The 72089-nt window shown below is 40.6% G+C and overlaps 1 protein-coding gene across 1 annotated transcript; it reads left to right on the forward strand.

The window, feature by feature from the left end:
- Positions 1-17519: 17519 nt before the first annotated feature.
- On the forward strand, positions 17520-26025 carry CNPY1 (canopy FGF signaling regulator 1). The gene is given in 5 exon segments (XM_043538859.1): positions 17520-17641; positions 18031-18154; positions 18157-18233; positions 19988-20084; positions 25067-26025. Coding segments are annotated over 4 exon segments (276 nt in total). The 5' UTR covers positions 17520-17641; positions 18031-18090; the 3' UTR covers positions 25105-26025.
- Positions 26026-72089: the final 46064 nt, after the last annotated feature.

Genomic DNA, 72089 nt, shown 5'->3' on the forward strand with positions numbered 1-72089 from the left:
TTAGAGACAAAGCTACTGTAAGAACATAGGCTAAATATTACTCATATACCAATTCACAAAGATACTTTCATTACGTTATGAAAGTGCTGGTTCTGACTCCATAGTTAAGATTGGGTTCCATTTTGCATTTAAAGCAGGTATTCAACCTCTTTTTTTGTTTGGTTTTGGTTTTTGGTATGAAAAATACAGCGTATCCTTCCTAAACCTGCAGCACTTACTCTTTTTGGTTACAGAATGAATTTTCCAAGAATTTACAAGTAAATCTGTTAACTGGTTTATAAATTAAAGTGAATTAAAAACTGGGTCCTTGAACACTTTTTTACCACTGTCTGTCTTTTCTTTGTCCTGAACAATCTTAACAATGAAATAACACAGATTCGTCAAACTTTCCATATAGTTAACATAAACTAAAATCTTGCATATAGGCAATACATCAAGAAATTAAAATGATCTATTGATCCCTTCTGGCCATAAACTCTATGACTAATTAAGATAGATACAACAATTGTTAATAACTTAATTATATAGACTGCAGACAGGCTTGGGTCAAGAGTTCACACAAGGGCAGCCTAACTAAGAGAAGGAAAGCTCTGATCTCCACTCACCCATTTATGGGTTAAATGTAGTCTGGTGTTGGACATTGGTGACACCAGTACCCCTTGTTGGCCTCCTACAGCAACAAGGTGGGAAGAGAATGGGTATGTACTTAGTCTAACTGGGGAAAGACACTCTCACGGTGGTGCATATCAGAGACATCAGCTGAGACATTATAATTCTTATTGGTGCAAAGTAACTATATCAGTGCAAGCAGTTTTCTTCTTTATGTGGCAAGTTACCAAAGGGCAGTAGTAGATACTGGTTATGAGGAGTGGTGACACTAGCCTTATGTTTTTCTGCCAAGGACTACTGCTAATGGTGGGATGGTGTTTTAGTCCTATTTCAGATGTTCGCTGGCCTCTAGCCTGTCATGAGGAAGGGAAAGCATTGCTAGGCATGTGTATTGCCAACTAATGCATGATAACCAATACATGGTTCCAAAAACAGGGTGCATTATTTGGTTATGTACTGCAATAGTGGAAACAACAGCTGGATTGATATGATGTTGGTAATATGTAACCTATCATTTAAATCAGCCTCTGAAACCGATGACTGGCAGATAGCTAATGTGACGCTAATTTTTAAAAAAGGCTCCAGAGGCAATCCCAGCAATTACAGGACAGTAAGCCTAACTTCAGTACTGGGCAAATTGGTTGAAACTATAGTAAAGAATAGAATTATCAGACACATCGATGATCACGATTTGTTGGGGAAAAGTCAACATGTTTTTCTATGAAGGGAAATCATGCCTCACTAATCTACTACAATTCTTTGAGGGAGTCAACAAGCATGTGGACAAGGATGATCCAGTGGATATAGTGTACTTATATTTTCCGAAAGTTTTTGACAAGATCCCTCACCAAAGGCTCTTAAGCAAAATAAATTGTCATGGGATAAGAGGGAAGGTCCTCTCCTGGATCAGCAACTGGTTAAAAGATAGAGAAAAAAGGGGTAGGAATAAATGGTCAGTTTTCAGAATGGAGAGAGGTAAATAGTGTTGTCCCCTAGGGGGTCTGTACTGGGCCCAGTCCTATTCAACGTATTCATAAATGATCTGAAAAAAGGAGTAAACAGTGACATGGCAAAATTTGGAGATGATACAAAACTACTCAAGATAGTTAAATCCAAAGCAGACTATGAAAAGTTACAAAGGGACCTCACAAAACTAAGTGACTGGGCAACAAAATGGAAGATGAAATTCAGTTGTTGACAAATGCAAAGTAATGCACATTGGAAAACATAATCCAACTATACATATAAAATGATGGGGTCTAAATTAGCTGTTATCACTCAAGAAAGAGATCTTGGAGTCATTGTAGATAGTTTTCTGAAAACATCCACTCAATGTGCAGCAGCAGTCAAAAAAGAGAACAGAATGTTGCAGGGTCACTGGAATAGGCGGGGCCTGGGGGCTATTGCCCTCCCACTTTTTGGCAGGGGCCCTCCCCCGCCCCTCCTCTTCCTCATGAGGTCCCGCCCCCTCAGCCAGGCGGGTGTCTGGAGCCCAGCCAGGGAGCTCAGACAGTTGCGGAGCCCTACCTTGTGAACCCTCCACCTGCCCAGGATGGGGTGGGGGATTGAGAGCAGCCCCTGGCCCATGTCCCCACCCCACGGGGGCCTCCCCACCCATGGCAGGGAGGTCCGCGGTTCCCCACAGTTGCATGATGCAGATGGGGCAAACCAAGGAGAAAGAGGAGTGTTGGTGGACTGAAGATGTGCAAGTAACAATCTGAAATAAGAAAATGGTCCAAAGAGAAAAGGCAATGAAGCCATTGAGTGTAAATGAAAACAAATACAAAGAAGCAAAGTGAGCTTCCAAGTAGGCAGCAAAGAAGGCCAAAAACAGTGCCCTAGACAATTTGTATCCTGAGCTTGAAAATGATCCTCAGCAGGCTGGCAAAAAGCTATAGCATTACAAAAATGAGCTGAAAGGGAAGGAGGATGGTATTGCAGTGCCATTTGTAAATGGTGTTTGGAGAGACTTCTAGTAACACCAAACAAGTGAAAGAAAGTTGGAAACAATACTTTGAGAGTATATTAAATGAGGTGAACTGTTTTAGGACAGAATTGCTAACGTGTAATCCTAATGTGATTCCTGAGCCTGATATAACAGAGGAGGAGGAGGTCAGACAAGCAGTCCAGGAAATTAAGAAGAGTTAGGCAGCAGGACCTAATGAAGTGACAGCGAACCTGGTGAAAGTCTTGGGCAAGAGACACATAAAATGGAGGAGCAGAATGGTTAAAGCTGTATAGTGAGACAAAAAAATCCCCCAAGACTGGTGCAAGTGTATCCTAGTCCCAATATATAAGAAGGATGAATTTGGAAACTATTGAACAATAAAGCTACTGTCCAATGGAATGAAGATACTGGAATGTATCCTGGATACTAGGACTAGGAGAATGGTGGAATCCCTCCTTAAACAAAAACAGTTCAGCTTTAGGAAAAGATGAGGAACCACAGATGCCAGGTTTGTAATTTGGCAAGGGATAGAGAAGTAGCTAGAGAACCAACAGGATAGTTTCTGAGCTTTTATAGGCCAAAAAAGGCATATGATAAATATAAGGATTCTGACACCAGTGCTAAGAAAATGTGGAGTGTATGAGGATTTAAAAACTATGGTGAATGCCTTGTATGATCACCTAAAACAATGTGATTTGAATGACAAGTCCCTTTGAAGTGAAAGTACTTCAGGAAATATGTGTAGAAATTGGAGGAAGTCCTGAGGAGAGGGGAAAAAAAAGATTAAAGGTCTAGAAAACATGAATATGAGGAAAGATTGGAGAAAATTGGGTTTGTTTAGCCCAAGAGAGGACATAACCATCATTAAGTATGTAAAAGGTTGTTGTAAAGAGAGGTTGATAAATTGCTCCTCCTTAACTAATGTGGACAGGATAAGAAGCAATGGGCTTAAATTGCAGCAAGGGAGATTTACTTTATACATTAGGAAAAACTTCCTAACTGTCAGGGTAGTTAAGCACTGGAACAAATTACCTAGGGAGGTTGTGGAATCTCCATCTTTTGGAGGTTTTTAAAAACAATTTAGACAAGCACCTGTCAGGGATGGTCTAGATCAGGGGTTCTCAAACTTCATTGCACCATGACCCCTTTCTGACAATAAAAATTGCTACATGACCCCAGGAGGGGGAACCAAAGCCTGAGCCTGCCCGAGCCCCACTGACCCGGATGGGGCAGGAAAAAGCTGAAGCCCAAGAGCTTCAGCCCCAGGCAGGGCGGGGGCCTAAAACCTGAGTCCCAACATGCAGGCCTGAAACCCTCAGGCTTTGGCCTTGGGTGGTGGGGCTAGGGCTTCAGTCCTGGGCCCCAGCAAGTCCAAGCCAGCCCTGGTGACCCCATTAAAATGGGGTTGCGACCCACTTTGGGGTCCCGACCCACAGTTTGAGAACTGCTAGTCTAGATGATACTTAGTCCTGCCTCGGTGCAGGGGACTGGACTAGATGACTGATCAAGGTCCCTCCCAGTCCTACATTTCTAAGATTCTGTGATGGACTATGTCAGCAGGGAGATACCAATGGACAATGGTGAGACGCTGTGATATGCAGATGACATAACGATAAGGGCATCCTCAAAAAAAGGCCTAGAGAAAATGGTAAACCAATGGTATGACCAGCTATGCAGGCATGGGATGAAAATTAACATGACTAAGGCTGAGGTCATATGGGTCAGCAGAGGTGCCACAAGGAAATCAGACATAGAGATCAATGGAACATAACTAAATCTGACTGACTAGTTCAAGTACCTTGGCACTGGGTTGTGGAAGATAGCAAGCTTGAACATGAGATACAATCCTGATTGGGGGTGCTGGAATAATATGGAATGATATAGTAGGTGTTGTGCATGACAAGTATGTGCCACTGAGACTAAAAGGCAGATAGTATAGAACAGCGATGTGCTCATAGTGCTGTATGGTGCAGAAGCATGGACGATAAAGAGACAGCAAATTCAATGCCTACAGGTGTTGGAAACGAGATGTTTTTGCACCACAATAGGAGTCACACAAAGAAACAAATTTCGAAATGAAAGTATTAGGTTGGAAGTCAAAGAGGATCATGTGGCTGACTAAATCTGGGAAGTGGGTTTGGACACATGCAGAGAATGAAGGAAGAGGACCTGTTGAAAATACCATGGTAGGAAGGAGATGCTGAAGAAGCAATGGATGGATTGCATCAAAGAAGATGGTAAGCAGGCCTCGGACAGAAGAAGATGGTGGATGCTTGCATGATGACATGACCCCAGGTGATGGGATAAGGAGAAGAGGACGAATTCAAAATATCTCATGATAGCATTCTCTTTGGCTCTCTTGTTTATCATTTGTTTATGACGTTTTAAGTAATTTTTTAAAACTAAGGAAATTCCCAGAGAAAAAACTGTATTAAAATGGATTTAAAATTGAGAATATGTATCAGTAACTTAAAAAAAACATTACAGGGATATTGTAATTATCCCAAAGCCAAGCATTGCAAATCCAGGAACTTCAGAGTTAAGGTCAGACTTAAAAGAAATTCAAACAGAGTAAGAAATTAAAAGGCATATAAGACTCCAGACCAACTCCAAATTAGGTTCCTAAATTTGTATTTAGGCACTTAAATAAGTGAAGGTTTTCAAATGTGCTGAGTACTCAGCAGCTCCCACTGAAGTTGAGACATTTGAAAGTCATGTTATTGATTTGGGAGGCTACCTTTAGGCACCCATTTTTTTAATCTTGGCCATACTGCAAATTAGGTAACATAGTTTTTGTATGTGTTACTAAAAGTTTCCCTTGAATGTTGCCAGTTAAGGAGGGTTGGGAAGTTTTCTGAGACTATAACACCGAAGGAAGTAAAGATTGAAATGGCTCTCAGCCAGCTGGTGCCAAAACGTTTCAAGAATCCTCTTTGGTCACTACTGCCTGTCAATCTTGTTTGGAAAGGAAGTACCCATCAGTTCCAGACTAGTGGAGTTGGGATGCAAAAGATAACTTACAAGTTAAAAGTAAAATTACTTTGTTTACTTCAAAATGTTCTGAAATGCCTTCTATTTAAATCTACAATAATTATCAGAAGATATGCTGATTAATCTATGATTTTCTCAGACTTGTGATTTTGGTGGTTGATATCATGCCCATGAAGTGTAAATTTTTTTGTCAATTGGAAATAAATTGTGTAGCTCAGAGTTACGAACACCTTGGGAATGGAGGTTGGTCATAACTCTGAAATGTTCGTAACTCTGAACAAAACTGTATGGTTCTTTCAAAAGTTTACAACTGACCATTGAGTCATAGATTTATAGATACTAAGGTCAGAAGGGACCATTATGATCATCTTGTCTGACCTGCACAACGCAGGCCACAGAATCTCACCCACCCACTCCTGCGAAAAACCTCTCACCTATGTCTGAGCTATTGAAGTCCTCAAATCGTGGTTTAAAGACTTCAAGGAGCAGAGAATCCTCCAGCAAGTGACCCGTGCCCTGTGCTACAGAGGAAGGTGAAAAACCTCCAGGGACTCTTCCAATCTGCCCTGGAGGAAAATTTTTTCCCGACCCCAAATATGGCGATTGGCTAAACCCTGAGCAAATGGACAAGATTCACCAGCCAGATACCCAGGAAAGAATTTTCTGTAGTAACTCAGATCCCACCCCATCTAACATCCCATCACAGGCCATTGGGCCTATTTACCATGAATATTTAAAGATCAATTAATTACCAAAAACATGTTATCCCATCATACTATCTCTTCCATAAACTTATCGAATTTAATCTTAAAGCCAGGTAGGTGTTTTGCCCCCACTGCTTCCCTTGGAAGGCTATTCCAAAAGTTCACTCCTCTGATGGTTAGATACCTTTGTCTAATTTCAAGTCAAACTTGACTTAATACAGCTTTAAAACTTTACTATACAGAAGAAAAATGCTGCTTTTAACCATCCTAATTTAAATGGACCAAGCACAGAAACAGTTTCCTTCCCTTGTCAAATCTTTTTTTAAACTTTCCCTTATTTTTAGTAGTTTATGTTTAACACGGCACTGTACTATGTTTGCTTTTCTTTTTTTTTCCTTTTGTGTCTCGGCTGATGCCTGATTGAGTACTTCGGGTTCCAAGTGAGGTGTGTGGTTGACCAGTCAATTCATAACTTTGGTGTTTGTAACTCTGAGGTTCTACTTATGTTACAAACCAGTGGTACTCAACTCACAGGTCTTTATAGCTCTGAATGGGGGTCTGATGCCTGTGTCAATTGTTGGGCAACATATCTGACGTTAATGTGATAGCTACTTTGAGGAGGAGAAATGGCAATTTGGAAAAGAAAAACATCAGAGACACACTCAGGCAGAGGGACTAAACCCATATTTGCACAGGTATGTCTGCTTTGATGTTGAAGCTTTCAGAAAGTTATTCTAGTGGAGGATATTCTATACATGCTACTTCATAATAAGCTTGTCATATTCATTGTGTATTTGAAAGGTTTAATTATTTGTGATTGTTCAATGTTCTACGTAAAAGAATAAATGGACACAAATCAGATGTCAAGAATTATAACATTCAAAAACCAGTCGGAGAACACTTCAATCTCTTTGGTCACTCGATTACAGACCTAAAAGTGGCAATTCTTCAACAAAAAACTTCAAAAACAGACTCCAACGAGAGACTGCTGAATTGGAATTAATTTGCAAACTGGATACAATTAACTTAGACTTGAATAAAGACTGGGAGTGGATGGGTCATTACACAAAGTAAAACTATTTCTCCATGTTTATTCTCCCCCCCACACACACACACACTGTTCCTCAGAAGTTCTTGTCAACTGCTAGAAATGGCCCACCTTGATTATCACTAAAAAGGTTCTCCCCTCCCCCCCCCCACCGCTCTCCTGCTGGTAATAGCTCACCTTACCTGATCACTCTCCTTACAGTGTGTATGATAACACCCATTGTTTCATGTTCTTTGTGTATATAAATCTCCCCACTGTATTTTCCACTGAATGCATCTGATGAAGTGAGCTGTAGGTCACGAAAGCTTATGCTCAAATAAATTTGTTAGGCTCTAAGGTGCCACAAGTCCTCCTTTTCTTTTTGCGGATACAGACTAACATGGCTGCTACTCTGAAACCTGTCAATATCAAAGACTCCTTAGCTGTTATAGGCCGAGTGTCACTGTTGCAAACATCTCCTTGAGCATTGGATGTATTCTGTTATTGTATGTTTGTGCACCTATAGTTGGCCAGATTTTCAAAATTAGATATGTACAGTTCCTGGTGTAGATTTCCACATTCTTAACTCACACATGCACAAGTACTTGACGTACATGCAATTATGTATGCTTCACTTTGAAAATGTGGACTTACCTGTATGCTGTTATTTTATATGTCCAGCTGAACCCATTAAAACTTGCCATTTTGCCTTGAAAAAATAAAATTATTTTTAGTATTTGTAGAATTACTTATACTTATTATAGAAAATACACAGGAATACCCCAAATAGTGTAGTAAAGTTATTTAGCTATATCTAAGGCATTATCAAAGGCAGTTGGCAAGCTCTTAAGGTAGATCACCCAGAAAAATATTTATGTGCTCTCAATGTTTGGAATAACTGTCTTTAGAAACACCCTATAAGACACAGCCCATCAACTTCTTTTGTAATTTTATTTATTAGCTTCATGCACTGATCAAAAAAGCAGTTGATTTTTGTGGCTTTTGTCATATTAACCAAATTTAAGAAACATCTTAGTCGTACCTTTCCTCCTAAGTTAATCTAACAATGACAAACCTTAGATCAGTTACTACTGTTGATTCTTTTATCTGATGTTGTTGGTCTCGATCTATTTGTTATTCATAAAATACACTTCAGTGTTTAGCTAAAATCAACTCTGAGTTTCTGCTTTCTTCAGAATGTGGGTTAATTCTTTTGGAGAAATGTGTGTAGTCCCAAAAGACTGTCATAAGAACATGACCTTTGGTACCTGTCAGTGTAGTAAAGAGGCAGTCTTTCCTGACAGCTGTGGTGATAATCCTCTTTGTCTCCGTTAAGTGATAGCTGATAAGTCTGTATAGAATTAGTTTGTAATGTTTATTTATCAACAGATCCCATTTCTCCACATGGCTAAATGGGTTGGCGGAAACTCGTGGGGAAGGCAAGTTTAACACAGAATGTTTATATTTAAATGAAAGTTTGTAGTTGCTCTAATTTGATTTGTCTTATATGTAGGTAGCTATATTGTAGGCTAGGAAACAGGCCTAAAACTTGATATTAATACTTATTTTTTTAAAAAGGGCAAAATCCATACCGAAACATAAGAATTTCTAAAATATCTTTTGCAAAAAGGAAATATGGAAGGACTGTCAGCTTCAAAATGTGCTTGTTTTCAACTGATTGAAGTAAGGAAGAGCAGTAAGTTAATTTCTTGCAACCATGTTTTTTTGGACAGCGTAGTCCCAATCTTGAGCTGTGCTGATACTCACTCAGCGTAGCTGAGCAGCAGAGCATGAAGGTGGCTTTAAGCCCACTTCTGCACTTCCTGACCATCTCTTGGACAGTTGGCTGCTCTGTAATTTAGAGCTATCCTGAACCTTCTCTAAACTATGCTGTCTTGTAACAGTCCGCTAGAAACTGTTACATTGGCCAGGGATCACTAGGGGAAGCCTCGGCCACACATTTAGGGCAGTTTTCAGGCCTGTAGTGCTGCCTGAGTGGTTCAAAGGAGCCTTAGTATGAACCAGGAACTGGCCCTATAATTCTTTGATTTCCATAGAATTCTGTTATGGGGGACATGTACTTATATCTGTCAATGCCCATATTTGAAATGTGGCTCATGCAGATGATTTGAGGTCCGGTCTCAGCATGTTGCCATGTACACACAGAGGAGGGCTCATAGCAGCTAACAGATAAGTGTGCATTAAAGCACAGTTCCACTCAGAAAGGTGACTGTGTAAAAATGACACCTTCATACTCAGCTGAGCTTGCATGTATTGAGAAAGCTGATTCTCAGCAACACACTTGGCTGGGTTTGAAGGGTGCCCACCTCATCTCAGTGCTGGGTCTTAAAGCATCTTCTGGGATCCACATTGCTGCAGAATACAATTCAAGATTGTGTGTTACTATAGAAAATCCTTCAAAAAATAGGCCTAATTACTGGCATGATTACCTCTCGCTCTTCCCAGCAGTGCAATTCAGCTGGGCCACGGCTGTTGATCCGTCTTGCGCAAAGGCCCAAGACTTTCTTTAGCAAGGGTCCTTAGTTGCCCTCTACTGAGGCTTTCTCCCAGCCATTCCAAGCTGAGAAGCTAAAGTGATGCTGTGCTAGACTGAAGAAGTAGACAGCAAGGCCCCAGTTCAGCAAAACACCTCAGTACCTGCTAAATCTCACTGAAGTCAATGGGTCCACCCACATACTTCAATTTCAGAACGTGCTGTACTGTTTTGGTGAATCAGAATCTAAATTGTCATCAGTCCGGAGAGACATAACAAGAGAATTAGAGCTGTTTTAATGTCTCCCCCACTTCTGGCTCTAGATCTTCTGTGTTTTTATATGGCTACAATCATTTTGAAATCCTGCAGCTTTTCTTTTACCCGTGAAGCGTGCATACAGAAATCTTGGTCTGGACTTTGTGTGTCATTGTTCTAGTTGTAAGAGTAGTGCTCTTTGCTCCGGAGACTCATAGTAGACTAACGGGGGCAAGCTCTGGCTCACGTGTTGTTTTGGGTAGGGTGTCTTTCTTCAGTAAGGAAAGTGTATTGCCGGGGAAATAGAATACATTAGATTGCAACCCTGTGCAGCTTGGAATAGATAAGAGAGCCCCTTGCTAGGTGGCCAGGGGAGTGCGTCCGTTCTCCCAGCTTCCTCACCAGCCGGTTCTGTCCAGTCACCTGAAGCAAGTTTTCAGCCATCCAAAAGTACATTCAATGGCAGAGTGCCCCACGGTGTGCCGCCTTCTACCTCTCCTGAGCTGAGCGAGACTAGCTGGATAGATGAATGGGGTCATGAGCCAAGTCTCCTGCAGTTAACCATTATTTCCTGTGAATAAAGAATGGTTAAGGTTGAGTAGAATGTCAGCAAACCTTTCATCCCCGCTCCTTTCAGCTGTCTGTGTTCTTACCCACAAGCCATACAAAGTGTTCTGGCTTGTTTGTCAGATATGTGGCCAGCTGGCTCCTTTGCATAATGAGTGTGCTTTGGGAAGACCTGGTGTATTTGGCTCCACATCTGTGGAGACAGTTCCTGATGTGGTATAGTTGACCATTCATTTCCACGTTTTTCACAAGGAATCGCAAGTGGCACTTGTGTACATTCCACACCCCCAGCATCTACCATGTGGGAGAAGGCTGCTCTTACTGACCCTCTATAATGGAAGGGGTGTTGCAGAGATGAGTTTACTCGTAATGCTCACTTACTTCCTGAACACAAACGTGGCCAATATCCACGATAATTCCAACAACCAGTGTCTTTAATTTAAAAAACCTCTGGTTCTAGGGAGAGATTTTAGGTGTTTAATGTTCAGTTTGAGGTCATATTCTTAAAAATCACAACCTTATTTTAAGCCCTTCCAGTGACCTTCTGAAATGATTCTGTGACAAGGAAATTGAAAGGCAGCAATATCTTGAAAGAATCTAGGAAAGGATAAAAATTTGCATGGTGCTGGGGATCTGATTCACCTAGGCCTTGTCTGAATTCAGAGTTACATCACTTTTACTAAACCAATTTGGTTAAATCAGTGCAAAACACAATGTGGACACTCTTAATCTGGTTTCAAACCTACAGTATCAATTTATCTTAATTTGGTAAGGAATTGATAAACTAAATTGATATACGTCTGATTAAAATTGAATTGAGTGTCCTCACTGTGTTTTACATCAGTTTAACTAAACCAGTTTAAAAACCAATTTAAAAGGGGCAATTTTTAATATAGACAATGCCTAAGTTTCAGTGTTATGCCGATGTAACTCCATTGACTTCAGTGGAATTACTCCTGATTTATATGGGAGGAGAATCAAGGGCCTGTATTTCTGAAGAGAGAATATGGGGGAGGGATAGTTGCTGTTTCTTGAACTTCTAGAAAGAAAATCTAGGAAGCATATAAACTTTCAGCTGATTAGAAAACTCTATTCACTGTCATGTATAAACCTAGTTGAAATTTCCTTAGGGATTTCCCTTTATTTACATAGTTTCCTGTGCTGGAGTCATGAATCCATTGTCTGTACAGATGCTGTTACTTTAAAATCATTCCATTAATAGAACATCAAAAACAGACGCTTCCCCACTTTTGATGTCTTGCTCTTTTATTCAGAAGGTTGGGCACCATCATCCCTCTGCACCCAAATGTGCATGGAAGTGGAAAAGTTATTTGGAAAATCTATTACACAATTTACAAAGTACTAACTCCTGGGAGAGAAAATCTTAGTGGCTACTCAGAGAGGGGAGTGCCCTGGAACTGTGCAGAGTTTGAGGGGGATACACAAGAAATCCTGGTACTAATTCCATGGATCTCAGGGTATTCCTGTAAAAGGCTGGCCCTCTGTGTTCTTTGGCTCCCTCCTATTACTAGCAGCACAGCTCAATCTGAATCATTAGTGACCTGATTGTGACTGTATAGTTACACCGTCTGCATGGCTAGAAGCCATATACAGAACCCAAATTACTGCTGTTATAGCTTCCCCAGTTTGCAAGGAAATGAACAGTACTTCAATCTCTGCCTCCAGACAGACACACCCAAAATCGTCTTCAGCCTCAACCACGTGGTGTTCATCAGAGGGGTTTTTTTTTGTCTCAGGAGAGGTGAGAGAGGAGAATGAATGGCACATGGACTCCTCTTCACCTGCTTCCTAGGCCTATTTGAGTGGGATAGATTCCCTCTGTGCTGTAAGGGGCTTGTCAGCGACTAGTAGAAATATTGAATAGGGAACATCCTCCTCTGACACTTGAGGAACACTAATGCTCAGGGGCATGTACCTGATTTCTGAATGCTGCGCTAGGGCAGCTCAACATGCTTTTGAAGAAGGTGTTAAATTTTAAGGAGAAAATGAAAGTGGGCGTGTAAATAAAGTTTGTGTTTTGATAGGATGGTTTGCTTGGATTGCCCAGTTGTTACTTCAGGCACACTGGGCAATGTTTGGATGCCCATTAGAGATGGTAAGCAACCGGTTAATAGTTTAGAGCAACACTTAGGAAAATGGATATCCGAGCAAACTATATTTCAGCTGAAGAACAGGTGTGTATGAGGTGATCCTTTTTCTATAGTGATGAGGGCTTCATATAATTCAGAATAACAAACACTTGCCCCTGCAGATTTTTAAGTGACTAGATTAAAGAAGTGTTAATTAACCGCAATTATAGGCTTATGTTTATATCAGCTATATAAGTGGGTCTGATAGGTTTATCATACCATCTGCACAATGTTGCCTTTTAAAAAAAAGTTACCTTTTTTTTTTTTTTGGTATTTCAGACCTTTTACCCTTTAGGAACATAGGCTTTCTGACACAGACCAGTAAAACTAAGCCTATTCCGGAAGAAACAGAGTCCAGATGATGAATGAGTAGTTTAATCATATTTTGAAGTCCTCTTTCACGTCTATCCATGAATTGAAGTGGCAGTGTACTTGTTGGGATAATATTTCTTTTTGTATGGGTGGAGCTTCAGCTGCCATTATGCGTCTGCTTTTTCTTAGTGGGTTGATAAGGACCATTTTTAAATGTTTAAAAAGAAGCCAAAACCATACTACTCTTTGGATACCATAGGAGAGTGAAGTATATTATTATGATTATGACGTTCAGTTCTGGTTAAGAGTTGCACAATAAATTTTTCTGGCACTAGTTAAAGTTTGACTAGCCTGCATTAGGCCAGAGATTACACATGTTTTGAATTCTGGCATTAACTAAACCAGTTTAATATTTGGTGCTGGCCTTAAATGAAAAGAAATGCAACTGTTGAGTTTGTGACTTGCTGTGGAATACCATAGTGTGAATTTCTTCCTTTGTAAGAGAGTTCTTAATTCCAGATATTAAAATGCTGGAGAATCTTACTGAAAGTGAAGTTACGCTGATTAGTTACACTACAAAAGCTAATGTATGTACATCTGCTTGGATCACGTCTTTAATAGAAATAATAATGGCTAACTTTGCTCATGGAACACTTCACTTATAGTGTATCTATACAAACACAATTGACATTACAGCTGAGAGCTGCTTTTTATTTTTAAGTAAACAATATTTCAATTTTCTGATTAACAGAGTGACTTCCTCCCATATTACAAGAATTTCACCTCTTCCCTTAATAACATGAACTCTCCTGCTTTTAAAGTAGAATTTGTTATGAATGGATACTGGAAAGGTAAATTTTTAAACTTTCTTTTAAATGTTCTGTTACACAATACAGTTTCTTTTATTGATTAAGCCCAGATGGTCTGCTCATGTAGCAAACAGATATTTTTACAAACCTTTATTACGCCTCATTAGAATTCACTCCTTTAGATGATTTCTAATTATATTGTCTAATAAAAGTAAACCTTAGAAGCTATTTGCATATTATATGAAGAAATCTCATACAACAAACTCACAGTGGATTCAATTAACATAATAGCTAATTATATATCCCATCAGCCTTTAGAGTAGCTCAACATTCATGTTTCTCCTGTTTTAGCCTAGAGCAAAGGAGGTTTGAATTTTCACTTCTAAATATTGACTTTTAACTAATATCAAAAATGATTTGAACACTTTGTGGATGAAAAGATAGTGATTAAACTACATGAAACATTTTAAAATACGTGTTTAAAAATTATTTGAAACAATTTCCAATAAAATATAAAACTTTGCACATGATCAGTTCTGGCTCTCTCTCTATTTTTTTTAAAATATAACCAAGTATGTACAGTTTTATTGAAAATAACACTTGATTGTTTTGGAAAATGCATATATACTGCAGTTACATTTTCATATCTCTTAACGCACAACATAATGCAATTGTATTCTTTTTGTGGCTGGTTGTGGTATCTATCAGGCAAGAAATTTACGATGAGATTAACAGAGACATAGTAATGAACTGGCATATGAATATCCTGTAACTGACTGATATTAAGGTATTGCCATAGTAGTCTGTAATTAATTCTCTAGCTGTCTTTTGAAATTGGCTGAAATATTCTGGGAAACAAAAATAAACAGCAAAAATTTCAGTGAACTTTTAAAAAAAATTAAAGGGTATCTTTTATTCTTTAAATAATATGGAGAATCAACAGATTATGAAATGATTAACAAAAAAATCAAACATTTAGAATGATCAAAGGCTGTGATTTATTTGAAAAATTAAAATAATTCATGCATTCTATCATCAATATGCACATCAAATGTAATGACTAATTTGCTGGGTATCATATTTATATTTTTACAAAAAATAGCAGATAAAGTTTGGTGCAGGGTAAAATGGCTTTGTCCCATTACAATGATGGCTGTCTTTTCATTCATATTTTAATGAGGTTAGTATCTCTGAGACAGCTTTTTCGGGGAGGAGGCCCATGTCTCCGGTACAATTACAATAGGAGTTGCTTTATTGACAAGCACTATTCAAAATCTTCACAGTATAGGAAGAAAGGCTTTAGTTTTCTGCCACTTGTCCAAATACTTATTGCTCTTATTATTAAAACACTTTTTAAAAGAGCACTCAACTTGTGTCAGGTATAACTCTGAGTATATTTCAGCAAAATCGTTTATATTCTTTTAAATTCAAGTTGTATTTGCTTTTAATAAAAGCTTACCGTCCAAAAGCTAATAAGTAGACACCAGAAATGAACAGATACATACATATAGCCTGTGCAAGGGTTTACCATATATATGCACACCCCATTCAATATAGTTTACAGGGACTGAGAGTCTGATTCCAGACAAACTAATAGTTATGTGAAAAAATAAAGTTATCCAGAGGTCACATGTTAAGTATAATTTTTTATTAACTTGACAAGAAAAAATCAACAGTAACTGTTTTAAAGCAGAGTTCTTGTAATTATGATTTTATTAATCTACTTCACGAATATGCTACTCCTAATATGATTTTCCTAAATATAATAAGACAACATACTGAAATACAAAGAGAAGTTAAGAAAATGCAGTTCATATGTTGGCTTCTGAGAACATTATGGGAAATATAATAGGTGGGGGAAATGAGAGCAAAAAATGATGTATAAATATAAGAATAAACAGGTTGCAAAATTCCTTCCATAAGTGTTAACCCCTGTAAGCAAAGTATCTAGGGAATTTTATCTGTAGCTGCTGTTACATGCATTGTGAAGTTTGATTTTCGTTCAGTATGTTTCAAAAGCATTTCCTAATGCAAAGGTGGTTTGTTTTCAGCATATAGTAATAGTCTCATTCTCTATGCTCATATACAGTACTTGCCACTCATGATGTATACTCTTGCTCAACCACTGTTAACTTTTGTGATTGGATCGGGAGTTACTGACGGGTAAGGGGATGGGGAAGAGCATAGTATGTGAGTGAATTCTTGAATAACAGTTGGCCTATAAATAGATCTCTTTTTCAGAACTTAAAATACAGTCTTGCTTGTATTAGGAAAACATGGTAGATCTCTTTTTATCTGCAAATAAATATAGTTAGTATTTCCATTAAAAATCTCCCCTGCTAGTGAGCTGGTTTGATTTATTGTCATGCAAGTAGGTTTAGAGGTGTGTGTATGTGCGGTATAGTATAGTTTATTGCTACTGAAAGCACATTGGGTCAGACACATCTTTGGTATAACCTCATTGACCTTAGTGGAAGTTACACTGGGAGAGAATTTGGTCTATTATGTCAAATCTTTGTCTTTGGCAAGAGGATTTGTAAAAGTTCTATTTTATTTGCAAATTCAGACGCTGTAGTTTTTCTTTTTTTGCATATTAACTATTTGGAAGAGGCAGTCAGACATATCCATGTGCCATGTTGTCTTGTTATCCTCAACTTCTAATGGGTGGGAAAAAACCACTTGAGATTGGAATATATAATTCAAATAGTCTTTCTGGAACCAGGTTGTGCTGCCATTCGCTTTCCTTGCTTTATGATACACGTTTGCTTTTTAAATGTTAATATTGAAATTAATAAAATAGTTTTCATGGCCAAATGCAACTCAACCCAATCTTACTGTAAACTAGAATGCACATCTCTATAAATGTAGATTATTTTAAACTAAAAACTGACTTTTTAAAAAATATATACAGTGTTTGCCTCATGCCCTTTTTGCTTTTTCCAGGTTTCATAAAAAGTAGATTCCACATCCAGAATGAGGTTGGGGGAGGGAGGATTTCATAATAGGACCTAGTTTAAGAAGAAGAAAAACCTTTAGGCTTTAATTTTAATTCTCCTGCCTCTATTTATCTGATCTGTGGCCAGATGGTGGTGAAGCAAGGAAACCCTTTGTGTAAATGAAGCACACATGTGAAAGTGCTTCTGTAATGTAATCATTGAGACCGGAAGGGTTCATACTGTGTCTGAAAAGAGACAATAGAGACTGGATATATCAACATTGCAGAAATCGAGTTCATTTGTGATTCAGCCCCTTTGACTATGGTTGTCATGAAAACTTCCTACTTTGATCAGCAGAGGGTGGAGAGAAAAATCTTCTAAAGGTCCAAGGATGCAGCACTGTTGTTTACTGTGCACTTGGCTTCAGTTCACGCCCCCTTCCGGAAGAAGCAACAGAGATAGGAGCATCTTGCACCTTGACCTGTCTAGACGGGAGAGAAGTTTTTTGTCCCCGTTACCAAGGGCGAGGAGTGCTCTTTGACCCTGGGAGCACTAGCTGTTGAGACTCTCACTAAGTATGTAGGTAGTGTCTAAATGTTTCTGCTGAATTCTTGCTTAATTCTGAAGGAAAGGGAATGGACAAAGACATGGACCAGCTGTTCGAAAATAAAGCTGAAATAGTAGAACCTGGGAGAAGTTAAATTTTGTAAGCTATTATTTTCTTCACAAAACCCCTGGGAGGTATTAAACAGCTGCATCTGAGTTGACGAACAGCAACTAAGGCAGACCAAGTGAAAGCAAAAGACTTTCTAGAACTCTACTTCAACTAAAGAAACAAAGTACTTAAGAAATCTTTCATGGTTATGTCGATAAAATATCAACTGTAGTCTATGGTCTCTGTTTATTTGCTGCATGGTATATGTCTTTTTGAATGACAATATGTTTACAAATTAAAATCTGATAACTGCATTCTAGAATTGGTTCAGTGTAAAAGGGATGTTTTATTCAAGAGCAAATGTTTTATTTTTCAGTGTCACCTTAGCTTTAGCTGACATTTTTAATTATGTATGTAATATAATATGGGTCAACAGTTATGCAGATTAAGAGATATGCACTGATTTTTTTTCTCTGTCTATGACCCATCTATCTATAGAGGTACAATCTCTTAAAGTTATTTTTGGTAATATGTATAATAAGAAAAGAAAATTCCATTTTCCTCCCCCAATAGGTTCCTTTAGCAAAGTCAGAGACCTACTTAACGGAAGTATTGGAAAATATATGTGATAGAATGAATGCTTACCAACTGCAAGGGGATCCTCAAACCCAAAAAAGGACATTCAAGAGATTTGCTCCAGGAAAGATGAGAAAATCTATGCAAATTTTCAAAAATTCTATTTTTATTCTGATGCTTACAAACCTCTGAAATTTGCGGTAAGCTAACATAACAAATTGGTAACATTGTATGTTAAAGTATTACTAGTGTATACTCTTTACTGTATGATAAATATAGCTTCAAGTACTAAATTTGTGCCTATAGTACATTGTTTTAATAATAACATATTCTAATATGCTCTGTTTTTGCTTGTCACAGTATCGCGTTAAGTGTTTTAAAATAATAATGTGGTTTATAATGTTATTTAGAAACAGATGGCATTTTAGTTGCAAGAATTACCCATGGATTATACTGTGTGTTCTCAGTTTACATGTTACAAATTTCCCAAACTGGAACAATTCAAATTATGTTTTACTTGGGGAATTTTTGTAAGTGATTAAATACAAATCAGTGTTACCAAGGAAGGATCTTTGTTAATTTCTGTGCAGGAAATAGGGAGTTATGGTGTTGGGTAAAAATCCAAATGAATACTACTGTAATTTTAATATTTATAGTTGGATTAAAGAAGGAGGAGGTCTGTCATCTTTTCTTTAGGCCTTGTTGAATGGAGACAAATTTCTGTGAGCTAATTCAAGAATGCTAGCTTAGGCTGAGCTAAACAAATGTTTAGGTGCCAGTTTCATCATATCATTTTGTTTTGTTTATTCATTAAGTATCTTTCTAGTGTCAGGAAACACACAATATAGAAAAGAGTGTATAGGGCAGTGATATGCTGGATATGATTCCACATGTACTCAATTTACCACAAAAGCAATGTTGTGAGACTATTAAATCCATGAAATTAAGCCAGCGTGCACATTTAGTGACTTGCATTTTCACTGAGAAGTAAAGGTAATGGCTGAGTTTCAAAGATGTTGAGTGCTGTGAAATGTTGACTTAAAACAGCTTAAAAATTGTATTCTTGCAATGGCACATTCTAGAGCTAATTTTTTGAGAAATACAAGAGATTTTTTTTTTTTTTTTTGGTAGTGGAGTTATGACTTCTTTATTTAAATCAGAGTTTTCCTTAGTGTATTTTTTTTTAATTGCAATCCATTTCATGGGGCTTCTACCCTTGTTTAATGATTAAACCATAGTCTGGGCTTTTGGGAAAGTACTTTATGTCCTTCGTAATATGTGCTCAGGATTGCCAAAAGATAACTGTAGATAATACAGCTCTTCAGAACAAAACGTCTCTTTAGACACACTCCACCAAGACTCTGCCTCAGCAGTAGTTCAAAACATCAGAAATCCATCTTCTATAAGTGAAGTCAAATTACTGATAGTCTTTAAAATGTTTACAACATTGAAAAGAGACCACTTGGTAGATTACTGTCAATTTTGTTATCTATAGTGAAATCAAAGATGCATTAGTTTGATCAAAGAGCTTTATTTATCTGCATGTTGTGAATACTAGTGTAATAACATGAAATGGATTATTATTTAATTTAACTTTTGAGTGACTGTTCTTTGAGTATAGAGACTGACATTGAAAGGGGTTCTTTCAAAAGCAAGTAAAATGTGACCTGTAAGTGATTTCTTCTCCTAGTTAGTGTATTTTTAAAAAGACAACCAGACAGAGCATATAGTTAAATCTTAAGGAATATTTTGCCCTGTAATTTTTCTGAAAATTAACCGTCAATCATTTGTTTGTACAAACAGGAAGTGCAAACCAAAATAAGGTTCCCCTTTCCATTGTATTTCTTTACAGTTCTGGTTTAGCAATCTTATTTATTTCTTTGCTGGAGTGGTACTGTCTGTGTGTGTATGTGCATGTATATATAATATATATGGTCCTGTTTTATTCTTACAGTGTGAAAGTATTATAGAAGAATATGAAGATGAAATGTTCTCACTTATCGCCCAGGAGGCAGACTATCTAGCTGACAAGCTGTGCAGTGAAAAATCAGGTACTGTGTCTGATGTAACATGTGCTCTCTCTACAGCATTTTTTTCTCCCTCCCCCCACCCCGAAACCTAGTGTACTGCTCTGGGTGCAACAAACCACTTTGGAGGGGAAGTGTTAGCTGCATAAACAACAGTACTACATAGCTAGCTTAAAAATGGTTCTTTTAAAAGAAAGATTTTAACATCTGTTTTTAATTCTTTTGCACATTTTAACGTAGCATAATTTCAGCACTCCACATCTAATGAAGTGTGTTTTTCTCCTAGTGTTACACGGCCAGCACATTTTTACTCTGTGTATTTGTTTTGCCACCCCAAAGCAAGGAATGAAAATAACCTCTTGCAATAAAACAGAGGTGTGGGGGGAGGCTTTTTTTTAAAGTTTAGTTGTTTATTGCTCATAGTTCATGTTACAAGCGAGAATTAACATACAGCTATCAATTTGTGAACAGAACTCTTCATTGAGATCAGTGAGGAGTTCTGTTTAAAACTTTAAAACTGCTGGCATGCTATAGATGTTTGTTAGAAAAAATGCATTTAAATACATTGGTATTCCTATGTCAAATATATTCCTCTCAAAAATGTAATGCCTCTTAGAACTTTGAAACTAGGAAAAAATGCCTTGATAAATGACATTTAGTTTATTTATTACGAAAATTCATACATTATGCTATTTGTTAGTCATGTTTTCAATGGGATTTTATTTTATGCAATCATTTTTAAAACCAAGAAGCACATCACTGACTGCACTTAATATCATAAAATTATAAATGTGGCGGGACCATCCTTTTGGGATGTGCTTTTTATAGTGAAAAGTGATAGAATATGCATTGAAATATTGATCTCAGAATCAATGTCTGTAATATTAGTATGTGTTTTAAGGTTCAAAGTCTTCAATATGTAGCACATACAGTAAAAGTGCTAAAGTTGATTTGATAGAAGTTAAAGGAAATAAGTATATAGAATTTGTTCATGTTAGTGTGTATTTTAACATATGCTGAAAAAGTTCGATCTAGAGGACTGGAAAAATCCATTATTATAAAGTTTAAAGTTCTTTTTATCAGCTATGCAGATAAATCATTTAAAAAATGGAACTTTCCAAAAATGTTTCAATTTTTAAAAAAAATAATGTATGCTGTGATTATAGAGCTATATTTGGGCTTAATAATCAGTAGATGAAGAGATTAGCACAAATCATTCTCAAAACACCACAGCTCCTTCAAAACGTACAGTACGGTTTTTGCTGTTCTGCTTGTTAAAGAAAAAGGCAATTCAAAGGTAAAAATAAAGACATAGAAAGCACAGTGCAAAAAAGCAATCATGAATATGCTTTTCGTAAACGAATAAGTTGGGTAGCTTTCTTCACCTTCCTGGCTGTTGTCACAATTGCCTGTAAACCTGGTGTAAAATAACTTGCTGTTTTGTACACCTTAGATAATAGGCCAAGTTACACAGAAATTATTTATGCTAAAGAGCAAGCTATTGAAATCTCTTTCTTCATTAACAAGATGTCCTCATTTTTTTTTATAATCATTTTGTTGGGCTTCAACTCAGCTGTATGACCATATTTTCTGCTCAAATTCATTCAACATTATAACTTTGATAAAACAATTCCCTAATTTACAGTAGAGAAGATTCTCATTGTTACATGTTAGTGTTACTCACAGGAGCATCCCCATTGAAGTAGGTGACTGTTTACATGAGTAGGGAGAGCAGGGCTTGGAACTTGCGTGACTGAGGCAAAATCAAAAATTCTTTGCAGAAGGGGAAAAAGTTTAGTACTCTTTCCTCTTACCAGCAATTAGCACAGACAAATAAGGTGCCATTTAATAAACAAAACAATGCAAATAGTTGCCACTGCAAATTCAAGAAGCTGCAAAAACCATAGTCACACTAAAAAGAAAACCTCTCTAACACTGTGAAGAAATGCAGAGGGAAACAAATTAATCTGCCATTCTTTGTATGATCTGATTTTACAAGGAAAAAAAGTCATTATGTTAAAGGGAAAAGATAATAGATTACTCATAAGAAGACTTTTTTAAAAAAGGCCACTATGCACAATTTTTAAAATTAATTAATATAATAAGCCATGAAAAGGGATAAAAAGACATTTATTAAACACCAGTGAAGTTCAGTGAAGGCAAGATGCCACAAATAATCTTGCGGCTACAGCTGGTTGAGGAAAAGTATGATACCTGAGTGGTGGGAAAATGTCTGTCTGAATTTTCCATGGAATTTGGCATCAAACTCCCGAGAAAATGGAAATTGCAATTCTCTGAAAAGCATTGTGTGAAGATGTGTGCCAAGTATAAAACACTTATATGTAACTTGCCAAGGAGTACAGCTGATAAGAACTAAAAGTGACTTTTGTAATATTTTGTCTATATTACAATGGTATACTTCATTAATATGTTAAATTAAAGCAATATTATAGACATGTTCTTACTATCAACTTTTGGCGCTTTGCATCCGTAGTTGTATGTGTGCATTCAAGATACCATTTTAAAGTTTGTGGGTGCAAAAATTATCATACCAGAGTGACCAAAGTGGACACAACTTTATATAAAGTTTTGCTATGGGCAAATAATTGATTTTGCTGCTATGCATTTCATCTTAAAGGAAAATCAAAATAGTCGGTTTAATCTCCATAATGTTAATTTGTTGAAAGCAAAGGACGTGAATGTGACTTATGCTGGCAACCTATAACAAACGTCCTATTATCAGTATAATCAAATATATCCCTTCTAATCCATGCTAAGGTAAAATATTAAAGGGCACAATATCCTCTCCTTGCATAAACATGATGCTAATGGGAGTCATGTGCACACTGAGAAGAAACTACCCACAAGACATGTTTAGTACTTCTTTTTTTAGTCGCATCTCTATTCTAGATGTTATATACATGCTCATAATACACTGGTGTTTCTTGTTTGATTAAAGAATGGAAAAACTTCAGTGAAGTGTTTTAGAAAGATCAAACTGTTTGATATTTGTAACCATAGATCAGTTTTCTGTCACATGTATTCTTTGATCACACAAAAAATCTCTCTACTACCCATTCCATAGACAAGCAACCAAAAGTGCTGAGACATGCCTTTAGATGTTCTGCAATTTTTCACATGCCCGGGAGTCTAGGAGTTAGTTCTCAAACATATTACCTTTTTTTTTCAAGCTACAAACAGGAAGGTCAAATTTCCAGTTTGACCAATAAAATGATAAAGTATTTGATAAATAAAATCAGACTGATGTATCCTGAATTAAAAAGTGTTGTCCAAAAGTTTTCATCCCTCCACCCCATGATAATTGTGGAACACTGACATACCAGTTGTTTCTAATTCAAATTTTGTATTGAATTAAGATAAAGTGCATTTAGACCAATGAGAAGTAGGAAACCAGCCAACAGTGGATTATATTAATGTATAGTTTAGTGTCAGTTGTTTTATCAGTGGAAAACAATACAAGCACCTGCAGTGAAAGCTATAATTAACGTAACAGTGAGACTTCTATTACAATCCTTTTTTTACGTGCTCATAACTCTGCAAAATTATTCTTTTTGGCTGAAGTTTTCCATTCTTGGTCTCATCCCAAAGGTGATTTTTAATTATTCATTTACTAATTATGAAATTTTGAGCAGATTCTATTCACCCATTTTTGAGTTATGCAAGGATGGGGGAGGGAACCCTTTTCTACTGTAAAAAGACTTTTTCTGCAATTGTATTACTCAAACAGTTGTGTTTTGCAAGTTGATACTTTCTAGGTTGCTAGTTCTCACTGAGAACTAATCTCCAGGACAGTTTGCCAAAGCTAAAAAATATAACAGTTATAAGCAAAGAAAATACCTGTTTTGTGTATGTGTGGCATGTTAAATTTCCACTAGGTTAAGTATTATGATACCATTTACTGGGTTATGAAATAAAGCACATTCATTTGTTATATAGGTGTGGTATTTTGTTGATATTTCACTGTGGAATTCCGTAGTTTCACTGATTTTTTTGTTTTGTTTTGTTTTGACCATGCAGCTATGGAAATTCACAGTCAATACAAAGACTTGTGTTTTAGGCTCCTTTCCTGCAATGGAATCTATTAGCACAGACTTCAGTAAGACTTTACAGGGATAGCAGGGTACATGCTGGCAAGTCTCATTACAGAACTGGGGCCATAATCTCCTTTTACTTTTTAAAAAAAATTAATTCAATAATAAACCCCAAATCATATTTTAATGTAGACCTTAAGGTTACAATTAAACACTCAGAAGTCAGGCAATACACAAATTAAATTTCATATTAACCCGAACTCTTCACATTGCATAATAGTGAGTATTTTCTACCACTACTAATGTTGCTAAATATAACTTTAGGACATAATATGCCCAGTTCTACCCTCAGAGATCCACACATAACTCCAGTCAACTTCAGCGCGTGCGTGGAAATGTCTGAAGAACGGATTGAAACCCGTGTGTGCAATGTGCTTACATTAAGGTCACTGTGGAAACCTTGGGCGTTTCCTGAGTTTGAAGTGTTTAAATATGTATTTCAGTAAAATATGCCTCTATGTTTTTGTGATGTGATAATTAAGGAATCTGTATTGCATGGCTCATAATGGGATAACGGTTGAATTAAAATGAACACACAGATTATTTCATAGCATTTAACACATTTTGCAAAGATGCCACACCACATGCGTTTGGATAGATCTGATTCATACCATGTAACAGAAGTGTTGGCCCCTAAAATAACTTATCTGAAAACCAGGGGGCAATGACTGGTAGTTTTACAGTACTTTTAAAAAGGCCTGGTTGCTTTGTGTTAAAGAGGGGTGGATCATCAGTATCCAGGAAAAATACAGGCTTGGTATCAAAGCCTCAGTATTATGCTTCAGACACCCACTTGTCACTGGTTTATTATTATTTATTCAAAAGTTATGTGCTTTTAACAAAATGTAACTGTTTAAAACATTAGTAATGTTATGTAACTTTTTTCCCCCTCAGGTCTTTGTAAAGAATCTGCTACTCACACTGAGCTATAGCATCGACTAAACTATGAATTTTACAGAGTGAAGTAAGATGACAACCACAAAAAAATCTTCCTGTGTAATCAAATAGTGATTCTCTGCCCTTTTTGCCCCTGTAATGTCTTTTGTTTTTTACATTTATATTTTTAGATGTGCATCAGTTCTTGTTTGTTTATTTTTTTTTATGTTTTCATATTAAAATATTTAAACTGAAGTTTGCATGGTTTTGGCAAGATCTTAGGTTTAACATGTAATTAACTATTGACCGATTCTATAAGTAAAACAATTGACTTCTCAAGATATTCATGCCAGGTGTGTTAATTTTGACAAAACCAATGTCTAATTATAAAAAAAATGTACTATTTGAGTGTGAAAAATTATGGCTCTTGTTTAACTGAAACAAATACTTAATACAATTTAAGAAACCTATTACTGTTCTTGTGCATTTGTCCTTTGTTTTAACAAATGGTTGATTCCAATGTACTTCCAAATATACATGAACAAATTTTACTACAAAATAGTTTTGAGTACCTGTTAGCTTTATATTCTCTCTATGGATGAAAGTGAGACTCTTTCCAAATATTTATCCTTTCCCTTATAAATTATATAAGTTAATGAAACACACATGATTTCTTGAAAACAAGCTGTTCCCTTAAAATTTCCAACCCTAAGTTTCAAAACTTTATGTACAATGAAAAGTTGAACAAACACTGAGATATTTAATCTGGTGGCAAAGCGCTACTGATGCATGCTGTAAGTGTTCAGAAAGGCTGCAATCAAAAGATATTAAAAAGTGATCTTATTTAATACTAATAATTACTGTAATGGCATTCAGATTTTAAACAAGCTTTTCAAAAGGAGAAACATTAAAGTACCCTTAATATACCCCACACAGGTAAAATGCATCTAGTCATTTGTTTTTAGTGCAAGGTATTTATTAACTAACACAAAGTATTTCTTTATATTTCTCAATATTTTATAACATTAGCTAGTACAGTAGCTATGGGATATATTAATAATCTAGCTATCAAAATCTTTGTTCACTTTCTGAAAAATTCTGCTTAAAGTTATTTGTCTTTGATTATTAAAAATACATGAGCACATTCTGCAGTCATTCCACACGCAGAACACCGATGGTTGTAAATTGGCGTTTAGTGTGTGGAATATTCCCCATAGGATGCTGTATGAGAATATTTGGTTAGGTCTCAAATATCTGTTGAAAATATTATTTTGAAAGGCTGAACAACTTAGTTGTATTTTTGAGTTTGCCAGGATAGCTCATCCAAACCATTACGAAGGTTCAGTAGAATGTTCAGAGGAAAAACAGATTGGTTTAACCTAAAAAGAGTTCTTAAAAATTTATGTCACTGTAGTTGCAATTTGACTACCATCTAAGATATATAAACTGGCATACAATATTATGCAAACAAATCATGCATACCGACTAAAAGAAAGTATTAGTATCTGTGAAAGTTTCTTTTTGGCATATTTACAAACATTTAAATTTACAAGATGGAGTATTTATAAAGCCAGGCACAAATCCTCAAACGGTGTAAACTGGCATAGCACCACTGCAGCCAATAGAGCTATGCTGATTTACACCAGCTGAGGATCTGGCCCCATACAGTTATCGCGCAAGGATATGTTGTATGATTTAATGTTCTCTAAAAGTGTTCTACTTTTTTTTTAAATGTGGAATATTTTCTGCCCTCTCCTATTGGCAGTTCAGTGTTATAGAACAAATTAGCAAGAGTTACAGTTTGAATGCAACAAAGCAATAGTACTATGTAAAAGGGAAACATTTGCCATAGTTAAAGAATATTTCTCATTTTTCAATAATATAGTTGAACTATAAGCTTGCATGTATATATTAACATTACATTAAGAGCAAAAAAGTTACATTAAACTTTTAAACTACATTTCTATTACATTATTCAACAAAAGGGTAAACTTGGTCAACTTTTACCAAGTTGAGGACTTCAGTATTGATATAAAACTGATTTACTTAGCAAACGCTCTGAATACGAACCATAAACAGTTGGTTTAATTTAGACTCATAGAGTAGGAAAAGTTTCAGAGTAGCAGCCGTGTTAGTCTATATCCACAAAAAGAAAAGGAGTACTTGTGGCACCTTAGAGACTAACCAATTTATTTGAGCATAAGCTTTCGTGAGCTACAGCTCACTTCATCGGATGAAGTAGGAAAAGGCCGCCTATCCATATTTGAGTATAAAATTAAATTGAAAGGGTCGAATTCCTCCCTTGTTTACACTTCATGCAATCCTATTGATTTTTTTGTGGGGATGGTAAGGGCAGAATTTGGTTCTGAGTGTATTTTTAAAAAGAAATGTATTAAAATGTTATAATAAAGAGACACGCAGTCCATGTGGAATCTCATCTATTTAGAAAAAGAAGTCAGAAGTGGTTTCAGATAGTACCTCTTAGCTGCCCTGCCAGTTTGGGGGATTTGACAATCACAGTTTCCTCCCTCTTAAATAAATAAATAAGAATTTATTTCTCTCTCCATTACTGTGTGAAAGACCCATACAAAAAACAAAGGAAACTAATTATACTGGAGAAACAAACCAACTGATTGGGTATTTGACAGCCCAATTTTTTTTTGAATAAAGTAAACAAGTTGGGGGATGGAGTAGAGGAGTAGAGGAAATATTTTCCTCAAATCTTTCTCAGTTACATTAATCGTAGGCGTTGCATGTAATAAATATTTTCAGACTTTTTTTTTCATGCTCCCTTTAAAATGTTGATGTTACGTTATACTTTCTTGGCTAAGCGCTGAGAATCTTTTGTGATAGTGCTGTGTACTTACAGGATATGAATGAAACTCTGACTGTCCGTCTGGGGTGTTTTACTATTCATCAACGGCCATATGCCGTCTTCAATCCTTGCATACAGCCACTGAGGTCAGTGTGATTTCTGCTGCATCTAGAAGGTAGTACCAGTATATGGCCCTTCAGTATCCGTTGTTATCTTTTCAAGACTCTTTCTGCACATTTTCACTCTGTTTTTATATTTCACAGTGAAAACAGTATTGGGAGACTTTCATATCGATACTCTTGGTTATAAAATGTAGGCCAGAGTCACCACCACATTGCTCCAGTTTTACGCCAGCATAACTCCACTGAAATCAGTCCAGTTGCTCTACTGTAAAAATGGAGTAACACAGTAGTGGATTCCACCTAATATCTGCTGTGACCATCTTGAAAAAGACTTTTGTGTGAATTTTCACCTCTCGTTAGTACTGTTTTGCTACTGCAATTACTATATACTGAGAAATGTATTTCATCCTTGAGGCTCTCTCTAAAGCATCTTAATTATTGTTCAGTGAGAAATGTTGTGCCTAATAAAACACTGCATGCATTTTACCTTTTATAAATTAACAGATTATGTAAAAGACATCCTGGGTGTACTTGGGATCCCATCTATCGAGGTATTTATATCACACTGCTCACCATGATATCTGATTGCCAAGTGAAATATTGCTGCTTAGTTAATAGTTAGCTAATAAAAAGTAATCCACTGTTATAAATAGAAAGTTTGGTTTACAGCTCTGATAGGTTCTTACTTTTCCAATACATGAATATTCACTCAAAACTCAGGGGAAATGGAATCAGGATACATTTCTTTTTTAAACCCTATCCCATCCTTATTTATACCATCCTACAGTCATGAAGTCATAGGGTTATACAAGTATAACTGCATGAAGAATCTGTCCTATTAGTTCAACAAAAACATAAAGATTGTTTGGAAGAATCCAGGGTCAGTTTCTCAGCTAGTGTAATTAATTGAGGGTAGTTGTACTGGCTTCAAAAGGAGCTATGTCCATTTGACCCAACTGGGGTTCTGGGCCCCAAGTTTTTGTTCAAGTGATGGTGACACCATTAAAATTATACATTTACTTTTTAATGGTTTATTTCATTCTCCATGCCAAGTCTACCAGGCAAAGAACAAATTTGCTGTGACAGATTTTAGTTTTAACGTGGATTACTCTTTGCTAGGAATGAGCTGAAACCACTACATTCATTTCACTTAGGAATGGCAAGTGGAATTGAACCAAGGTCCCAAATGGGAAAGATCAATATGTTATTTACTAAGATAAGCCCTAAAAACAAGGTTGTTCAATAACTAGTCATATTTTCTATTCATATTTTTCTCTGTGGTCTGACATTTGTTTATACATATGATAGCTTCATCAAAATACAGTTTTAGAAAATGCTTATTAGTCTGCAGTATTTTGGTATTTTATTGACATAAAGTGTAATTATGTCAAAATATTCTGAGCCAAATATTAACTTGTATCGTATTCCTAATGCACATTAAGTTTATCACAAATTAGGGCACCCAAATCTAAATTTAATTAAATACCATTAATGGCTCTTACATAGTGAGCTGTATGAAATGCTCTGCAATTATATTATACACATTCATATGCAGCATATTTTGTTATGGTAGCTAAGTAGATAATTAGTATTAAGATTATTCAGTTGCTAGATAGCTTAAGCTATGTTAGTCTCTAATAACTGCTCCTACATTTATATGCTGCTGTTGAAGGTAAATCCAGATATACATCAAGTAAGACTACTTGAATTACATCACTGAGCCAGGTAAGGTGGGCACTGTTCAGAACTGTAGCTTTCACCTGGGGGAAGAGGGGGTGGAATAGGGAACAATCTTTTCCCAAGAGGTTAGAAACGGGCATGAGAGGAAAAATGATCAAATTATCTTGGTATGTTCTTCTATTGTGAGCAAAGTGTCAATTTAAAAAATAATATACACCCTAAAGTGTCTAATCCAGGACATTGTGAGATCATACAAAAGATGCAGGGGGGCTTTCAGTAAGGAGAGAGCAAGGGGGTTAGAAAATAAATGCAAGATGGAGTTGCTACACTTAATGGCTTTCACAGACCTAAGTGCCTGAGCAGGGTTGTAGGATCACATATTGCTGTAAAAATGTTGATTAACAGCAGAATTGTGCATAATACAACTTAGGTTAATACAGTGACTTTCTTGAGGAGCATCTCAAGAAAGCTTTCTGTTTAAAATAACAATTCACAAAGCTCATTTAAACTGATTGAAAAGCTTTTGAAAACAAGGATGTCTTCGTGCCTTTAAACATATTTACAGAATTGTCTTGTCTAATGGCACTCAGCAATGAATTCCATAGCCTTCAGGAGCAATTGATAAAGAGTCTGGTAACTGCCTGCTCCAATCTACTTTGGGGAATGTTAATAAACGGGTACCTAAGGAATCTTAGGTGTGTGCTGTGGAATACAGGGAGCTAAATGTCAGCTAATTAAGCAGAGCTGAGACCATGAAGGATCTTGTGAGTTAAAAGTTAAATATTAATATCAGTTTCAAACTTTATGAGAAGCTGGCTTAGTGGCAGAGGAGCAGATGGGATATATATCCAGCATGTTCATGACATTTTATATTGCTAGCTAATCTTGCAGCAGCATTCTAAACCAGCTGAAGTTTTCTTAGCCCACATTCTGGAAGAACAGCCAATAAAGAATTATAACAACCCTGGAGGTGACACGGGCATTAATGAAGGAAGAAAGAAAAGATTTCAATATGTTTCACAAGTGGTAAAAATTCTTCATTCTCATATTAAATGCCAGATGAAGGAACGATGGGAGTTCAGAATGACTCAGTACCAGGCTAAATACTAGTGTATATATTTGGCTTTTTTCTTCTTTTTTTGTGTGAGAGAGGGAGCTGATCAATTGCATTTTCTGCTAATGAGAACCTCTGTTCTATTGGAATTGAACTCCAGCCAGTTTTGATGTCACATAAGCACTGAAGCAGCAAAGAGATGCCACTGCTCAGATCTGTGGTGAGGGCCAAATAAATCTAAAACAGTGTCAACTGTTTAGTAGTCAACACCCAATTACAGCAACTTACTATTTAATAGAGTCAAATAGAGGCAAATAGTTTTCAGTGTGAATTTGGGACTCATAAAAATGAGCTGGCTAGAGCCATTTAAAATAAAGGAGAAGCACTATGTAAAGTTTCTCACAAAATATCACGTCTAATGTGCATTATATATGCTCTTGTCATCATTATTAATTGTATTACAGTAGCGACTATAGGTTCTAACCAAAATCAGGACCTCCTTGTGCTCGGGTAAGAGATGATCCCAGGCCCGAAAAGCTTACAATCTCAATAGACAATGAAAAGGTGGGAGTATTATTATTTTCATAGCTAGAGAACTCAGAGAGATTAAGTGACTTCCCTGAAGTCACAAGCAAAGCCAGGAATTGAACCCAGGACTTCTGAGTTGCGGGACTTGTCTGCACTACAGCTGCAGCAAAGGAAGAGGTTTTTCCATTGCTGTATTTAATCCACTCCCTCCTGAGGTGGTAGCCGTATCAACAGGAAAATTTGTCCGTCGACCTAGTGGTGTTTGTGCTGGGGCTTAACTACATCTTATTCACACCCCTAAGCGATGTAGCTAGGTTTAGCTATAAACCAGGCCTCAGTCTTGAGCCTTAACCACACAACTAGGGTTGCCAGGTGTCTGGTTTTCGACCAGAATGCCTGGTCGAAAAGGGACCCTGCAGCTCCAGTCAGCGCCGCTGACCAGGCCATTGAAAGTCTGGTCGGCAGTGCAGCGGGGCTAAGGCAGGCTGTCTCCCTGCCCTGGCGCCACACAGCTCCCAGCATGTCCCTGCGGCCCCTAGGCACTGGGATGATCAGGGAAGCTCCATGTGCTGCCCCTGCCCCCAGTGCCAGCTCTGCAGTTCCCATTGGCTTGAAACAGCAGCTATGGGGCCAGCGCCTGTGGGCACAGGCAGTACGCACCATGCAGAGACACCTGGCCATGCCTCCGCCTAGGGGCTGGACATGCCAGCCACTTCTGGGAGCAGCGTAGAGGCAGGGCAGGAAGGGAGCCTGCCTTAGCCCCACTGTGCCACTGACCAGGAGCGACCTCAGGTAAGCGCTGCCTGGCTGGAGCCCTCACCCTGACCCCCCTCCCACAACCCAACTCCCTGCTCCAGGTCAGAACCCCCTCCCATACTCTAACTCCCTCCCAGATGCCGCACTCCCTACCTGCACCCCAACCCCCTGTCCCAGGTCAGAATCCCCTCCTACACCCAAACTCCCTCCCAGAGCCAGCACCCCAAACCTCCTCCCACACCCCAACCCCCTACCCCAGCCCTGAGCCCCCTCCTGCACCCAAACTCCCTCCTGGAGCCTGCACCCAACACCCCATCCTGTACCCCAATCCCCTGCCCCAGCCCTGAGCCCACTCCCGCACTCCAAAACCCTTGGCCCCGGACCAGAGCCCCCTCCTGTAGCCCAAGCCCCTCAGCCCCAGCCCAGAGCCCTCCTGCACGCCAACCCCCTGCCCAGCCCAGTGAAAGTCAGTGAGGGTGGGAGAGAGCGAGCAACTGAGGGAGGGGGGCTGGAGTGAGTGAGGACTCAGAGAAGGAGCAGGGCAGAGGCAGGGCCCCGGAGAAGGGGCAGGGTGGGTGGACAAGGGTGTTCGGTTTTGTGCAATTCGAAAGTTGGCAACCCTACACACAATGATCCTTCCTGTCCTAAACAGAGGACATGAATTATATGGCTTTGTCTTTTAGACAAACATATCCTTAAGATCAAGAGCAGCTACCAAGTGCATGTTCACTGCTACCCAAGAACTCAAGGGCTAGTGTTTTATCTTGCTTTACCACCCTAGGGTATGTCACGATGGTCAGACAGTGTCCTGCATCTCAGTGGGGCTTTTCAAGTGTGTTATGGTAACACATCTGAAACTGTGTTAGCTGGCTGTGTTATAGCCTAGGCTCTCCCTCTATGAAAAGACAGGGCTCCAAACATGTTTACTTGCATTTTAATGGGGTATTTCAATTGTGTTTAAGCTAACATGATTATCAGCGGGGAACACACCACCATCAAGACAGGGTTCTAGGCTCCTCTGGAAGATAAACAAGAGCCAGTATCATTCGCAATCCTTGACATGTCTGACTGCTGCTAGCATATTTGAAGGTTTTGTCTGACGCATTCAAATGGCTACGAGAACTGATACAGGAGAGGTACAGATACAGCCTCACTCTTGGCAAGCAACAGGAGGGCTGCTTTCGATGCTCACTTAGAATTGTTTTCTGTGTGCAGGTTTGTCCTTGGCATGTAGGATGTGCTTTTTCTCCCAGTGTGGTAGTGCCCTTGAGCAGCGCTGTCCTCCATTTGGCTCAGTCCACATGGATCCCTGAGGAACAACACCACAGTTATCCTGTTAGGCTCAGACAAAGCATCGGCTAACAAAGGAAACAGAGTATGAGCAGATTTTATGTTTAAACTGACACAAGCAAAGAGAGCACCAGAAAGCCCTCTGTGAGCCCCCAGGTGCTTTGCACCTAGATTGCTGAAGGTAGGGGGAGATAAGGTCATGCTTCATATTAGGCTTTGAAAATGAATACACTCAAGTATGAGTCCCCCTCTTAATTCCCCCCGTCGCCAAATTTTCAGAATATAAAACTGAGCTGCCTCAGTTGGTAGACGTTGTCAGTCCAACGATCGTCCTCTGTCCAGTCCCCTGGCTTTAATTCTAGTCCATCAAATCCCTGCTCCCCACAGTGCCCTGCCCCATTCCTCTACAAATGCCAGAAAGCAGCAGCCTGACACTTCTCCCTCACAATCTTGTTTACATACATCCCGAATCAGTGGGTCTGGCATCTGGCTGCTCGTTAAGTATGAACTGTGGTAACGCCCCCCTCAGCAGCTCAACAGTGGAACCCAGATAAAAATGTCAGAGGTGGGAGAGCAATAAAGAGTCCATATAGTTCTGGAGATGGGAATTGGCCCTTTTTTTTAAGGCCTGGGTTTGTAAGCCCACCCTAAGCCATTAGAGAAATTCAAGAGTTTTGGAGGCTTGTGGCCCCAGGTCATCTTTATGTAATCCATAGCATTTATATTATGCTTTTTCATCTGAGGCTATCAAAGCACTTTACAAAAATGGAGACGCCAAGGCACACAAAAGCAGTGTCATACCATGATTCAGTGGAAGAAATGAGAATATAACCCATGTCTCCTGACTCCTAGTCTAGTGCCTACCCACTGCACCACATTGCTTAAAATGACTTAGCTGGGATGATGCACATCTTCATGGCCTCCAGGTTTGATTATGTACCTAGGTTTGACCAGAACACAGCACCCATCTGCTCAGCAGTATAGGCAGTCAGAAGTACATTAACCCAGTGAAACTCTTCCTTTACTGGTTCCCTGCACAATGCTACACCAAATTCAAGGCTTCAGCCCTCCTCTTTCAGAGTCCTTGATAGGACTGGCGCAGGTTACCTGGAGGCCCCTCCATCCATCACTAACTGTGTGACTCTGTGTGACAGTTAGTGGCATTGTACAACTACATGGTTTGTCCGATTCCTAATATTTTATCCAAACTGTTTGGTTCCCATTGTCTTTCCCATAGTTTTGTTTCTGTTGCCCTGTGGCGGGCTCTTAAGTGCTCAGGCTGCAAACTGTGTCTATGCTGCAAAACCTGACACAGATCAGCACATCTGCTGCCTTTTGTTTTTAGAAGAGGGACATACACTGAAGGCCTGTGTAGACTTTGCACCTCAAGCCTGCAAGGTATGAGAAAGCTGCAGCTTTTCCTGACAGAGGAGGTTCTTCAGGCACAGTTGCTGAGCCTGCTCCTACTTTAAGGCAGTTTTCTCAAGAGTTTCTGCACCAACAGCTACCTCAATGAAGAGGCTGTTAAACAGACTCCGAGGAGGTGAAGACGTGACTTACATCCAGCACAGATCCAAGTGAGAGTGCGGCCTTGTCTACACTACACGAAAGGTAAGCCAACAATCAAAAACCGATATAATTACATTGCATGTTCACATAACGCTCCTTCTGTTGGCAGAGAGCGTCCACAGTTGGTGCTCTAGCATCAACAGTGAGAGCAGTGCACTGTGGGTAGCCATCCTGCTGTGCTACTCACCACCTTCTGCAGCTAGGAGGGGTGGGAGGGCAGAGTGGATTGCAGTACTCGGGCTCAATGTCCCGTGATGCAGTTTTCTCTGTCCCAGCATTCCAAGGGCTTCCGACTGTGTTTCGCAGCATTTTTCAATGGCCCCTGTTTACTGGGCACCCACCATCTCTGTCCGAAAGGATGGCTCCTGTCCTGCTCTCTACTGTTGTGGTAGCTGTTATGAACACATTGCGGACAGTCCTGCAGTATATCATGAGCTTCCAATCTGAATGGGAATCAGAGGTGCCTGCCCTGCTGTGTGCCATGGAAAGAAACAACACCAGATTACTTCTGACGTTCACAGAGCAGCTGAACATGAGGGACCGTCACTTTTGGGCTTGGAAAACAAGCACTGAGTGGTGGGATTGCATCATTATGCCGGTCTGGGATGATGAGCACTGGCTGCAGAATTTTCAGATGTGGAAAGCCACCTTCCTGGAACTGTGTGCAGAGCTCGCCCCAGCACTGTGGTGCAAGGAGACCAAAATGAGAGCTGCCCTCTCAGTGGAGAAGCGTGTGGCCATCGCTGTGTGGAAGCTGGCGACTCCATATTGCTACTGGTCAGTCACGAATCAGCTTGGAGTCGGGAAGTTGACTGTTGAGGCTGCAGTAACGCAAGCATGCAGGGCCATTAATCACATCCTGCTGCGCAGGACTGCCTCTTGGCAATGTGCATGAAATAGTGGATGGCTTTGTGGCAATGGGATTCCCTATCTGCAGAGGGGTGATAGATGCACGCATATTCCAATTTTGGCCCCAGTCCATCTTGTGATGGAGTACCTCAATAGAAAGGGCTACTTCTCTGTGGTACTGCGGGTTCTTCTGGGTCATCGTGGGCATTTCACTGACATTAACACTGGGCAATCCGAGAAGGTACATGAAGCACACATCTTCAAGAATACTGGCCTGTACAGAAAGTTCCAAACAGGGATTTTCTTTCAAGACCAGAAGATTCTAGTGGGGCATGTTGAAATCCCCATAGGGATCCTGGGAGACCTAGTGTATGCCTTACTCCCCTGGCTTATGAAGCCTTACATGGGAAACCTGGACAGCAGCAAGGAGCGCTTCAACAATAGACTGAGCAGGTGCAGAATGACTGCTGAATGTGCCTTTGGTAGATTAAAAGCACACTGGTGCTGCCTTTATGGCAGGTTAGACCTAAATGAGGAAAATATTCCTGTGGTCATAGCAACCTGCTGTGCTCTCCATAGTACTTGTAAGGCTAGGGGTGAAAAGTTACCCCCGGGGTAGAGTGTGAAGGTGGATCACCTGGCTGCTGAATTTGAGCAGCCAGATACTAGGGCTATTAGAGGGGCACAATGGGGAGCTATTCAAATCAGGGAGACTTTAAGGCAACATTTTGACAATGAACACTAGTAATGTGTCTTTCTATACAGCACTCTGCCATGCTTTGATAACTTGCCGCCTTGCATGAAAATTGTGATGATTTCAGAATGGGATTTCTAGTCAGCAAATGATCAAATTGCCACTACATATTACCACCAGCAGCAACCACTATGTGTAGGAGACAAATAAAGATTGGTTATCTTTCAGAGAATTTGTTTTCATTAGATACCAATTAACAACACACACCAAAGGCTTGATGGGAAGGGAGATAAGAGGGCAGGTCAGTGTAGGCTCTCATAACTGCAGGTAAGGCTAGCTATCATTTTGGAAGCTGTCCGAAGGGGTGGAGTGAATGGGGTATTGAGACGTTCCGGGAAGTTGCAAGGAATGTGGGGGAGGAGTTTGGCGAGGGCATGAAAAGCAGTTCTGTATCAACTGCAGGGGTGGGGGCAAGCATACATGTTTTCTGCCTGGAGCGTGATTAGGGACTTCAATATCTTTGTTTACTCCTCCATCACTTTTATCATCCACTCCTGGCTGCTTACAATGCACTCCTCACTCTTCTTTCTGTCCTGCCTTTCTATTTTAAATGTTTCCTTCAGGGTCTCTCTCCACTCCCTGTGTTCTCACTTTTTCAGCCTCTGAGGTTTGAAGCATGTCTCAGAACATGACTCTTACCTGCTCACTTCCTTATCTGGTGGAAGCACTCTGCCAATATGTTCCCCTAAAGGCCACATCTTCAGAAAGACAATAAACAATACACAGAAGCATGATTGTAAATGCAGGCACAGCATTGAATCATGACAGTAAAATACACCTCTTTTTACATATGAATAACTTTTTCACTGTTCCTTGGCAAGCACACGTCTTGGCGAACATCCTGGTGAGTTCGGGGTGGGGGTGTGGGTGGGCACTCAAGATGGGGCAAAGGGTTTAGGTGTTTTTTTTAAAGGATCACTGCAGGCGACGAGAGACAATATTGTAAATTTTGCCACCATTTTCCACAGGTGGGGAGTCATTGATGTTGATATCTCATTCCTGAGGGTAAGCAAGGATGCAAGGGTGCATCTCCTGCATGCATGTGGCTTCAGACCCAGCCCCTGTGCTGCTCACCTGTCTGTCGCTTTGATCCCTGCATAAGTGATTGCTGATTGGTATGGGAAAGTTTTCTAAAATGGGGGAAGGAACAAATCAGCTCTGCCAAGAAAACTTCGTCAGAGGATTGGCAAATACCTCCAGGAAAGTTTCCTAGAGATCTCTCAGGAGGATTTCCGTGAAATCTCAGTGTGCATTAACAGTTCTGCCACACTGCTTAGATGTACAAGGGATCATGGAGCACACGCAAACACAGCTAGTCTTGTACATTTCTATCCCTTCACCCACTTCTAGAATATACAGAGCAAAAGACAGATCTACCTCATATAACCAACCAGCATCAACTCAAAAAAATCACTTACCAGGGCTCTCCTCTCCTGCATCATGCATGCCAGAGACAGACTGCTGGGACTGGCTAGACCCCTCTGGAGTGGAAAAGAGGTCCTGGCTTGCCATGCCACTGGATGACCCTGCCATGTGCTTCACATTGTCCTCAAACTCAACCTCCTCATCAAGGACTTCATCCTCAGGATTGAGTCTACTGTCTGCTGCCTCCAGCCCTGCTGAAGTATCCATGGGCTCTTGGTGGTGGAGGTGGGGTCGCCTCCAAGGATGGCGTCCAGCTCCTTATAGAAGCAGCAGGTCTTTGGCACAGCACCAGAGTGACAGTTTGCCTCCCTTGCCTTCTGGTATGCCTGCCTCAGCTCCTTTATCGTCACATGGCACCGATGTGTGTCTCGTTTGTAACCCTTATCCGACAAGCCATGAGAAATCTGACCATAGGTATCAAAGTTCCTACAGCTGGAGTGGAGCTGGGACTGTACAGCCTCCTCTCCCCACAGTGCCAGCAGATCCAACAACTCAGGTGTGCTCCAAGCGGGAGAGCATTTGCTGTGTGGTACTGCCAGGGTGAGCTGGGAAGATGCGATGGGAACTCTCCACACCAAGCAAACAGAAAGTGGAATTTCAAAAATTCCCAGGCCTTTAATGGGGGGAAGAGAGGATACCTTTGTACCTGGGTCCAGGGCAACGGAATTCGAACTGCTGACCAGAGCGGTCAGGATGGGCACTGTGGGACACCTTCTGGCAGCCATTTACAGCAACCTAACCAAGCATGGTGTCTACACTAACACTTTGTCAATATAACTTTGCTGCAAAAAGCTCTATGCCTCTCATGAAGGTGGTTTTATTTTGTCAGCAAAGCAGGAGCATTTTGTCAGCAAAGGAAGCATTGCAGTGTGTACATCTCCATTGCTCTGTTGATGAAACCTGAGTTTTGTCAACAAAACTGAGTAGTGTAGACAAGGCCTGAGAGACAAGTGGTATACATCCCAGTTAGCTACTGACCCTGTGTGCTCTCAGGAGTCAGAGGCTATGGTGCATGAAGAGAAGTGCCATAGATCAGAGCATTCTTCCTGTTCTCATGAAAGAGAAACAGCTCCAAAGAGTCCTCACTGCTGAGACTGTTCTCAGACCTTAGAGACCAACACACGGGTCATGTCTCAGTTTCAAGTGCCTTGATTCCTCCAAAGCTAGTGACTCTGGTTTCACAGTCTTGGCACTAAGTGGCTGGGTTCCAAGGGTGCAATCTGCATGACCCCACTCTACAGTATGTGTTTGTGTGAGCTGACCTCCTCCTCCTGCTCCCTCTCTGTGCAGGTCAGTGAAGCTCCAAAAGTTACCCCTCTGAACACTTTGGGATATTAGTCACCTTCTGGTCCAAGAGCAATAAGTGCCCATGATGGGGGGGCGGGTGGCGACGCATGGTCTGGGACCCCCACTGGTGCTGGGGCCAGGGGGGGTTCGCGGGGCTGGCAGGCTCCCTACCTGGCTCCTTGTGGCTCCCTGGAAGTGGCAACATGTCCCTCCCTCAGCTCCTAGCTCCGCGCGCTGCCCCGAGGGTTTGCAGCTCCCATTGCCTGGGAGCCGCAGCCAATGGGAGCTGCGGGGGCAGTGCCTGTGGGCAGAGGCAGCATGCAGAGCTAGGAGCTGAGGGAAGCACATGTCGCTGCTCCAAGGAGTGCCCCCAAGGTAAGTGCTGCATGGAGCCCTCACTCCCTCTCATGCCCCAACCCCCAGCCCGAGCCCCCTCCCACACGCACCCAAACTGCTGCTGCTCCTGGGGGATAGGGGCGCAATGGCCCAAGTCTGCCCGATCAATGGCTGGTGTGGCTGGCCCCCGGGCTGCCCGAGTTGCTCAGGTGGCCCCTGGGCCAGCCACACGGCCGCTGCAGAAGTCCAGAATCCGTTATTTCCGTGACCTCCATGACAAACTCGCAGCCTTACTCATAATGTCTCTTCTAGATATTAGAAACCTGATTCTCCTCTCTCTGACACCAGTTTCATACCAGTGTAACAGTGTTGACTTCAGTGGATTTACTCTTGATTTATACCACTGTGAGAGGAGAACTGGGCCCAAGATCTGCAACTGACTACTAACAAGAGACCAATTTTCGGTATACTCTGTAAATGAGCATCCAAATGCTAAACAAGTCTTCCTGAGACTTCTGAATCTCGTTGCTTCCTCCACCTGCATATCATCATTTGCCAGATTCGGAATGAGAACTTTTCAGGAAAAGCACTTCAGCCTCAGCAAGACAACAGGCAGTTTCTTTAAACTGTACCCCAAGTGATTTGAGTCTCTCCTTCTGGAAGGACTCAGTCCTTCTCTGCCATTGGAGGTGAATGTGACATGCTTCAGGCAGACACTGGGAGCCCTCTTAAACCATCTCACAATTCAAATTTCCTGAAAAACGGGTTCACCGGGGGAAGGTAGGTCATCAGGCTTTCAGGGTTTCCCTACCTCAAATGGGTAACAAGTCAGTACCGTTCTTTACAGACCACTCCCAGGTTACGTGCAATATCTTCCAATGGTCTTCAAGAGCAAGCTTGTCTCTATGCCAGGAAGCTGCCCAACTTACAGAAAGGTGGATCCGGCGTCAGATCATACCTCTAGCATTTTCTGGCAAGGACAACAGCTTGGCTGACAAACTGAGCTAGAACCACAGTGCACAGCATGCGTCATCTCTCTTGGACACTGGCCATGTCTTTCTTTCAGAGATGGAGAATAACTTACCTAGATCTCTTTTCCATGGAGTACATAAAGTACTTTCAGTTCTGCTCTAGAGCTTCAGCGATCCTAGTTTCTTGATGGACATCATCCTTCTCAATTGCAGGCAAGAATTCTTATGTCCCTTTTCTCTGGACTTGTTTACACCCACCAGAGGATCAACACTGCGGCGACTGATGCATTGGCAGTTTATTTAGTGGGTCTAGTGAAGACCCGCTAAATTGACCACAGAGCACTCTCCCGTTGACTCCTGTACTCCACTGGATCGAGAAGGGTAAGGGGAGTTGATGGGAGACCATCTCCCGTCAACGTCGTGTAGTGTGGACCCCGTGGTAAGTAGATCTAAGCGATGTCAATTTGAGTTACACTATTCACGTAACCCAAATTGCGTAGCTTAGATCGACTTTCCTCTTCAGTGTAAACAAGGCCTCCCATGCCTTTGCTACACTGCAACCTTAGTATAATCAGACAGGACAGAGTTCCTGTGATATTTTACTTGGGCTACTCAGTTTTGGTTCTCGAGTGTCCCAACCTTGGCATCAGAACCTCCAACTCTTCTGGATCTCATATAACAGATATGAGGACCAATTACTTCATCCAGATCTGAAATCTGTCAGCCTCACTGTATGGTTCATGGCATGTTTCCAACTTTGCTTGTTCCTGTTATTACACCTGATTGTTGTTGGCTTCAGACAAGGTGCATTTGACAGTTATATTAATATACCATCCTTTGCACATCTTAAGTAGGAGATTCTTGAAAGGACTAATTCATATATTCCCATGAGTCAGTAGCTTTTTGGGACTTCAATGTGGTATTTATGGGAACAGATGGAATCACCATTTTAAATCGTTTTAAGGAAGAGTGCCTCATACTACCTACCATTTTCAACAGATATAGCATCAGTCAAGAGAATTTGTGAGATCCAAGCCTTTATGGCTGACTCCTCCCTATACAGTGTTTTGACAAGAACAAGTCAGCATTATGTCCACACCCCAAATTCCTGACTAAGGTGATTTCTAACTTCCATCTGACTCAATCCATAAATCTCCCTCTATTTTCCCCTATACCGTAAACTACCAGGAGAAGCTAGGTTGCATAGTCTAGATGTTAAAATAGGTCTTAACTAGCACCAAGATACAATTAATTCAAGTTTCCCAGAGCTTGTGACATTTGGACATAAGCCCAGAGGGAAGTCCAAGTGGGGAGAGAGATGGACAGAGACTTCTGAGAGATTTTATATGTAAATCAGACTTTGCATATAATCCTGTTTATAATCTTACAGGTATCACAGTACCTTAGATCACTTTTACTAAGTCCAAAGCATGTCTGAGGCATGTCTCTCTTGCAGACATGTGTAAGGCTGGAGTTTAACATTACATTCACCTTAGCAATGGAACCTGGGGCCCACTCTAGGAGAGCAGTTTTGCAATCTGTGTTTCATTGACAATGCTCAGTCCTTTTGAGGTTGTTACTGCTAATTAATCTCGTGGAGATGGGGATCTGTATGGACAATAATTAAGTAGATTATCAGTATGGACCCATGCTTCCTCGCTGCTTTGGAGACTCTACTGAATTCTAATACGTAAGTGAGGTGAAGTTGGAGCCTTTTAAAACTTAGCATCAAATATTCCATTGTATGAAGAAGATTGTGTGGCCCCAAAGGTCACTGCTCTCCAGAATGTCAAGTCTCAGCACAGATGGTGCATTCTTTTTCCAGAGGTGAGGGATCTACTCAAACCAATTTACTGGTAATGCATGCAGTGCTGTTGTAGCCATGCCAGTCCCAGGATATTAGAGAGGCAAAATGGGTGAGGTAATATCTTTTATTGGATCAACTTCTATTGGTGAGAGTCTGAGAGACAAGTTTTTGAGCTTCCACAGAGTTAAAGAAGCTTGAAAGTTTGTTTCTCTCACCAACAGAAGCTGGTCCAGTAAAAGATATTACCTCACCCACCCTGTCTCTCTAGTTACTGGTAAGTCATTTTTCTGATACTGTCAGTGATGCTGTGGTTCTTGCCACCTCCTAGCCTGATGCTGCCACAGGACAACATGGCTGGAGGAAATTGGACAAGGCTGAGACTCCTACACTGCACTGATCCCTGGTTGTGGGTTTTGGGCCCCTCAAGCACTTAGCAGCCAACATAAATTAGAGCAGCTCTCAGTAGTACAATTTCCACTGGGAGACTGTCCCTGTATACAGCAGCCCAAGGATGATGGATTATGCCTCCTTTGTATGTGGGCATGTGCATTCCCTCCCCTCCTAACCCAGGGCGTGTTCCTCTGTCATAGGCAAGGGTCTGATGCATTATGGTTTAGAATTTGGGAGTACATTTTTGAAGCTGGGAGTAGAGCTTTTAGCAGTTTGACTCCCACTAAAGTCACTGGGAGCTTCACAGCTGACATACAAGCAGTGCTTCCAGTAATTAAACCCTCCTTTAATACCTATTATTTGTGAGCTACTTTCATGGAGCTCACACTTTAGTTAACTTTGTGTCAGACACTAGGACTGTACCCTAAAGTACTCTTCAATAGGATATTTTCTGTATTACATTTTTTTAAGTGTTATTCCTAACTCCCTTAGGGCTAGATCATCACAGCCCTTACTCAGAAACACAGGGGAGTAACTCCTCCTTTATTCAGCCCTGATCACATTAAGATTCCAGCCAAGAAGGGTGAGGGGAATGGCAGTGGCTGCGTCCCTCTGCAAGCATTAGGGTTGGAGAAGACCTGGCTTTGCAGTTAATTGGCCCGCGATGCTATCCAAGAGCGCAGCGGGAAACTATGCCACGAAAAGGGCTGAAGCAACTTGCTTCTTGCCCAGCGCACGGGGGAGCAGGAAAGGACTTGAGACTCTCCATCACAATTGGTTCCCTACTTACTCTAGGAACAACACAACTACATGTTGCCTCAGGAAAGTCTATAATGGTAAAATGTACCTCATAGGTTGTGGTATAATCCAGTCAGCAATACCTAAAATTTAATGATAGAGCCACTACTGGGACAGAACATTCCCTTCCAGCACTCCAGCTCTTGAATTATGGCCCCACCCTACTTTCTAACGCTGCTGTAGACTGTCCCTTTGGACAACAGGTCTCCTGTGACACATGTGCATGCAGTCACTTGCTATGGTGTGAACATTCACATTTAATTGTAGGCTAAAGAGAGGATGAAAACATCACCTCTCAGTGTACACCCAACACAGCAACTGTCCTGTGTCTTTTGAGTTGATGGCTACAAGGGAACCAACAATCCGCATAGTATCTGCAGTGCTTTGGGTGTGTGCATTGCAGGTCAAGTAGAGCCATCCATTGTCACCACAGCTCTGAGTATTCACTTTCTTGCCACAGGAAAGGCTTTTAATTATTCATTTATATTGCACCTCTCTCTGATATTTAGGTGCATGCAACAAAACTTACTACAAGCAACCATTGCCGTCTATTGTCACCACACACACCCAGCTATCTCCAACTCCTACACTCATGGACAAGATAAATAGCCCTATCTGTTGGAACACATTAAGTAAAACTGAGGGCAGGATGCTCAGCTTGTGTAAATTCGTGTAGCGTCATTGAAAGCAACAGAGTAAATCAGTTACAGCCCCTGGGAATTTGGTCTAGAGTGAATTAATTCCTCTTTTGCGCTATCCTAAAGGTTACCCAAATTGGATTCTACATGGCATCAAAGAATGATTGCCAGTGCAGGGCTTCTCCAGTGAGGGTACCATGCCATCGACCTCAGGAAGCTCACCACTAGAGACAACAGCAAGAGCATTCCAGGTGGCTGTGACTTCTGCAATGGGGTAGGAGGAGAGAGTCAGTTTCTGAGATTGCCAAATCTCAGAGAATCCAGGGCTTTATCAATAAATAATCGGCATTGTGAACTGAAACTAGAAGTGAATTGAGGAGCAGAGCACAGCACAGGTGTTGTGTTCATGTTAGCCCATCCTATAAAAGACAGGCAGACATATTCTACAGCATCTGAAGCTTCCTGTTGGAAGTCCAGTATGGAGGTACCAAAAGTACAGATATCTGTGGATCTTGGAGCGATCCATTTCCAAGACAAAAGGCCAGACTCTGTGGGCTAGCCAAAAATATTAACAGGCCAAGCTGGAGCCAGCTGCTGTGCACAGCTGATACTCCTTATCATACCTTAGCCAGCAACCATCTCACCCCATCTGCCATTGAGATCTTTATGCGGGAATTTTGCTTTGCACCAAATGGAATATTTTTCACACAGCCCAGTTGCACAAATAAGATTTGCAGACATACAGTTACCCAGTTTCACCACCACCACTTTTCTGAGCAAAGCATCCTGTCTTTATCAGTCTTGTGCTCTCCATTATCATTCTGTGGTCTGTTATCATTCTGTGGTGTATCAAGAAAATCATCATAGAAGTCCACATTTCCCTCCTTTCTGGTCAATTCCAGCAAGTGGAACTACAGTGGGGTCATCATACCTATATATATTCAACACCCATTTGTTCATTGTCTCACTTTCCAGACTACTGACAACTTCACATCTGCTTCAGCTTTTCTCCAGTGGTGAGACACACCCATATGTTCATTGCTGGATTATCTGCACCATTCAGACTACATGCTGCCCCCTCCCTCAGCACAGGAGCTCTAATATTTTGTGTGATCTGCCTCCAGTCCCAGATACTTGAATTAAGACTTCTGCTGTGGATACTCCCAGCTGTGGGGCAGGATGCACTGACACCTACTTTGCATTCCATGTGTAACCACCCCTAAAAACCCAAGGGGAAGGGTGTATCACAGTATGGTTATTCTGGAGCTCATGCACGGAGCAGCATCCCATAAATATCAGCAAGGCCACCGCATTGTTCTCTTCAAATTCCAGTTTAGAACTCTCCTCTTCCATGATGCCTACAAAAACCCCACTGATATACAGCTGGTGTGCTGTGACCACGGCTTATCATGCTGACCAGTTTTGTCCCATTGTTATGATGCACTCCCTCTGTCTGTTGTACGCACATGCCTCTTGTTTTACACTTAAATTGTAAGCTCTTCAGGGCAAGGACCCCTTTGTACAGCACCTCGACTCTTGCTGTCCATTTCCCCCTTCATTTGAATCCTTTGATGCTACCGTTCCCCTTTTGTCACAAGTATTGGCAATATTGAGCTAGCTCCCCATGCCATTTGTCCTCAGATATGTCCAACATTTGAAGACAAGCCACCTTTGTGATCTTCTGAACTACAGCCCACAGCATAGATTTTTGTCATTCTTCTTTTCTCAGCCATTGGAGCTGGAGCTGTGACTTCTTTAGTGGACAGGCTGTTACTTCTTCCTTCAGCTTCTTCTTGCTGGATTGTGGCTGTTGGTTACTGCACCTTGGGAATCCTTGGCAGGCCCAGCAGCCATCCCACACCAGTCTCCATGGTAACCACCCTAACCACCCGCACTCACTCAAGTGAAGTGATGCTGAACTTGCTCCCTCAGCAGTGACGTTGGCCACTTTAGGGGCTCTAAACCATCTGTTCCACCTTTACAACTGCTTTTCTGATCTGCGCTCTGTTCTGACAGAAACCCTGTAAGTGCTGCTTCTGCAATTTTTGTACTTTCATAGACTGCGTCATTTAATGTAAGGGACAATTCTGCACTTGCAGGGAGATGGATGATCTAATAGGTCCAGTATTCTTTTCTACCTCTAATTTCTCTGGTGATAACTTTGATTCTCCGAGAGCAACCTCTAGGAATTTATCCTCACCCTCAGACTCTTTGTAACTCCCAGGCCACCCCTTCTCCCTAGGTGGATGTGTGCTTTTTTGGTAATCTGCTCAGTTGGTGGCACTGAAAACCAATCATGCTAGGACATAGTAAGGCTTGTTCTTCTGCAGATGGAAGCAGGCACTAGAGCAACAGAATTTAAAAATAATCATCAAAAGCTAGCATTGGTCTGGGACTCAGGAGACGTCTAGTCATTTCCCAGCTCTGCCACAGACCTCCTGGGTGACCTCAGGCAAGCCACTTAACTTTTCTGTGCCTTAATTTCCCCCTCCGCGAAATGGAGATAATAGTACTTCCCTACCTCATAAGGATGGTGTGTGGATAAATCCTCTGATGTTTTCAAGCTACTCAAATACTACAGTGATATGAGCCACATAAGGGCTTAGATAGATAGGTAGAAGGTTTTTCCTCATATAGGTGAAAACAGACATTGCAGCTGCATGATTTGAAATTAATTGTCAGAAAAATCTCTCATCTTAGTATATTTTCAGTAAGAAGAAATAGCCTTAGGGTCCAGTCCTGAACCACATATGCACATAAGTAACTTTATCCTGAATACAAAGAGAATATTTGTGTGAGGGAAGTTACCTATGTGAGTATGGGGATGAGGATTGTGCACTTATGGAGAAATTTTCAAAAGTGCCTAAATGAATTAGGAACACAAATTGACTTTCAATGCAACTTGTGTTCCTAAATCACTTAGGTGCTTAGGAGAATCCAACCCTTCGACATTTGTGTCATTTACTCACCCGTCACATTTTTCAATTGAGTGAGGGATTTCAACGTTTTACAAAAACTAAAACTAAACCAAATGCCAACACGTTGGTGTTTTGATTATAGAAAGGCTGATTTTTCCATATTTTTGCTGTGATTTTATTATTCGTGCAAATTAAAAACTGCATCTGCTAAATGTCATGCAATCATCGGTACCTCCTGTGTGAATCCTTGGCAAACATACTGTCATTTCATTCCTACCTTTCTTGTACCAGAAATAAAAGGTAAAATGAAAACATTAGAAGCATTAGCCTTGGTGTTACTTCAACCTCTCTACTGGTATTTCTTTTACAGGTAAGATTTTTATCCAGACCAGGGAATGGAGCCCTTCAGCACCACAGACTACAGTCAGAATCTGAATAGGGCTTTATATTCAGTTGCCATATGACGCCAAAACCGAGTGAAATAAAGGAAAAGTTGTGAAGGACTGAAAGTCAATCATGAGGTAGCCCACATGACACTGATTCTCTGTGACAGAACTCCAGACACGAGTGGAGAAATGCAAGAAGAACAAATGGCAGAAAAAATGCCGAAAATGCAGAGGAAAATCTCACCAAAGAATAACTCAAAACAGCGAATTGTTGGTACATGTCTCAGCCAATGACTAGCAGCCGAAATGCTGAAAGGCAACTGAGGAATTACAGGCAGCAGAGAGAGAGAGAAAAAAAATCATCCAAGCGTTAAGTGGCAAACAGTCCAAACAATTGTCACGACAAGAGGAAATGAATCTCAGCCCTGCTAAAGGTTGGCTATCAAGAATGAACAAATAAATGTCCAAAGTCTACCGGCACAAAAGGGAGCTCACAGAAAACTGCAGGGCGAAACTCCCAAGGATAAAGGAGTGAGAGCTGGTATTAAAACAGCTAGGCCAGTAAGATTAAAAGAGTGAAAATGTAGAAAGCTGGTATTAAACTCATTAGGCCAGATCATCAACTGGTGTAAACTGGCGTAACTTCATTGAATCCAATGGAGCTAATCCAATTTACACCAACTGAGAAACTAGATCATCAATTTAAAATTGACCAAATCAAGTAAAACAAATCATAATAAACCCAATAAATTTCAAACTAATGTAAAAAAAAACAGCAAGAATGCAAGCAGTCAGAAGACAAGAACAGTGATCAAAGAAATATTCTGAACCTGCCTTTCTAAAATGCCTACCTTCAAAGGGAGTTCCCCGCATCCTAGTATCTTAGTCCCACCATCAGGCGTGGAGGGTTTTAGAGGCTCCAGAACAAAAGAGCTAAAAAGATCACAGTAGATATATGTGCATAAAGGAGAAAACATAAGAACAGAAATAATAATCAAAAATAGTTGTTAGAGCAGCAGTCACAAAATTAATGGGATGCTCTACAATCCAAACACAATTCAGATTGTTGTTTCTGCCACTTTTATTTGAACAAATTCATCTTATTTCAACTGAAACAGATTAATCCGAATAGAACAGAAATGAAAACTTGATTCCATAAATACAAGCCATTAGTTCTAAAAATTCAAGACCTCAACATTTCTAAATGTGTATATGTGTGTGCGTGTGTGTGTATACACACTAAAAATCAAGCCATCAGGAAATTCGCATCTAGAAGTACCAATATTATCAGCTTTGAGACGAGTATCACAGTTCATTAGTAACTTCAAGACAGATCCTGGACTTGTGTAAATTACTGTAGCAACAATGAAATCAATAGACGTCACTGATTTACATCAAATGTGGATCTGGCCTTTGATTTCAAAAGTGGAGTAATATGATCCACTAATGTAAAATGTGTAAAAACTATGGCCACAGCACCTTGTATCAAGAGCAGTCTTTTTAGCACGCTTGCGGGAATATAAAGAATTAATTGGTGATGAAAATAATAAAAGTATTAATATCTCCTTGTCCTTTCTAAACAACAGTCTTTAATCCAGCAATATAATGACGATGATAAAAGCAGCTTTGGTAGCAGAAGCAAAATGTCTGTCCAATGGACAGCAAAAAATCTGTCGACAAGTATATGCTAGCAGAGTAAATTTATCTTACCAAAAGGTATTGTTCAAAGTAAGAACAGGCAAGTCTTAAAAAACAAAATCCATATATGGTACACATTCTATTTTTTTTAAAAAAGCAGCAGACTGGAGATGAGGAATACTGTACAAGCCACCAGAGCGAGAAGAAGCAGGGGGAATCTTATAAGAAGCCATAATTAAGCTGCAAAAGCTACAGTTCTTCTGAAAATGAAAAACAGAGAGGACAAGAAAGAGCCAACGTGGCTTCATAAAGGACTGCTCAAAGATCTGAGGCTTTTAATTTTTTTTAATTAAAAAAAAGCTGTACTTGAAATGGTAAGGCAAGAGGGGGCGTGGAAGGAAATCAAACTAGCATATTCAGGTTTGGTTAAGGATTATAGGAAAATAATAAAGGTAGGGGGAAAGAAAAGTTAAAAGCTAGCCAAAGAGGTTAAAAATGTCTTTTAAACCCATATCAAAGGAAAAAGAAATTCTGGAGAGACATTAGGCCATTAATTAATAAGGAGAGGAATTAAGTTAATGGTGACTCAAAAATGGCTGAGCCACTGAACTTCTTTTTAAAATCTGTCTAATAAGAAAAGGGAAAGAAGTCTGGATAATTGAAGTTGGAAGGAATGAAGACCTAGTAAAATAATTAATATCAAAGAAAAGAACACTTGGAAACTTTTAAATCTAGTTATTTATTCAAGTAATTTTTCCTTTTTGTTTGTTTGGGGTTTTTTAAGATTATCAGAGATGTTTGCATTTATATGAAATATATTCATTATTAAAATTTGCCAAGAAAACTCTGAGTTCTTTGTGTGTTGTGTATTGTTCATGAGCACTTTACTGCAAGTATTCACTGCTCAAAATTCCAGTTGTGCTAGTTAATTTTCAATGAACACTTAGAAATATAAAATTTGACCTATTACCTGACTGAATGAGCATAACTCTTAGAATCAGGCCGCCAATGTGTATACTCACATTTACACTCACTTTTGCTTTCCTAGAATACTCACTCATATATGCCTAAAATTTGCTGTTTCACAAATATTCCTACAAGCAAACGTATTCACTGGAATATGTGCAGAAAGTGAACACGGTTGAAGTGGATTCATTTAAAAATTTGAATAGGTATTCACAGACAAAAGTGCAGTTTTGGAAAATGTGAACATATAGAAGTTAGCAATCTGGATTGCATTCCTCTCCTATGGTGATAATGGAATTAGCTAACAAATCTCCAAAACGTTAACAATTATAGGGAGAACTGAGGATCTCCTAGAAAATTAGAAAAAAATAAATGTGTTACCAACATTGACAAAAAGAAAAGAACGGTCCTCATAAGTGTCATCCAGTAAGCTTACTTTCTATACTGTATCTGTCAAAATAATCATATAATGGAACAAATATTAAAAGAAAAACACCACTAAAGGCATGTTTATAAAAGGAAATTGACCAGAATAGATATTGTGGAGTAAACTATTCTTCAGTAGCTATTCCAGAATAGCTCCACTTGTAAACACACTCTTCCAGAATAGAAGTAATTTTATTCTGGAATGATTAGTATGCTCTGTGAGTGCGATAATTATTCTGGAATAAAATGATTTTTATTCTGGAATACAGTGCCCACACAGACAACTATTCCAGAATACCTATTGTGGATTGGTTTATTCCACAATAACTATTCTGATCAATTTTACTGTGTTATCAAGCCCTTAGAGCCTGATCCAATGTCAATGAGAGCCAATGGGAGTCTTTTCACCTGCTTCAATGGGTGCAGAATCAGGCACTTACCAGACAATATTACAAATAAGCAGCATGGATTTACGAAGAACAAATCTTGACAGGCAAACTTGGTTTCCTTTTGGTAGCATTAAAAATTAGTGAATTAAAGTATCACCATCAAAGTAGATGGGCCTACTTGCACGAATAAGTGTTCACCAACACAACTACGGACTGCACAACTGGGCCCTTGGATTTTAGCAGAACATTTACTGCAGCCTCTCAAAAATATTACTCTTAAAATTAATTCACATTAACTTGGCAATAAAAAATGGATGGGAAAATTATTGTAAACAATGAGAAGTGATGAATGGCAATGTACTAGGGTTGCCAACTTTGGCTGGCCGTATTCCTGGAGATTTCATCACATGACATAATCTTTAATTAAAGATTTTTAATTCCTGGAGACTCCAGGACAATCCTGGAGTACTGGCAACCCTACAATGTACTGGATGGGGAGAAATGTTGAGTGGCGAATTAAAGGATTGATGTTAGGTCGTGATTTAGGCCCAGTCTTCCAATTTACAATGTGCAAGTGAACCCCTGTACTTACACAGAACTCCACTGACAGCACAGGGGCTCTGTAAAAGCACAGGGTGCCTCCTTCATCTGGTAAATTGCAGAATAGAGGCCTTAAGCCCCAGTTCAACGCAGCACTTGAACACGGGCTTTACTTTAGTCATCCTTATTCAGCAAGTCACTTAAGACTTAAGCATATGCTCAAACACTTTGCTGAATCAGGACCTATTTACCATCTGCATTAATGACCCCAAAGAGGAAGTAAATACCATGTTGATGAAATTTGCAAATAAAACTAAGTTAGGAGGACTTCCAAACACCACTGAGGACAGAGAAATAATGGAAAGGGATGCAAAGAGACTGGAAATATGAATGGAAAATAAAAATAAGATTCACCTTGGATGATAGAAGCAACTACATTTGTGGAAAAGCTATCTAAAAGCCAGATAGTCAATCCGTTATAAAAACCCAAAGAACAGTAATGCTGGCAGAGATTTAGGGATAATAGTAGAGAGTAAATTAGACATGTTTGCCTTGAGAAAAAGGTCAATTTGATCTTGGACTGAAGACATCACATCACAGATCATGGAGGTAACAAACCCTCGGTGTATGGCTCTGCTGCAATGGCACCTTTGGTATTTAATTATGACACCACATAAAAAGATAGTGACAGTCTGAAAATTATTAAGAGAAGAGCAATAAAAATAATTCAGAGTCTGGCAGGACTGATTAGTGAACAGAGGTAGATTAAGATGTTACCAGACCCCTGGTCGGGAAGGTGCCCAGGGACCTACAAAGCCTGGATCTGTGGCTCCATGAAGGGCCCCCACAAATAGAGACATGTAGGGCCAGGGAAGTATGAGTTGGATGAGACAGGATGGCCGCATACTTGATCCCTGGACCTGTCTGTCCTTTGCTGTTTTCCCTCTCATTTGCACAGGGCACACTATGCCATGCACAATGAGGCCCCATCTGAAATGATCCATAACGCATAGCATGGTAGCATGTTCACCTGCAATAGGAGAACAGGAAAGGATAAGCAGAAGATATCTGCAACAACTCAAGCACCAAGGCAGCAGGGTCAGAAAGAATTACATGCCGTTATCACTAGTACCCTGACCAGAAAAGACAAGAGACAGCTGAGTGGGAGGGCAAAGCAGGGGAGAAGTCTGAGGCATCTTGTCTGGTGTTTGTGGAGATGGGATGGGGTGGGGGTGGGTGTCAGATGAGGCCTGGTTTGGGTTTTGAGAGGGAACAAATTTAGGGTGCGTCTTCACTGAAGAGCTAACTTGGGCAATTGGCACATGGGTCTGAGTACCTTGCCAAGGCCGGATCTGAGCAGACACACTACAAAACCCAACCGGAGTTACTGTAACCTCACTGGTGCCGCACTCTCCTGTCTGTGTCTTTATGATTTCTGGAAGCATATCCCATGGTTCTTTGTGCTGCAGTAAACTGAGCTGCTCTATGAGTCTTTCCCAGTGAACTGTGGGAGAAGTTGCCTAGCCTTCTGGGCACAGGAGGGGGAGGGGACTTGTGGGAAGGCAGTGGAGGACTAATCAGCACTCGAGTGCTTGAGCTGATGTCCTCGCTGCAAAGTGGTTGAGTGAACGCCTCCATTGGTTTTATCCTACAGAGCCAGAAAAGCCAGCTGCCAGGGTTGAAAGCACCACCAAACTCAGCTCAGAAGTTTGGGGGAGGAGGGGTAGAAAGGGGCGAGGGGTTGGGTCCCCACTGGAGTAACAGTTAACACCATAGTGAAAACATCCCCAGAGGGGTCATTGAGTGTATGTGTGAGTGAAGGGGAGAAGAGAAGACAGACAGAGAGATGGAGCAAATGTGAATGCAGACGGGGCATCATGGGTGTAATTTTAAGGGAGGCATTTCCCCCCACCTCACCCCAATTTTCAGCCCCCACCTGCAGGGGAAGAAGGGAGAAAGCAGAGCCAGAGCAGGTGTCTGAGGCTGCTGCTCTGTCCAGCTGTGCTCAGGGCTCTGCCACTCTTCCACAGAACAGCTGGTTGACAGACAGCTGGGCAGGGAGGTGGAAGGTGCAATGCAGCCTCCTGCATTAGGGACTACTCTACCTCCCCAAACTGGGCAGGTGGCTCAGCTCTCCCCTCCCGCACCAGCTCTGAGGGCTGAGCAGGGGGTAATCTCACCAAACTGGCTAGGGCTGGCCCACAGGGGAGACAAACTGCCAGCCTTCTGCCCAGCAGCTCCAGCCCCATCCCCTACCATGAAACAGGATCAAACGTGGGGGAAGGGAGTGAGGGGGACAGGCACCAGCAGGGTGGGGCATGGGTCTGGGCTGAGAGGGATTGTAGCTGAGGGAGCTGGCACTGTGCTGGCAGTAGGAAACCATGGGGAGGGGGATGAGGGGATCATAGCTCAGGGTGGGACCAGCGCAGGGCTGGGCGGGACCATAGCTCAGGGTGGGATGGGGCCAGGGCTTGGGGGGACCAGAGCTCAGGGTGGGACTGGCGCAGGGCTGAGGGAACCAGAGCTCAGGGTGGGACTGGTGCAGGATTGGGGGGCACCAGAGCTCAGGGTGGGACTGGCGCAGGGCTGGGGGGAGGGGGACTGGAGCTGAGGGGGGGGGACATAGGCCCAAGGAGGCCTTGGAGGATGAAAGAGACACACGAGAGCTTCTGAGGAAGCAAGCTGGGCAGGACACAAGCTCTGGGAGAGCTTTGATGAGAGGTGTCATGGGACTGAAAGGTGTTTGGAAGAAGGGAGGGGGGACTGGACACTTTGAGAGGAGGAGGTTTGGGTAAAAGAAGGGATTCAGAGCCTTATGTGTGAGGTAGTGGGGAAAAGGAGACATATTGCTGGGGGCCACAGGGTGTGTGTGGAGGAACTCATTGTTTTGTGAGGGTCTGTCTCTCTCCCCCAACTTTGCTGTCAAAATGGCTCTACTTTAGAGGTTCAGGGGAGAGTATATGGAGAGAGAGAAGGAAGGATTGGGGGAAGTGAATGGGGTGAGGACTGTAAACACCATGTGTGAAGAGTGAGAGGAAGAGAGCGAGTCAGACAGAGGGAGGGAAAGATTTGGGAATGGGCAAGTAATTGAAGGAATGGGGACGGAGAAGACAGTGTGGGAGAGTGGGGTGGAAGAACAAAAGACTCCCAGCAAGAGAGGATCCCAACAGCCTGCCCCCAACTTAGCCTCACGGGACAGTTTAATGTTGGGCCTAGATTTGGAAGGAAACTGGCATGAAGGCTGGAAAGGTAAGTTATTGCCATTGCTTCCTTTTCAGCAACGTTAGTGTGCATGGAGGAAAAGGGATTGAAGAGGAAGAGTTGAGGGTGGGGAGTCCATCTAAGAGGAAGTATCTATTATGGGGGTGCTTCAGTTTTAGGGGGGGAGCACAAAATATGAGGAATCCAGACCCTGCAGCACCTTACTTCACTACTACTCATAAGGATAGATTTAGAGGGTTCAACATGGAGAAACAGTGACTAAGTGGGGCCATGATAAGAGCTCAGATACCACTTCAGTGATGGGTGCGTTAGAAAAAGCTCAGCTAGATAGATGGGTCTGCAGGTATTTGGAGGGTCTAAACATCAGTGAGGAAAGGACAATGCAAGATGCGCAATTCTGAACAATGGAATTTCAGTGAAAAATTTAGATCTAGTATCTGGAAAGCTTGCTAAACAGAGCTCTCTTAGACTGTTGAATAGTTTGCTAAAGGAAGTGGTGAAAAACACATCACTGGACACATATGAAAAATACAAGTACTGAATTAAGCACTGGGGGGAAATACACCATAATGAGCAATTCTGCATTGGCAGGGGAATGGACAGCATACTGTAAGGCATCATTAGAACATAAGAGTGGCCATACTGGGTCAGACGAAAGGTCCATCTAGACCAATATTCTGTCTTCCAACAGTGGCCAATGCCAGGTGCTTCAGAGGGAATGAACAGAGCAGGTAATCATCAAGCGATCCATCCCATCGCCCATTCCCAGCTTCTGGCAAACAGAGGCTAGGGACATCATCCTGAATTGACCTGAATCTGTGATGTGATGCAGATTTTTATTCATGTACCACTTGTTCCTTTTATTCAAAAGATTGTGTGTTTGTTTCAATATAACATGGATAACCAAGAAACCTTGTTCTGTTTTTGCTATGTAGGTAGGGAGTGTAGTTTAATGAACAAAGCAAGGGGTGAGGAGTTTTGTACTCATGTGCATCACAGATGGACACAGCCAAACATCTTTCCCCCTCATATTCAGAGATTGTTTTGCATCAGTGCTTGAGGCAGGATTCAGAATATTGATTCACATCCACTTTCTCAGAATTTTCCTGTGCTTAGAGCATTTTTAAACTTGAATTCATTTTTTACAGCTGTCAGTGACTGATTCTTAATAGTAGATTTCACTGGGTATGTTCTCTGAGTAAGGAGTAGAGCACATTGAGAAGAGCTGCAAACTTATCCCCCTCAAAATTCAGTTTTTCCTGAAAGTATTTTATAGAAATTTTGAATTTTTAAAAAAACCTTGACAAGTTTAGTAAGGAATATGGAAGGTGCTTCTTTGACTGAAAGTCTGGTTTCAGTTTAGTAAGTTAGTGCATACATCAAATACCAAATGGAAAAAACTTCCATTGATGTCGAGTTAAATATGGGAACAAATAAGGGGGAAGAGATCCAGAATACTGCATCTCAATGGTACTTTATTCCCTTATTTTAATTAGTAAATGATAATGGAATATGATAATTAAAATAAATACAGTAGGGTAGTCAAGCTTTATCTTCAGAGCACTGTTTGCAGGGGTTCTTTCAATCTGGCTTCACGGTCAGCTGAGCACACTTTCCCCATTAATCCTTCACCTTGGCAGGTTCCGCAAACAGCCTTTTCTGCTGACGTTGGGTAAGAGGGGAGCCTTGCAGCGTGGGTGAGGAAAGACTCACCTTAAAGAAACAGCGAATAACTTTCTCACAGACACTATGTACTTCTGGAACCTCTTCCTTTCTTCTAATACCTCTTATTTCCTAGGTCTTTGTATACCTCAAAATAACTCCCAGAACCTTAAAAGGCCATGCCACGTGCCTGGCTGACCGATTGTCACCGTTACCCTTAAGGGACACTGTGATGCTCTGTACCTTGTGGGAACACCCTACACCCCCATGTTCATCTTTATGAAATGATTGTGTGGTATCCAATGCAAAGTTTGTCATGTTGGGTGTCTTTGGAAGGCTCACAATGCACTGAGCATGGTTGTTATAGTGATGTTATAGGTCATAATTACATGTATGTGGTTATGAGGCTGAAAATGTATCCTCATGGCTTAAAATAAGACCAGGCAAAAACTCTCCAGGAGCAGAGAGGCAGTTCACGTCTCATCAGGGCAGGTATGAGACAAACCCAGCCCAGCCTCACAGGAACAAGGGACGTTGGCCTAGGAAGCAACAAAAAAATCTGTTTGAGTGAGTCACCCCTCCTTTCTTTGGTCACTACGGGACTGTGATGAAGTAATGCTCACCTGACTCTGAAGCGGTCGGGGGTGGGGGGCAAAGCTAAGAGGGAAGAAAGAACATGATAAAAGGGAGAGGCGTTTACCATGCTCCCTCCACCTACATCTACAGACATCTCCACCAAGCAATGGAAGCGCTGATCAAAAGGGAGAGCCTGGTTGAAGAGCAACCAGCCGGCATGTGATCAGAAGCATCTAAGTTTGTAAGTTTGACATGCATCCGATGAAGTGGGTATTCACCCACGAAAGCTTAGGCTCCAATACGTCTGTTAGTCTATAAGGTGCCACAGGACACTCTGCTGCTTTTACAGATCCAGACTAACATGGCTACCCCTCTGATACTTAAGTTTGTAAGGACACTGAAAGTGTTAAGATCAGCTTAGAATGTGTTTTGCTTTTATTTCATTTGACTAAATCTGACTTGTTATTCTGTGACTTGTAATCACTTAAAATCTATCTTTATAGTTAATAAATTTGTTTGTTTATTCTACCTGAAGCAGTGTGGTTTGAAGCCTGTCAGAGACTCCCCTTGGGATAACAAGCCTGGTACATATCAATTTCTTTGTTAAATTGACAAACTCATATAAGCTTGCAGCATCCATCAGGCATAACTGGACACTGCAAGACAGAGGTTCCTAGAGTTGTGTCTGGGACCGGAGATATTGTCTATGTCATTTGGTTTCAACTAACTGGGAGCAGCTTACATGCCAGAGGCTGTGCGTGAACAGCCCAGGAGTGGGGGTTCTCACAGCAGAGCAGGGTAAGGCTGGCTCCCAGAGTCAAGGATTGGAGTGACCTAGCAGATCACTGGTCCGGATAACACCAGAGGGGAACGTCACAGGCACACTACCCCATCACAGCATGCATGGTGCTTTAAAGCTAAATTAAAGAGACAGTGAAATCCTAGCCCTGTTGAAATCAATGGGAGTTTTGCCATTGACTTCAATAGATCCAGAATTTCACCCACAGTCCCTGCCCCCAAGGACAATCTGTGGGCTTTATCCTACAGTGCTTACCCACACAAGAGTTCTCTTCTATTCAAGTTCTTATACCACCCTTGTTGCCATAGTATCTTAGGCCCAGATCCACAGAGGGAAGGTCCTGTCATGGACTGGTAACTGGTTAAAAGATAGGAAACAAAGGGTAGGAATAAATGGTCAGTTTTCAATGTAACCCTTCTGCCAGGTGGAACCAGCAGCAACAAGGGTTGGGTTCAGTATCTAGGAGTTCCTTTTTATCAAAACAACACAAAACCGGCTCAAGCCCCCACCCAGTGACCTCGGACAATTACTCACCACCCCTTGGGTGCCTCTAAGAGGCAATACTTCCCCTCCCACAAGCACAGAGTCTGAGCGTAGCAAAAACTTTTAATAAGGGGAAAACTTTTAAGGAGGGAAGTAACTCAGCATTAATTTGGGAAAACACCGCAACTAGAGTTCATAAACATGAACCATGAGCAAGAGACCCATCCCCAAGTAAGCTGGGCAGTGTCCTTCCCCCCTCAGGTTCTAGAAGTCAAAAGTCAACTCAAAAGTCCCCTTAACGTGGCCGTCCCTTCTCTGCACCCCAGTCACAGTTGCTGTCCTTGGCCAGTACAGCCCCAGAATTCAGAGGTTCATCCACAGAGTTCACTTCCCATCTCCCATCCTTACATGCTCCGCTGCTTGGGCACTAGCTTGCTGCCCCGCTGGCCACTTGCCATACCTCTCCACCAGACACCCTGCTAGATGCACCTCTCTGTCAGCCACCCGGCTGGCCACTCACCAAAATGTCTTCAGGGCCCACCACTTAACACAGCTCTCAGTGATTTCAGCTTTTAGTGGGGGAGCCTCACTGCTGGTGCTCGCTGGGCAGTCTCTTGCAATAGAGACAGTGTCCCAAAGTAGGTCTAATACATAGACCTAGGTATCAGTGATTTCAGCTCTGCAGCATGTAGCAAGACTGTCAATTGAGTCTAAATTAGCTCTGTTATTATACCATGTTACCACTCAAGAAAGAGATCTTGTAGTCATTGTGGATAGTTCTCTGAAAACATCCACTCAATATGCAGCGACAGTCAAAAAAGTGAACAGAATATTGGGAACCATTAAGAAAGGGATAGATAATAAGACAGAAAATATCATATTGCCTCTATAAATCCATGGTACTCCCACATCTTGAATACTGAATGCCAATCTGGTCTCCCCCTCTCAAAAATGATATATTGGAAAAGTTTCAGAAAAGGGCAACAAAAATTATTAGGGGTATGGAATGACTTCCAAATGAGGAGAGATTAATAAGACTTGGACTTTTCAGCTTGGAAAAGAGACGACTAAAAGGGGATATGATAGAGGCCTATAAAATCATGACTAGTGTGGAGAAAGTAAATAAGGAAATGTTATTTACTCCTCATAACACAAGAACAAGGGGCCACCAAATGAAATTAATAGGCAGCAGGTTTAAAACAAACAAAAGGAAGCATTTCTTCACACAATGCACAGTCAACCTGTGGAATTCTTTGCCAGAGTATGTTGTGAAGGCCAAGACTATAATAGGGTTAAAAAAAGAACAAGATAAATTAATGGAGGATAGGTCCATCAACGGCTATTAGCCAGCATGGGCAGGGATGCTGTCCCTAGCCTCTGTTTGCCAGAAGCTGGGAATGGGAATGGATCACTTGATGATTACTTGTTCTGTTCATTCCCTCTGGGGAACCTGGAATTGGTCACTATTGGAAGACAGGATACTGGGATTGATGGACCTTTGGTCTGACCCAGTATGGCCGTTCTTATGTTCTTAAGTAAAGAGGCTTAGCTGTTGTGACGCTAAGCATTCCAATGCCAAAACTTTGAGTGCCTAGAAAATCACTGAAACAACAATGTAATCCACAAAGCCTGAATTAGGTGCCTAGGCTTCTATACAATGCATGGGGAGAGAGAGGCACCTTAGAATGCAAACCACAAAAGCTAGCACACTAGGTAGGGAACTGCTTCAGCTAGCCAATGGGAGATGCTGATGAGAGGGCTTGAGCTCCTTCCTTCTCAAAGAGTTAGGCACCTAGGTTTGGGCTGCTGGGAGGCACCTATCACTGCTTGGGATCCACAACAAGGAAGCCCTCTCCTGAAGTCAGGCAGCTTAGGCACCTAAGCCGTTTCTTGTGAGAATGAGTTAGGTGCCTGCCTCTCGCCACACAAAATGGCTGGAGAAGGCAGTGATGATGCCCACCTTGTAACTTTTAGCCCAGTGGTTAGAACACTCACCTGGGATGTGGGAGACCCCTGTTCCCAAAGGAGGGAATTGAATCCAAGTTTCCCACATTCCAGGTGAGTGCTTTAACCACTGGACTAAAAGTTACAAGGTTGGCACCTACTCCTCCAGCCACATTTTGAATGGGACCTGTTCTGGTATGCCATCTCTGAGCCTACCTACTGACTTGGGCTCTAAAGGCAAGATAGGTGCTCCTCTACCTATCTTCCCCCAGTTTGTGGATCACACTGAGGCTTAGCTTGGCAAATGTGCACATGCCTAGAGGCAGAAATTTAGGTGCCGAGGAACTTTTACCCTGAAAACTTTGGCACAGAGTGAATTTAGATGCCTACGGGGTTAGGTGGTAGCTGAGCTGGAGTTTTGTGGATTGCAGTGGAGCTTAAAACTGCAATTTGGGTGCCAAAGTCGCTTTGTGGGTCTGGGCCTTAGTGCCTTCCAATAGTGCATTAAATAACATGACTAATGTTTGCCATGTGTGGTGTGTTCTTTCTCTCCTCCTCTCCCTGGAGGGAGGGGAGGGAGATGTAGGGTTTTGTTTTGGTAATGTTTTCTGTGTTTAAAATGTACATGCTGCTATGTGTTTGTGTTAGAGAAGGAAAAGTCGGTGCGTGTTGCTGTTGGAGAAGAAGGTGGTGAGATTTGCCATGACCCTTAGTTCCAGTAGGAGTTCTTTCCACTGTGTCAGACTAGCCACCAAGAAAGCTCTGTCTCTCACATGGATAAGCTTTACCCTGATAATAGAAAGTTCCATTGTGTGTAAGGAACAGGGCTGTTGACCACAATCCTCATCCTGGAGCTTTAGGTGATCTTTTAGATATGCTGTACCCAGGCCACTTGAAGATACAGACTGGGACTGCAGTCATCAGTAGTCCCACTGGAATTAATACAAGAGTAAATGTTGCAGGATCAAGCCCTAAGTTAAGTAAAATATGGCACAAGGAGGCATGACAACCGACAAAGGTTGTGGTTAATGGTAGGCAGATATACCCAATAGAGGGTCATGAGGTTACTTGCTTTTCCACTGTATGTATCATGTTAGTTCTGTTTAACAAATGTAATTGATTGATTTTCCTATTTTTAGAAACGTATTTTATTATATTGGCATGAGAATGGGACTGACGATGGAAGGAGAGAGTCAGAAAAAATGTGCCAAGAAAGCTGAAAGACATGTATTTCACTCTATACTATTAAATAGGAAGTAATATATTAATATATGGACACAAATCAGAGATCAAGAATTATAACATTCAAAAACCAGTCGGAGAACGCTTCGACCTCCCTGGTCACTCGATTTCAGACCTAAAAGTCACAATTCTCCAGCAACAAAACTTCAGAAACAGACTCCAACGAGAAACTGCAGAATTGGAATTAATTTGCAAACTGGACACCATTCAATTAGGCTTGAATAAAGACTGGGAGTGGATGGGTCATTACACAAAGTAAAAACTATTTCCCCAGGCTAATTTATTTCCCCTACAGTTACTCACACCTTCTTGTCAACTGTTTGAAATGGGCCATCCAGATTATCACTACAAAAGGTTGCGGTTTTTTTCTCCTGCTGATAACAGCCCACCTCAATTAATTGGTCTCATTACAGTGGGTATGGCAACACCCATTTTTTCAAGTTCTCTGTGTATATAAATCTCCCCACTCTATTTTCCACTGCATGCATCCGATGAAGTGGGTTTTAGTCCACGAAAGCTTATGCCCAAATAAATTTGTTAGTCTTTAAGGTGCCACAAGTACTCCTCATTGTTTCTGCTGATACAGACTAACACAGCTACCACTCTGAAACCTGTACACTATACAATAGTGTATATTTTTTAATATTTATATATTCAATTTATATATAAATAAGCAATATATCTGGAAAATACTTTTTATTGTCCATATTCTACAGCACGGTGGATAAAAAATTGAATATTTTTTTAATTCAAAATCAATTTTTTAAATGTAAATCACAATTTCTTTAATATAAACTAACTATGGGTTTATTTTTAAAAAACAAACCTGTTTAAAATTAAATTTGAAAGTGACAACCTATGTTAAGACCTAAACTTATTATAAACTTATTATAATCTATTAAAATCGTTTAAATTAAATACAAAAAATAGTTAGTACACTGAACTGGAAGAAGTTACTGGATAAGCACCTGGAACCAGAGTTTGATGAAGTGCTGAACCAGCTTTTGACTGCAGTAGCCTCTTTTTCAGGTGCAGAGAGAATATATTCTTCATTTCAATTTATTCAACTAGTTCAGTTCATTCAATGTTAAGAAAGCAATTGGGAGTTGAAAAATCAGGAGAGCTTGTTTTTCTCATCCAATCAAACAATAAAAATTAGGTGTGGGAGGATGAGATCTACTAATTCTAAAATCTTGAAGGGCATGTGTAGTGACCAGATATAATCAATTCAATTCACTAACTACAGGCTCATAGACCTAAAGGTCAGAAGGGACCATCAAGATTATCTAGTCTGACCTCCTGCACATTGCAGTCCACAGAACCTCACCCACCGACTCCTGTAATAGACCCCTAACCTTTGGCTGAGTTACGGATGTCCTCAAATCATGATTTAAAGATTTCAAGTTGGGAATCCACCATTTACACTGGTTTAAACCTGTAAGTGACCTGTATCCCATGCTACAGAGGAAGGCAAAAAAACCCCAGGGGTCTCTGCCAATCTGACCCAGGGGAAAATTCCTTCCTGACCCCAAACATGGTTATCAGTTAGACCTTGAGTATGAGGGCAAAACCCACCAGCCAGACACCTGGGAAAGAATACTCTGTAGTAATTCATAGCCCTCCCCATCTAGTGTTCCATCACCAGCCATTGGAGCTATTTACTACTAGCAGTCACAGATCAGCTACATACCATTGTAGGCAGTCTCATCATATGATCTTTTCCATAAACTCATCAAGCTCAGTCTTTAAGCTGGTTGGTTTTTTTTGCCACCACTACTCCCCTTGGAAGGCAGTTCCAGAATTTCACTCCTCTGATGGTTGGAAATCTTCACCTAATTTCAAGCCTAAACTTGTTGATGACCAGTTTATAGCCATTTGTTCTTGTGTCCACATTAGTGCTTTACTTTAATAACTCCTCTCCTTCCCTGGTATTTATCCCTCTGATGTGTTTACAGAGAGAAATCATATCTCCCCTCAGCTTTCTTTTGGTTAGGCTAAACAAGCCAACCTCCTTGAGTCTCCTTTAATAAGGTAGGTTTTCCATTCCTTGGATCATCCTAGTAGTCCTTCTCTGCACCTGTTCCAGTTTGACTTCATCTTTCTTAAACATGGGAGACCAGAATTGGACACACTATTCCAGATGAGGTCTCACCAGTGCTTGTATAATGGTACTAACACTTCCCCGTATCTACTGGAAATAGCCTAGGACTGCATTAGCCTTTTTCACAGCCACATCACACTGGCAGCTCATAGTCATTCTGTGAGCCACCAATACACCCAGATCTTTCTCCTCCTCTGTCATTTCTAACTGATATGTCCCTAGCTTATAGCAAAAATTCTTGTTGTTAGTCCCTAAATGCATGATCTTGCACTTTGCACTATTAAATTTGATCCCATTTCTATTACTACAGTTTACAAAATCATCCAGATCATCTTGTATGATATTCTGGTCCTCCTCTGTATTGGCAATACCCAACTTTGTGTCCTCCACAAATTTTATTAGCACATTCCCATTTTTTGTTGCAAAGTCAATAATAAAAATGTTAAATAAGATTGGTCCCAAGACTAATCCCTGAGGAACTTCACTAGTAACCTGCCTCCAGCCTGACAGTTCACCTTTCAGTATGGCCCATTGTTGTCTCCCATTTAACTAGTTCCTTATCCACCTTACAATTTTCATACTAATCCCTATCTTCTCCAATTAAACTAAAAATTTCACATGTGTAAATGTATCAAATGCCTTACTAAAATACAGGTAGATTAGATCTACTGCATTTCCTTTGTCTAAAAAATCAGTTATCTTCTCAAAGATGAGATCAGGTTGGTCTTGCACAATCTACCTTTCATAGAACCACGTTGTATTTTATCCCAATTACCATTAACATCTATGTCCTTAACTTACTTTCTCTTTCAAAATTTTTTCCAAGAGCTTGCATACAACTGAGGACAAACTAGCAGGCCTCTAGTTTCCGGGATCACTTCTTTTCTCTTTCTTAAAAATCGGAACTATATTAGCAATCCTCCAGTCATAAAATATGACCCCAGAGTTTACAGATTCATTCAAATCCTTGCTATTCGGCTTGCAATTTCATGTGCCAGTTCCTTTAAAATTCTTGGATGGAGATTATCCAAGGCCCCCGATTTAGTCCCATTAAGCTGTTTGACTTCCACCTCGGATGTGATAATTTCTACCTCCATATTCTCATTCCCATAAGCCATCCTGCCACTACCTCTAAACTCTTCATTAGCTTTATTGAAAGTATTTGTTTAGGTGTTGGGCCATGTCTAGATTATCTTTAATCTCCATCTGATCCTCAGCGGTTAGCAGTCCCACTTCTTTCCTTGTTTTCTTTTTATTTATATAGCTATAGAACCTTTTACTATTGGTTTTAATTCCCTTTGCAAGGTCCAACTCTGCTTGGCTTTTGGGAGTTCTCACTTTATCCCTGCACTTTCTGACCCCCAAGAGGTAGATGTCCTTGCTGATCGATCCCATCTTCCATTCCTTATAGATTTTCTCTTAATCACCTGTTTGCGATGCTTGCTGATTCAGGTTGGTCATCAACCCTTCCCTATGAATTTTTTCCCCTTGCTTGGGCTGCAGGCTTCAGATAGTTTCTGCAACTTTGACTTAAAGTATTTCCAAGCCTCCTCCATATTCACATCCTTGAGTTCTTCAGTCCAGTCCACGTCTCTAACTAAATCCCTTAATTTTTTAAAGTTAGCCCTTTTGAAATCAAGAACTCTAGCTGCACATATATTGCTGTTTATCCTTCCATTTATTTAAACTGAATTAGCTCATGATCGCTGGAACCAAGGTTGTCCTCTACAACCAGTTCTTCTATGAGGTCCTCACCTCTCACCAATACCAAATACTTCCTTTGTTTAATTAATCATTTAGTTTCAAATGCAAAACATGTTTTGATAAACTTTTTTCCCTTACGTGTCCAACACATTTAAGGTAGTTTTTTTCATTAAAAAATGTTGCTTTCGTACATTTTTAACTGAATTTTAATTTCCATCCAAACTTGATCTTAACACACCGTGAGTGAAAAATCAATGGTTATCTAGTAAATAAGAAATGCACCATTCACCATTTTCTAAAATAATAACAAATGTAAAAATATCCTTAGTGGCAACTAACATGAGTCAGAAGTCCACAATTTGGCTATATGAATTTATATGAATAATTTGGCTATATGAATTTGACTATATGAACCAGACTATTATTTAAATATTTCCCTACAGAAAAAAAGCATCATCTCAAAAATTCTGTCCTTTCCACAGCTGCTTTTTTATTGTTTTCCAGATATAGGTCTTCTCCCCAATCTTCTTTAACTGAGAATTTAAAACATTTACAAAGCCAATAAACCAGCATGTAATTTGCTACAAAATAAAAAAAACATTAATTACAATTGTATGACTGCTGTAGTTTTCTAGACACTTTGATATGTTTGTAAAAGCATTTTATAATTATTTGTTAGGAAGCATTTGTATCATAATCTTAGTGTATCTGCTCTTGTGTATATTAGAAATATTATTGTTAGAATGCAAGTGAGAGCTTTCCCACCGGTAAATCTAATTTATGCACCATTATTGTGAAAGCATTTTCAGTCTGTTGTTAGATTTGGGAATAGCTTGCTTATTTGAGCATAAGTGCCACATTTGTCATTTCACACTTTCCCACCACCCTGTATGTAGATTATACTTTCTTTGAGGCACAATAAACAATTAGTGATTTATAGAGTTTGACTTGTGAATGGGAAAACCATGGAATGTACTCACTTTGGCAATGTTCTCCTCTTCTCCAAAAAATGTTGCAAAGCCATATAATGAGAGTACAAATCTTGTGAAACCAGTGCTTAGGGTCTAAAGTAAATGACAAATAGACTGCTAGATTCTTATTTTACATTGATCTCAATCCAGAATGACACTGACTTCATACTGGGTACATTTGGGCCAGATTCTGGTCATACTGCTATATAAATCCAGTGGAATTCCATTCAGTGGAGATCAGCATCTGGCCCAAAATGCGTACATGGGCAAAAGGCAGTCAGTCAGACCCACAGCTAGTATAAATCAGTGATTTCTTCCAGCTGAGCTTCAGGCCAAGGAAAGTCAATTATTTACTTCTTTCTACCTAGGCTTTGTAACTCTTGTAGAATTTAAGATCACACATAGTTATAAGGAGCCACAGACCCCAGTCTTACAGAGTGTTTTGCCATTGATGTCAAATGCATTGGGGTCAGGACCGCAGATAGTAAACCCAGATTGTATCTGCTGCCACATGTCAGTAAACCTGGATGAGCTAAGGACAGAGTTTCAACCTTAAAGATTGGTTCCGTTCCATAAAAATGAAACAGAGAGGTTCTAGATTTATTAGTCCTGATTCTCCAGTCTTTCACCCTAGCTTTACACAAGTGTGACTCCATTGATTCACTAGAGTCATACTTGATTTACAGGGTTGTAAGTAAGAAGAGAATCAGGCCCATTGTGTCTCAGTAAATTCCAGCTCAAATATGTTCAGTTTACAAGTAAATAAATCGTCTTTCTGCCTGCCAGTCTACAGACTTCCCCAAAATCTGAGAGTCAAGCTAAGTTCTTTCCTGAGTCTATCCACGTGCCTATGTATCTAGGTTCTCATACTTCATCAATATCAAGGCATCTGAGTACCATATAAATATATCAAAGTAGACATGTGCAGATGCCTGTGCATCACCAGTAATGAATATTCTGCAGGCCAGATTCTGTCCTTACTTATACCTATGCAATCACAGTCCCTTCACATTCTTTTCTGCTACAACTGTGTAAACCCATTTGTCATATCAGTTACCCAAATTGGTTTAAGAAAATCTCTAACTATTAGGGATCAGGATGAAACCTTCATGTTGGGGGGAAGATTATCCCACACCTGGCTTCTATGAAACTTCTTGCACGTTCCTCTTAAGTGTCTGATGTTGTACACTACTGGAGACAGGCTAATGTACTAGATGGACTACTGGATCACCAGTAGGGCAATTCCTATGTTCCTAATGGAGTGCATTTGGAACTTAGGCCTGGTCTACACTTAAAACTTAGGTTGACAAAGTTATGGCGCTCAGAGATGTAAAAAATCCACACCTTTGAGAACCGTACCTACGCCAGCCTAAACCACTAGTATAGAGGCAGCTAGGTTGATGGAAGCATTCTTCTATTGACCTAGCCACCATCGCTGAGGGAGGTGTAGTTACTACAGTGATGAAGAACACCTTCCATTGTTCCATTGTCCAGCTGTGGCTCCCTAGTTATGCCGCTGTAACCTCCATAGTGTAGTCAAGCCCTTACTTGACCAATCTGTTGATGAATGAAAGAGAATAGAAACCATCCCACACTTCCGTAGCTGTGTTGGCCTTGCAGTAAAAAGTAGTAATTACTTTTTTTTTCACTAACAGACTTGGATATGACTGTGAACACGCACAGAGCTGATCTGTGCCATTTTTATATAGTCACTTTTCAGAGTAGAATTGCATCTTACCTGTGAGTTTCCCAGCTAGTAGCAGTTTAAGGCAAACCTTTTATATTATTCCTAGGTGGTTCTTTTGTATATAAATGACCCTTGTTTTTCAGAGTTTAAAATGGTGAAAATCTCTTGGAAGTGTGCAAGAGCTAAGACAAATTGGTAAGCTCATGCTTACCTAACAGACCCTGTAACTAGTTTGAATGTACTATTGTCATAGAAAACTGCCAAAGGTGACATAAAATTGGTATTTTTGATCAACAGATTCTCATATTTCTGGAAGTACAAATAAGAAAATAAGGACACATGATTACACTGATTATTGACAGGACAAACAATTGTCTATTTTGCTACTGTAACTACTTAACATGGAGATACTCTCCCTCCCTCCAGCCTGATCCTGCACCTGCTGATGTCAAAAGCACTGACTTCAGTGTAGCAAGATCAGACGACATAAGAATAGTTAACTACAGCTAAAGGACCTGATCATACCCTCAAGATCTGCATGTGGAGGGAAGCCTCCATGTGCAGCTCTTGCTCCCAGGGCAGAAGGGGGAGGATGTCAGCTTATCCTTTGGCCAGCCCTCTCCCACTGGTTTTTATATGGAAGAGGGTAACTGGAGCTACAGACTGCAGTAGGGATATGGGTTTCTAAGGGAGAATAGATATTATGATAAACACTGCAGAGCTGGATAACAAATTCAGCATCAGATGTCATTTGGTAATTTTGGATTCAGATAAGCATTCACAAATTTAGGAAGGGCGAACTCCTTCTTCTAACTGTGTAATTTAAGAACATGAACGCATAAGAATGGCCATACTGGGTCAGACTAATGGTCCATCTAGCCCAGTATCTTGTCTTCCAACAATGGACCAGATGCTTCAGAGGGAATGAACAGAACAGGGCAGCTAGCGAGTGTTCCATCCCAGCTTTTGCTAGTCAGAGCTTTAGGGACTCTCAGAGCATTGGGTTGCATTCCTGACCATCTTGGCTAATAGCCATTGATGGACCTATCCTTTTGCATCTTGATCATTCAGTGGCCCCACTGACGGTTTGGCAGGCTTCCTGCTTCTGATGTACTTTAAAAAATTGCTGGTTTTGTGTCTTTTACTAGTTGCTCTTCAAAATCTTTTATGGACTGCCTAATTATACTTTTAAACTTGACTTGCCAGATTTTATGTTCCTTTCTATTTTCCTCTGTAGAATTTGATATACAATTTTTAAAGGATGCCTTTTTGCTGTTGACTGCATCCTTTACTCTACGGTTTAATCATAGTGACATTTTTTTGATCCTTGTGCTGTTTATTTATTTATTTGTTTGTTTATTTGTTTATTTAGTCTGAGCTGCTAGTATGGTGTTTTTTAAAAGTTTCCATGCAATTTGCAGGCATTTCACTCTTGTGAGTGTTCCTTTTCATTTCCATTTAACTAGCCCCCTCATTTTTATTTAGCTCCTCTTTTTGAAGTTAAATGCTATTATGGTGGGTTTCTTTGGTATTTTCCCCCCTAAGAGGATGTTAAATTACATTATGGTTGCTGTGACCAAGCAGATCAGCTATATAGACCAGATTGTGTACCCCTCTGAGGACTAAATCAAGAATGCACTCTCCCCTTGCGGCTTCCAGGGCTAGCTGCTCTAAAAAGCAGTCATTAATGAAATCCAGAAATTTAATCTCTGCATCCCGTCCTGACATGTAACCAGTCAATATGGGGATAGTTGAAATTCTCCATTATTATTGGGTTTTCTGGTTTTGTAGGCTCTCTAATCTCTCTGAGCATTTCACAATCACCGTCACCATCCTGATCAGGTGCTCAGTAGTATATTCCTACTGCTGTGCTCTTATTATTCAAGCATGGAATTTCTACCTGTAACACTGCCTGCAGTGACTCAAGCGCATGAGTATTAACCTCAAAGCAGACTGCTAGGAACCCAGGCACAAATCCTCAATTGGTTGTGAGTTCTATACTTTAGATTCACCAACCAGTAATCAAGTATAAACTCCCCAGGCACTATCACAACCTTAACATGAAGTCACAGACAGCCCCCTTGGGTACTCTGATCTTTCTTGCCATCCAGGTGAGCATACCTTTGTGTTAGATGGCCCTCACACCAAGAATCACAGTAATATTCAGGTTACTCCCAGTCCCAAAGGACCAGTCACTTACCGTAGGTCAATTGCCCCTTAAATCTCACTCCAAAGACAACACTTGTAGCCAATCTTAAGACAAACTATATAAAGATTTATTAAATAGGAAAAGGAAACAAGAGAGTTATTTACAAGGTTAAAGCATGTAAATATGTATACATGAATGAGTTACAATCTTAAGTTTCAAAGGGTAATAGAAGCCTCTATAATTAGCAGGCTCTATATGTCCTTTTGGGCTAACTCAGGCTAAGCACAAAGGATCTCTTGCTTAAGCCTAGAAATGCTTTGCCCTGTAGGGTCCCAAGCACCTTAAAGATACCTAGTCCCTTTTGTTTGGAGATTTTATCCCCCTCCTGCATTGTGCTCTGAGCTTCAAACTCAGCTGATGGAAGGAGTCCGCTTTCATGACTCATCTTCAGAAGGAGGAGAGAAGAACAACAAATGGGTTTTGTCCTCTTGTACATAGGGAAAGTCCAGTTGCAACATCTGGTATCAATGGACCTTTCCTTTTGTGAAGAGTGTAACACTTTCTGTTGAAGATCACCCCTTCATACTAATTAATGTCTCTCTCCTGTCTGGTGATTTATGCAGTCACAGAGACTCACAATACAACAGCTCAAATATTACCTTACAATATGGGATACAGATGTTATAAGTGAGGTTAAGGCAAGTAGAAACTCACAAGCATTCGATAAAGTCTAAACGCATTCTTATCATTCTAATATCCATTTTAACAAAACTAACACACAGGTAAGCCAGATTGGTTCCAGCTATGTACTTGTAAGTGTTCAGTTGAGACATGGGGATCTGGTCTGCCAGCATCACACTGTCCATGATTGGTTTAGCCAGTTTGATTCACTTAAGATATTTACTATATTTGGCTTTATGCCTTCTTTACATATAGTGCTACTCCACTGACCAGTGCAACCTACTCTGTCATTCCTATGTATTTAGTACCCTGGTATTACTATGTCCCATTGATTATCATCGTTCCACCAAGTTTCTGTGGTGCTTATTATATTAATATTCTCAATTAATACCAGGCATTTAAGTTCACCCATCTTAGTATTTAGAGTTCTAGCATTTGTATACAAGCATTTATAAAATTTGTCAATATTTTGTACACTGCCTTCATGTGATGTCATTGAATAGAACTCTTTTTCATTTGACTGTTTTTCCTCAGCTCTTACCTGTACTTTATAAACTTCTATCATCTCCTCTTTACTAGGATATGAGTATCCCCTTTAAAAAATTCTCCCCTTTGGGGTGTCTCTATCCAAACTGTGTGCTCCTCCATACCTGTTGGCTTTCCCCCAGCCCTTCATTTAAAAACTCCTCTATGACCTTATTAATTTTACATGCCAGCAATCTGGTTTTGTTCTGGTTTAGGTGGAACCCATCCTTCCTGTGTAGGCGCCTCCTTTCCCAAAAGGTTCCCCAATTTCTAATAAACCTAAACTTCCCCTTCCAATGGTTGTACGAGGCTCTGATCCTACAAATGCTTAAACTGGTGCCTTTCTTTACTCACATGTTTAAGACTTTGCAGGATATGGCCCTAGCATTCCAGTTAAAGATACAAGACATGATTCTGACCTCACACCACTGTAAGTCATACCTTATTCAACTGAAATCAGTAGAATTAAAATGGCACAGAGTCATGCACGTATAGTTTGGATGTATCTGAAATCTGGGCAAATGAAACTTGGATAAGAAAAATAGGGTAGAATGCAAAATATTAATTTTTTAGAATTATCTGCAACAAACCTCTGGCCCCTTGTTCACTTTTACCAGATAACATGGTGTGTGGTATACTAGGTAAGATTAAACATAATGGAAAGTACTGTGGACTAGGGGTTACTCTGTTATTCTAGGGCTCTTTTTCCTCAAGTCACATTGGATCTGATTCTCATTTATACTAAGGCCTTTTTATACCACTGTAGCAGTGCAAAGGGGCATTCTTAAAATGTCTGTAAATTCACTTTTAAGGCTCATTTTCACTACTGGAGCACTGTAAAAAGTCCTCAGTGTAAGTGAGAATCAGTCTCATTACCTATCTGTGCTTCAGTTTCCCCATCTATTCAATGGGAAATCCAATACTTACGTACTTCACCATGGTGTTAATAAGCTTTATTCATTA

Source organism: Chelonia mydas, chromosome 2 (genome assembly GCF_015237465.2).
Source record: "Chelonia mydas isolate rCheMyd1 chromosome 2, rCheMyd1.pri.v2, whole genome shotgun sequence".
NCBI classification, from domain to species: Eukaryota; Metazoa; Chordata; order Testudines; family Cheloniidae; genus Chelonia; species Chelonia mydas.